The sequence below is a fragment of the Cibotium barometz genome, chromosome 3, assembly GCF_041138505.1.
Source record: "Cibotium barometz isolate CiBa-2024 chromosome 3, ASM4113850v1, whole genome shotgun sequence".
NCBI classification, from domain to species: Eukaryota; Viridiplantae; Streptophyta; class Polypodiopsida; order Cyatheales; family Cibotiaceae; genus Cibotium; species Cibotium barometz.
Window position 1 is genome coordinate 40,765,448 of NC_141048.1, and position 72,089 is coordinate 40,837,536.

The 72,089-nt window shown below is 43.6% G+C and overlaps 1 protein-coding gene across 2 annotated transcripts; it reads left to right on the forward strand.

The window, feature by feature from the left end:
• The first annotated feature begins 6,032 nt into the window (after positions 1 to 6,032).
• On the forward strand, positions 6,033 to 49,783 carry LOC147640066 (zinc finger CCCH domain-containing protein 56-like). Of its 2 annotated transcripts, none has more exons than XM_086776697.1 (2): positions 6,033 to 7,038; positions 49,035 to 49,783. In XM_086776697.1, exons 1-2 carry the CDS (start codon positions 6,042 to 6,044, stop codon positions 49,220 to 49,222), a joined length of 1,185 nt encoding a protein of 394 aa, XP_086632823.1. In that variant the 5' UTR covers positions 6,033 to 6,041; the 3' UTR covers positions 49,223 to 49,783. The 2 variants fall into 2 exon arrangements, with proteins under 2 accessions (XP_086632823.1, XP_086632832.1); XM_086776706.1 differs by lacking the exon at positions 49,035 to 49,783 and adding an exon at positions 7,156 to 7,339.
• Positions 49,784 to 72,089: the final 22,306 nt, after the last annotated feature.

The following is a 72,089-nucleotide window of genomic DNA, read 5'->3' on the forward strand; positions in this document are numbered from 1 at the left end:
AGGAAAAATAAAAGGAAAGTAAATTTCTATTTTTTATGATGATGGTAGTTCTAATGATTTCATTTCTAAAAAGGCATTAAAAGTACTTAACCTAGATGCATCGCACTCTAGTTATAAAAAGTGGAAGCTACATTTCAAGGAACTAAGTACAATTGCACTAAAGAGGTTAAGGACCTTAAATTAGAAATGAACTCAATTGAAAAGAGAACATTCTTAGTTGCTCCTTTATAACGTGTTAATGTTATATTAGGAATGCCATGGAGATATGAACATCCCTCGGATTGATTATGACACTCATACAATATGGTTAATGCAAGATGATAAGGAAACTTATCTTCAATGTCTAACTAAGGGTGATTTAGGTTCTTTTTTAACTATTACTCGAGTTAAAAGAGCTATAAGAAAGAAGAAAAAGTCATTTTTGCTTATTGTCAACAACCAGTTTAGTGCTCAGGCTGACTCTAAACCAAACGTATCTAATGATCCTTTTATTTCTAAGTTTCTTGATTGTTTTATGGATGACCTACCTCTTGGTTTACCTAAATCCTATCTAGAAGATCATAAAACTGAGATAATCATTGGAAGCTCTCTGCCATGTAAAGCTTCTTATCAAGTTAACATGCTTAAATAGGAAGAGATTCATAAACAAGTAGAAGAATTATTAGACCCAACAATTCTCCATTTGGTGCTTCAGTTCTTCTCGTCAAAAAGAAGAATGGGACATATCGAATGTGTATTGATTATCGTGTTTTAAACAAGATTATTATGAAGAACTGATATCCGATACCATAAGTGGATAACTTGCTAGACAAGCTCAAGGGAGCACAAGTCTTTAGCAAAATTGACCTCGAGTTTGGTTACCATCAGATTTGTATGGATGGAGGCATTTTCAAGACTACTTTTAGAACCCAAACCAACCCTTAGTTATGCCGTTTAGTTTGACAAATGCTCCGGCTACTTTCAACATAATGATGAATAGAATATTCTTGAAACATTAAAATTTTTCATGGTTTTTTTTAATGATATCTTAGTTTTAGTAAGAATCGTCAAGAGCACGAATAACATTTAGAAAAAGTGTTCAAAACTTTTGAGAGAGAATTAGCTCTATGTCAATCCTGACAAAAGCAATTTCTTTTAAGAGGAAATTGAATACTTAGGATATATTGTGTCTATTAATGATATTCAAATAGACCCCTAAAAAGATCGAAAGCATTATTAACTGGCCTAAACCACATAATATTCATGAACTTTAATCTTTTCTTGGTTTGTGTAGCTACTATAGGAAGTTTGTTAGAAATTTTGCATATATTGTACATCCTTTAATGGAACTTCTTTAGAAAGCTAGACACTTTGACTAGACTAGTAGACAAGACCATTCCTTTTATGAGCTTAAGTAAGCTTTGACTCATTCACCAGTTCTTATAATAAACAAGACTAGTAAACATGACCATTCCTTTTCTAAGCTTAAGAAAGCTTTAACTCATTCACCAGCTCTTATACTACCAGATTTTCAATTGTGGTAGCTACTACTAATGCAAGTGGGGAAGGTTTTGGTGCAGTTCTCATGCAAGATGGACATCCCATTACCTACAATCAAGCAAATCTTTGTGCATCATAGTTTACCAAAAGTCATTGTTTCTGACAGAGACTTTAGATTCTATAGTCACTCTTTTCTTCAACTTAGGCACTATTGAGGTTACCAATAGTTCTTGATCTACTTAGAGCCTATCTTGCCCAGCAACCAAATTTATGGAATAAGTACATTCATTTATGCAGTTTACATACAATAATAATCCTTATTCAGCTATTGGTTGAGCACCTTTCGAGATTGTATATGGAAAAGCTTTACCTATTCTAGCTACAAGAATTTTCCACAAAATCAAAGCTATTATGATCAATTTACTATTGATTTTAGTTACATTTTAAGTGAGTTGAGACATTCTATTGCACATGCTCAAGAGAAATATGTTAAGAAAGCAAACCACAAACGTAAAGCTATCTCTTTTGAAATTGGAGATTATGTACCTTTAAGAATTAAGAAATGTAAACTTAAGAGTGTTGAGAAATTCCCAGTTGTTAAGCTCGCCTCAAGGATTTATGGACCTTTCAGGGTGATTCACAAAATTAATAATATTGCTTATATATTAGAATTACCTTCTAATTGGTAGAATCATAATTCATTTCATGTTAGTTTGCTTAAACCTTTTAGGGAATCACTTTCCACTCACCATGTGCATGAGGATCCACCTCTTATTAAGGGTGAGGAAGAAGTTTTGATTCCATATACTATCATTGACTAGCATATTACATTGACCCATACTGGCAATCAATATATCAAATATTTATTAACTTTCAAAAATCATCCTTGTGAAGATGCGACATGGGTGCTAGAAATATTTCCATGCCTTCCCTAAGATTCTCTATTCTTTTCAACAAAGCCACAATTATAAACTCAAGCAAGAGGGAATGTTATGAGAATGTATTTTAAGCTCTCTTAAAAATATTATTTTGCCCTCTTAGATAATTTGGGGATACCTAGATTGTCTTTACATCATGCCAAATTATGTTAATATTGTGGGTCATGCCATTTTAAATATTAATACATTTGGTGCACATTGAAGTATGCTTACAACTTCCTATGTTTGTTGTTGCAGTTGGTTTGTATATGTGGTTTGTATATGATAGGGTGATTCCTGGAGTACTAACGCACGATGAATATGTGTATGGTAATGGTTTGTATGCATATGGAGTAATTGTTTACCAATTTATTGTTGTATATTTTATAGGTGAAAAGGACTTGGAAGATTGAGGTGCAAGTGCATAAATTATTGTTTTTGGAAGACATTCATTATTTTGGACAAGCTTTGTATTTATGTGCTAGCTTGTGCACATCCATTTATTTATTTTTACAAGCTTAGACTTGAAGCATAGACTTACACATGTAAAGCTTAAAAGCTTTCCCCTAGCCTCAAGTAACCTAATATTTAAGAGCTCTTTATTTTGAGTAAAGAGAGAGTGCCGTGCAAGAAAAAGCACAACTTTTGTATTTTTTAAGGCTATGCCTATTTTAGCAATTGAATGCTTAAAAATACTCATGTGTGGGGAATAGGCCACACATGTGAGGGGGGAAGATTGCACCCAGTGTTTGTATCGTACAAGAGCTAAGTATTTTCATGTGTTAATTTCTAAAGCTTGGTTTATGTTGAATTTGTAGCTTAAGTTAAATGGTTGAATAATTATTTTGCTTGAGATATTGTCTTCCACAAATTTCTAGGTGGGGATCCTTGTGTTCGTATCTTTGAGATAATTATTTTGCTTGAGATATTGTCTTCCACAAATTCCTAGGTGGGGATTCTTGTGTTAGTCTCTTTGAGATATCAATCTTTCATTGAGCCTTCCACTGTAGTGCCATATGTAGTTTACCAAAATCTTCATGTAGGCATGGTTTTTATCCAAATTGTTGTTATATGTGAGGGGTGAAAGGTTATTCACGAATCACTTTTGGTGCCAAATATTAGATGTGCATCTAATATTTTAAGAAGAATATCTCACATAGTGGTGGATGACTAGATTGAGAAAGTGAGCAAATTAATTAAAACTATGTTGAGAACATGAGTATCACATAACTAGACAGTAGTGTTTATTTTCAAAGAGATTCGCTTGTGGTTGTGATATGGCTCCATTCTATAGCGAGAGATGGTCTTTATGGTAGATTTGGATCATAGGGTTTGAATTATTAAGAGTATTGAACTACCAGAAGTAGTGTTATTTTTTAGTTCTAGCTTTACAATACTAAAGATTGCTATTTGAGACTATCTTGGTTATCCAAAGTGAAAAGTAGGCAGTAAGTGAATTGTTGATATATACCTTAAGAGGAAACAAGCCTTAATTTGGAGTAAGTGCTTGTGATCTCTATGGATTCTACTTTGGGTGGGTAGACTTCAAGGTTCTTGAGAAAGATACTTTACTCTCCTTGGTTTTTAATTTGAATCTAATTTTTTAAACTTGATTATTGAGGCTCAGTGCTTTTCTCTCAATAAGATAGCCATAAGCTATCTAGATGTTATAATAGCTTTTTTGTTTGTTGAATATGGTTTGTTTGTACGTGTTTTTTTTTGGGAGAAATTAAGATTCATTCTTGGATTAATGTAGATTAGAATCAGACTAGTCACCACATAGACACTTTTGGAGGTGTTGGTTAAGATTGTTCTTGTCAATGCAATTACCCTTCTCAATTGATGTTTGTTCCTTGAGATATGTATAGAATTAGCTCCTTTGTGCATTTTGTGGCGTAGGTCTTTGTGGAGGTGAGCTCTTAAGGGGGTGGGGAGTATGTGTGCACTATCCTATAGGGTATGATTATCACTTCATGGGTTGTTATGATAAGTTGCTATATGCGATATCAAATGAGAGTTATTTCTTACTGCCAAGGCCTATCACAACGTGTGGGTGTGGATCTAATCATAGGGATACTAACCATCAAACCCCTCGATTTTGTTTGGTGTGGTATAAGATGCATTTGATAGTCATCCATGGTGGTCTTGTAGGCCTCAGACTAAGGTGTTTCACCTAATTAAATTCTCACATGATCGAGGCTAGAATGGAGCTATTCAACTTATGGTTGGCTTGGTGACAATGTTCATGTGTAAGCTTGTATGTTTGAATCTATGTTGATTTGTGGGGTTGTAATATTTTGTGCTAATCTTCTTTATATCAACCCAATTTTATCAAAAAATACATGTTTAGCTACAAATTTAAAAATATACTTTGGTTTCTTGCACTATTCATGCTTTTAGTTTATGTGCATTTACCCAAGGACATCTAGAATCTTGTTGAAAGCATGAAATCTAGAATGCCAAATTGAATGGTGTTATTCACATACCATTCATAGACATCACTTTTGAACTAAAATTTTATTTATTTTTAACCAATTGAAAAGTTTAGGTCTACTTGTACTTTACGATAATGCAAAAGCGCTAAAAATTTATATTATTCAAGCTTATGATTTAAAGTGCAACTAGCCTAATGATTTCTTGGGGTCATGTGTTGTGTTGACCCATTGAGGTGTTGCCTATTGGTGTGGGAATTGAATTCTTTTTACACACACCTCACTAATCTTTGAAGTTGAGTCAATGCCGCTCAAAATTTTTAATGTATACCACATATTATGTGTGAATTCTCATTACCAAATACATATGTAAACATCATTTCCAACACACAATTTATGTTTAATCATTGATTGATAAATATTGATCAATCTAATGTTGCTTTCTTCACTACTTGAAAAAAAGGTGGCTCTTAGTCCTTGCTGCTTGCATCATAGCTGGTTCCAGGATTAAATTTTTGTGTGGTCCATGTGATATGGGCAACGTCGTAAGGAGTTAAGACATGATGATGCCCACATATTATATCTAGCTTGTATCACCATTAAGCCCTTAGCATGCTTGGCTACTTGGGCAAGGTCGTCGCACAAGGAGTTAAGACATGACAATGTCCACATATTATCTCTAGATTGTATCCCTTTGGTCCCTTATGCATACACACCATTGAGCCTGCTTGGCCCCCGACCCAAGGTTTTGGTCTTCCTTATACTAGCTACCACACTTACTAGTGGTCACAAAAGGAGTTAAGATTGCTTGGCTACTTGGGCAAGGTTGCAAGGAGTTAAGACATGACAATGTCCAGGTATTATCTCTAGCTTGTATCCCTTTGGTCCCCTATGCATACACACCATTGAGCCCTTAGCGTGCTTGGTTTGACCGAAGGTTTTGGTCTTCCTTAAACTAGCAACCACACTGATTAATGGTGAGTGCATCCTCACGATGCTATTGTCCTTTGGATTGCTTGTCGTCAAGCACTATTGTTTATTTGTTGGGTAAAGCATTACACATTGGCCTCGAACCACTTGTATTTTCCACCCCTAAACTACTAGGTAGCGCCCAGCTAGCGCGCATGGGCCGCGGTTACGTGTGAAACGATTCTAAAGCATGTACGTATATATGTTTGTTCCCGCGAGGGATCTATTTGACCTAGAAGAGGAGATGGACACCACCGCCGCCGCGGAGCTTGCAGTGGGCTCGTTGCCAGGGGACGGCGTTTGGGTGGGAGGGAACGGTGATGCAGGAACCTGGTCGGACGGTGATTACGATGCTGAAGACTCCGAGTGGGTGAAGGGCCGCAGGTATCATCAATTTCATCAGCAGAGCAGGAACGCCCGTCCACCTGAGAAGCGAGCGCGGAGCATGGTTGGAGATGGAGGAGGAGCTGGTTATTCTGGGAGGCTGGGGGGTAGTGGGGATCACGCGGTTGGATCTGGCTATGGAAATGATCACGGGGGGCCTTCGCCTGAGAGTTACGAGTTTCAGGGCCAGAGGGCAGTAAATGGGGGAGGAGGGGGGCTGCAGAAGCAAGGGAGTATGAGGGGTAGCAATTCTTTCGCAGAAGAGATGGACTCCACTATTGCAGAGTCCTCTCCAGCCGCAGGAACGGCCTCTTCTACGGCTAAAGGGAAGGGTACGGGTAGCATCTTCTTCAAGACCAAGTTGTGCTGTAAATTCAGGGCTGGTACTTGCCCCTACAACTCAAATTGCAATTTTGCTCATGGGATGGAGGAGCTTAGAAAGCCTCCTCCGGGATGGGAAGAAATGGTGGCAGCTCAAGAAGCTGAACGAGCTTTGCGTGGGGGCAGGGACGGCCAAGTCCAGGTTATTGTGGAGCCTACAGGAGCTGGAGTCTCGGGGGATGCACAGAGATTCCACAAAACACCCCGTCCTTGCAGAAAATATTATACGGAAGAGGGATGTCCCTATGGTGATAGGTGCATTTTCTTGCATGATGATCAAGGTTCCCAAGTGAGGGTTCTGAGGGAGAGCAATGCTATCAGTCTGGGACCTATGACGAGTCTGGTGAATGGTGCAGCAAGTGCAGGTGGTGCTAGCGAGCGGCCATCAAACTGGAAAACCCGTGTCTGCAATAAATGGGAGACAACAGGTCATTGCCCTTTTGGCCAAAAGTGCCACTTTGTGCATGGGACCTCAGGTAATGAAGACACCTAGTGCTCTTATTATTTTCATTCATTCTTTATTTTTTAATGTGTGCACTTCTTTGCTGCTAATTAGGTATTCCTTACCTCTGTTTGTCCTCACGCTTCTTTAGGCCAGGCTACCAATTCTATGAATTGTCATGGTGTCAAATATTAAGCATAGTTGCTTCCCAACCAACAGTAGCAATGGGATTGCCACAAAGTTTGTTGGTTTGAACTGTTAGGTTGCTGAGGCATACATGGTTACTGCAAGGAAAGCTTGGGGTTTCTTTGGGACAGGTTGTCATCTTTTGTTTGGTAAGAATGCTGAATGCTGCAATAATTGTGAGACATTTGTAGTATGGCCTATTATTTAGATATTGTGCATTTAATTCAAGGCTCTAATTTGGATCTGGCTACATGTACTCCGGCTCTAATTTGGATCTGGCTACATGTACTTCGGCTGTTCTATTTGTTCTCACTCATCATCTTGCCATAGGTGCAGTCGACCATGATACATCTATCACCAACACTCGGAAATAACTATTTTTGAAGCCGCTGCATCGTAGGATATCAAGTAGCTTGGCATCCATAGGTGAATAGTTCTTGAACTTCACAAGGTAGCGTCTCTGAAGTGTGCCACATGCAAGCTTATGCTCCTTGTGAAACACAATTCGCTCAGGTTGTAACACCTTTTCTAGCTCATCCACTTCCGGTGGATTTTCCATAATAGGCTCTGTCGGCTCGAGTCCCACATACTTGCGCAAGAGGCTTACATGGAATGCATTGTGGGTTTTTCAATGGTTCGGCAAAGCCAACTGAAAAGCCATTTCATCGAGATGCTTAATGGCTTTGAATGGTCCATAGTATCTGGTAGTGAGCTTAGGATACATGCCCTCTTTTCTAGGCCTCTTTTTGAGTCTGGATTTCTTGAATCTCAACAATGTGTAGCCTTTTTATGCTTCTCTTGATAACGATCAATGGCTGTCTGCAACTGTGCAAGGTAATATCTAGGTCCCTGATATGTTCATTGGCGGCAAAAATTTCATCCTTTGTACGAAGGATGGGTGGCAATACCACTTTGCCATACATGATCTCAAATGGGGCCTTTCTTGTAGAAGCACGCAGTGTTGTTGCTTGCAAATTCCACTAGTGGCAAATACTTCTCCCAAGAAGTTTTTGTCGGAATGCATAGCAGAAATGAGACAAACTATTGTGAGAGAGAAAATGCACAAGTGTAGAGAGAGAAGCTGTATAAACTTTGCTATATACACCGAAGATCCGATACACAATGTATTGGGCAAGGGTGGTATATATACACCACCTTGGGTTGCTGGTCGGCCAGCCACAAAACAGGTTGATAGCCCTATGAAAGCCCATGATTGGGATAACATCTAGTCGGCTAGCAAATGATTAGTCGGCCAGGACAAAATCAGGTCGGGCTGAATACAGATCAAGTCAGCTAGCTCTAAGGGTTCTCCACGACTAGCAAAACTGGGAAATAACATGGACAATGGAGAAACACCTACATGGGCGGACATACCCACAACAATGGCCCTAATGTGTAATATGTATAGATAGGAGATGACTGCTAATACTTCCTCTCAGGTCCTGGATGTGGAACCAACCCCAGTGAGCTGGAGTGCTGACGGAGCATCTGTTGAGGTAGAGGCTTCTGGAAGAGGTCTGTCGCATTGTCCTCTGTTGAACAAAAGATAAGCAAGATGTCACCAACCAAAATCTTCTCACGAATCAAGTGAGATTGTATCTCTACATGCTCTACATGCTTGGTCCGGGCATGGAAGATAGGGTTCCGAGCAATAGCTATACAGCTTTGGCTATCGCACTAGATGATTGTGGGTTCCTTTTGTGGAAACCCAATCTCGCTAAGTAACCCCCATAGCCACACAACCTTGCAAGTAGCACCACAAGCAACCCTGTACTCTGCCTTTGTAGAAGACAAGGTAATAGTTGGCTGCCTCTTGCTACTCCAAGAAATAGCTTCTGAGTCAAGGGTAAATCCGTAGCTTGATGTAGATCTCCTCGTGTTTGGATCTTCTCCCCAAACAGAGTCACTCCAACTTCGGAGTCTGACTTGGTCCTTCGTTCCCTCTCCAGTGTCATAGAAGAGTCCAAGATCTTTTGTACCCTGTAGATATGGCAAGACGCGCAATCCTGCGTCTCAACGAGTCTTCAAAGGTGTCTGAATGAATGAGCTCAACAGCCCCACTTGAAAACTCAAGTCCAATGTGGTGTTCAACAACCAAATCAATGAATCAACAAACTTCCGATTCAAGGAGGCATCAACCTGCTCACACAAGGATCATTTACTGTCAGTTTGGTATTCGGGTCCATCGGTGAAGAAATAGGCTTGCAGTTCTCCATCCCAAAGGCCTCCAACAACTCATGACCATACCGCTTCTGAGAAACAAAGAACCCCCTCTAGGTCTGCCAAATCTCCAATTCCAAAAAGAAATGGAGTAAGCCTAAATCTGTCATCTCAAACTCCTTTGACAAGGCAGCCTTCGTCACAGCTATGTCCTCCACATGACCGCCAGTGAGAATAAGATCATCCACATAAAGGATAATCAAGGTGACCAAACCGCGTTCCTGAAAAAGATACAAGTTCGGATCTGCAATTGATCTCTGGAAACCCTTTCTAAGAAAGAAAGAATCAATCTTCTGATTCCAAGTCCTCGGAGCCTGTTTAAGACCATACAAGGCCTTTTGTAACCTGTAAACCATCCCCTTTGATCCTGGAACCTCAAAGCCTGGAGGTTGCTCAACATACACCTCCTCCTACAAGTAACAGCTCCTCCGATTGACTTTTATCACGAACTCTGTGGTCCACTCGAAGGGATACTCCGTAACACCTGATTCTCGAATGGTGTCCAACAACCACTTTGGTACTTGAATAGAACGCGGAGCCTCCTACTGCTGCTGGGGCTCATCTCCAACCTCGGGCTCAACTTTGACAACTGACTGAGACTAGCTAGCTGGAACAATAGCCTGGGAATCATCCTCATACTCATCTAGTTCTCCAAGAAGTGGTGGCTCCTCAACAGTGGAAGCTGGAACACGCACATCAAAGACAACATCCATGCTGACAACCACCTTGTTCCGCTCTGGGTCATACAACCTATAGCCTTTGGAAAGAGAGTTATATCCCACAAATATAAGCTTCTGGGATTTCAAGTCAAGCTTCCCCCTCTGTTTCTTTGGAATGTGAACATAGGTATCACTCCCAAAAACACGAAAATGGGAGACATGTGGTTTCCTGCCAAAATAAACCTCATATGGAGTCATCTTAGGTCCTGAAGTCGTTGGAGATTGGTTGAGGGTATGCACAGCCATAGCCATAGCCTCTTCCCAAAGTGGACGAGGAAGATCACTATGCTCCAGCGTCATTCTCGCCATCTCCCCGACGGTCCGGTTCTTACGTTCAACTACTCCATTCTCTGAAGGCGATCCTATACACAAGATCTCGAGGAAAAAACTGAATGAATACAATGTGGGGGCAATGGGGCCTATTTATATGGCCCCATATAGCAGTCGGCGAGCGCTAGCATGCGCCGCCAGCCCTCACGACTGGGCACTTCCAGTCGGCCAGTAAAAAAAAACAGCCACGACCCCTTCTAATCAGGTCAGCCAGCTCCACGTGTACAAGAGTGCACTCGGCCAGCACGAGAAGCTCTTGCTAGCCTGGGGCAGCCACCCACACCATGGAAAAATGTGGAAAAAATACGGGGAGTGAGGAAAAATGAGAAAACACCTATATAGGGCGGGCACACCCACAACAGAGGCCCTGGTGTCTGATAAAGACAGGAGATGACTTCTAACACCCCCTCTCAGCTCTTGGCTGTGAAATCAACCCTGGAGTGCCGCCTGAGCATAGCCTGAGGTAGAGACTTCGTGAAGAGGTCCGCCGCATTGTCCTCCGTCGAACAATAAAGTAGCAAGATGTCACCATCCAAGATCTTCTCACGTACAAAGTGATACTGTATCTCTATGTGCTTGGTCCGGGCATGGAAGACCAGGTTCCGAGCAATAGCTATACAACTATGGTTATCACACTGGATGACTGTGGGCTCCTTCTGTGGAAACCCAATCTCGCCTAGCAGCCTTCGCAACCACACAACCTCGCAAGCAGCATCACAAGCGTCCGGTACTCTGCCTCTGTCGAAGATAGGGCAATAGTTGGCTGCCTCTTACTGCTCCAAGAAACTGCTCCTGAGCCGAGGGTAAAACTGTAACTTGAAGTAGATCTCCTCGTGTTTGGATCTCCTCCCCAATTTGAGTCACTCCAACCTTGGAGTCTGATTCCATCCCCTCCTGTGTAAAAGAGTCCTAGATGCTTCGTGCTCTGCATATACCGCAAGATCCGTAATCCTACGTCCCAATGAGACTTCAATGGCGTCTGCATAAAAGAGCTCAATAGCCCCACAGAGAAGCTCAAGTCCAATCTAGTGTTGAGCAACCGATCTCTAAAATCCAGTCTGAACAAGAAGGAATCAATCTTCTGATTCCAAGCCCTGGGAGCCTGCTTAAGACCATACAAGGCCTTACGTAACCTGTAAACCATCCCTTCTGATCTTGGAACAACAAAGCCTGGAGGCTGCCCAACATACACCTCCTCCTGCAGGTCACCATTAAGGAACACAGATTTTACATCCATTTGATACATGGGCCACCTTTGAGAAGAAGCAAGGGCAAGAACGGTCCGAATCGTGGTTATCCGTGTTGTCGGTGCAAAGGTATCCTCGTAGTCGATGCCTGGCCGCTGAGCATAACCTTTAGCCACAAGTCTGGCTTTGTGTTTGTCCACTGATCCATCTGACGCATATTTGGTCTTAAAGACCCATTTGACACCAATGACTGACCGTTTCGACGGCCTCGGTACCAACTCCCATGTGTTCTTCTTCTCGATGGCATCAAGTTCCACCTGCATGGCTTTCCTCCAAGTATCCTGTGAGAGGGCTTCCTTTATGGAAATGGGCTCCTTGTCCCGCATAATACGAGACATCAGAGCATAGTTTACCTGAAGAAGCTCCGTTGTATTGCTTTTGTCTCGGACTCTGTGTGATCTTCGAGGGCCGTCCTCTGTGGTCCACTCGGAGGGTAACTCCGTGACACCCGACTCCCGAAGGGTGTCCAACAACCACTTGGGTACTCGAACAGATCGAGGAGCCTCCGGTCGTTGCGGGGGCTCTACTCCAGCTGCGGGCTCAACCTCCTGTTCTGACTGAGGTTGATCAACTGGAGCAATGGTCTGGGAATCATCATGAGACTCTTCTGGATCTCCAAGAAGTGGCGGCTCCTCGACAGTGGATACTAGAACATGCTCATCAAAGACCACATCCCGGCTGACAACAAAATCGTTCGTGTGTGGATCATACAATGTGTATCCCTTGGAAAGAGAATTATACCCCACAAATATAAGCTTGCGGGACTTGGAGTCAAGCTTCCTCCTCTGCTTCTTCGGAATATGTACATACGCATCACTCCCGAAAACACGGAAATGCGAGATATCAGGTTTCCTGCCAAAGTATGCCTCAAACGGAGTCATATTAGGTACTGAAGTCGTTGGAGACCGATTGAGGGTATGGACAGTCGTTGCCACAGCCTCTCCCCAAAGTGGACGAGGAAGATCACGATGCTCAAGCATGGTCCTCGCCATCTCCATCACAGTCCTGTTTTTGCGTTCTACAACTCCATTCTTTGAAGGTGATCCTGTATTGGCCAGTTCCCTCTTGATGCCATGATTTGCACAAAATCTGAGAAATACAGTCCAGGAGAATTCACCCCCTTTGTCAGCCCTGAGAGTCTTTACCTGCAATCCATACTCTTTTTCCACCATCACGTGCCAATCCTTGAACCGTGCAAAAGCTTGGTCTTTCTGTGAAAGAAAGTAGACCCACGTGAATCTGGTACAGTCTTCAACAAGTAGCATAAAATAGAGAGATCCTCCCAATGATGGTGTTTGCTAAGGTCCACACAAGTCAATGTGAATCTACTCCAACGGTTTCGAAGGCCGCCTGGAAGCCTGCTTCGGAAAGGATTCCTTGTGCTGCTTACCACGTATGCAAGAACTGCAACGGCCTTGCCTATTGCCAACATCTGGCAAGCCAACCACCAACTGGTCTCGGAAAGCTTGCCGCAGTGCATTCACATTTAAGTGGCCAAAACGAAAGTGCCACAGATCTCCGACCTGAGAACCTGTCAACGAGGAGAGTGCAGAGAGCTTGTAGATACCATTCTCCACACCGCCGTCCCAAACAACCTGGCCAGTCTCACGGTCCTGTAGCGCAACTGAATGCTCCTCAAATTCCACTTGAAAGCCAGTCTTGCATACTTCATGCACTGACAGAAGATGAAAACCCAGAGCAGGGACGTAAAGAACATGGGAAGCATGCTCCCCCTTGTCGTCGGGAATAATCTCCATCCGGCCCTCACTGTGTATCGGAATAGTGGAGTTGTCGCCAATAAAAATGCGACCTGACTGTCGTTTCAGATCCAAAAAGAAGTCACGGGACGGAGGCATGTGCTTGGAAGCACCACTGTCAAGAAATCATTCCCGGGTATCCTTCGCGGTGAAATCAACTGCCTCCTCGCTCGAAGACGATGAAGCATTGGAGTCCTCCATCTCTAAGTGCACAAATGCAGGAGTCTTTGCAGCTGAGGCTGAAGAATTAGCACTCTTCCCAATCTGCTTAGGACACTTCCTCCAATAGTGGTCTTTCTCGCCACAATCATTACAGGACCGCTCGGCCTTTAGCTTCTCTCATTCTGTGTCGGGCTTCGTCTCAAAAGACTTCTCCGGTGAAGCCTTCCCTTTGCCCTTGTTGGTATTCCGGCCTTTCGATTGTTGGCTAGTTGAGGCCTCCGAACCTCCGCTGTGAGGAGGGTTCGTGAAACGTTCCTCCATGGTCCAAGACCATGGGCACAAGCTCCTCCCAGGTAATGGTGTTGAGCCTGCCACTCGTAATCAAAGAGGAGTAGAAAGCGAAATACTGAGCAGGCAAGTGGGACAGCAAAGTAATGGCCATGTCTTCAGTGATATCTCCTTCCCAGCCCCTTGGAGGACTTCCTGTTGAAGGGCCTGCAGCTTGTTAATGTGCTCCCGCATCGTCGATGACTTTGCAGGGTTCATAACCCGCATCTGCACTTCCAAGGAGATCCTCTTCATGGGTGATACCTTGTTATAAAGAGAAGCCAAGTGTTGCCATATGCCTCTGGCCAGCGTCATATGCTTTACGTGATTGATTACTTGTGGTGTGCAATTGAGGAAAATAAATGACTGGACCCTGGCGTTGACACGATCCCACATCTGTGCCTGTGTCTCGCGGTCCTTCTTCATTGACAGTAACTCCCCTTCCTCTGCTTCCGGCCGTGGAACCTGATAACGATGAAATCAACAAGGTCATATGACTCCAGCATAGACTCCATCATAACCTTCCAGATGCCGTAATTGTTCCCGTCTAACTGACGGTCCACTAGGAACATGGGGAGAGTCGGGATCTTCACATGCTTCTCAGCCATCTCTAACAAATCTGCCATTGCGGGGATGCAACTGAAAGGGTGGGTGGGTGGGTGGGAAAAAAAAACTCTAAACCTGCAAGTGGCTGTCCAGCAACTTAGCCCGCCTTCCTCTTGCTACTTCTCTTCCCGAACAGTCCAAATAGTCCACCAATCAGCAACGTAACAATCCTTCTCTTGCTCAGAAAACTCCCAAGATCTTTCAAGAGCCTAGGGCTCTGATACCATGTCAAAATACGCAACGGAAATGATAACCAAATCTGAGACCACAAGAGCAAGTAGAGTGCAGAAAATAGAGAAGTAGAGAGATAGGCGTGTAACTCTTCTCTATACACAAGATCCTGAGGAAAAAATTGAATGAATACAATGTGGGGGCAATGGGGCCTATTTATTTGGCCCCATATAGCAGTCGGCTTGCGCTAGCATGCGCCGCCAGCCCTCACGACTGGGCACTTCCTGTCGGCTAGTAAAAAAAACAGCCACGACCCCTTCTGATAAGGTCAGCCAGCTCCACGTGTACAAGAGTGCAGTCGGCCAGCACCAGAAGCTCTTGCTAGCCTGTGTAGCAGCCACCCACACCATGGAAAAATGGGGAAAAAATACGAGGAGTGAGGAAAAATGAGAAAACACCTATACAGGGCGGGCACACCCACAACAGAGGCCCTAGTGTCTGATAAAGACAAGAGATGACTTCTAACACTCAACAGCCTCATTAGGAAGCTCCCGTCCAATCTGGTATGCATCAACCAAATCAATGAACCATTCTGCTTCCGAGTCGAAGAGGCATCATACTAGTTTCTTGTGCATGGCACTTATTTAAGTGTCTTAGCACCTGGTTCGTGATTTTCATTGGCATATGATTATCTCATTGATATTGGTGATTGAGACACAATTGGCTCTTGTGCCTGTATCTAGTATATCTTCCATGGAATTCTCGCCCATTTATTTTGGGACATGATTTTGATATTGGTATTATGGAGACTTATTTAGTCTCACCGATTTCTTTGGGACATGGATTCTTCAGTTATATTGGATTTTTGAGATTGTCTTGTCTCGCCCACGTAATGGGCATGATTATATCTTGGATATATGGCTTCAAGCTTAAAGTTGCGGACAACTTTTAAGAAGCTGGGGAGGATGTCACCAGCCTGGACATTTCCTAGTATGAAAGGGGTCTGGTGGACTCCAAGATGTCTAAATATTTGGAAAGTACAAGCTTTGGGAATGGGGGATTATCCTAGAATACAAAGAACCACACTCCTAAAATTTAGGAGAGTTGCTATTTTTGGCCCGACTCCGATGGAAATTCTGTTCGCGTCATTACATGTGGAATTGAGCAGATACCAAGAGTTGGCAAAGTGCCTATGACAGAATGTCTACCAGTTGGGATATTTTTAGAGATAAAGCTTATGGAAGGACCCATCTCTTAGATTGGGACATGTGGCAAGAAAGTGGACCAAAGTGAGACAAGTGGCTTGACACTTGTTAGAAAGTGGATCAAAGTGAGACAAGTGGCCTCACACTTGTCACTTCAGCTATTGTGTGGCTCTCCACTTGTCATTGTAGCCTTCTCTTGCCATTTTAGCTCATGGGAGGCCCAAATCTATAAATTGGAGCCCTCTCTCTTCATTAATAGAGGCTCTCTTGCTGCACACTAGCCTCTACCACCGTTACAGGCTGCCCTAATGATGGCTACTCTCTTTCTCTCTCTTGAAGGCTGCCCATGAAGAATACCGGCTGTTGGGGACTGTTTTAGAGGCTTCCATCGCGAAGAAATACTGAAGGCAAGGGTATTTAATATTTATTATGATTTCCAGCATTTGTACTTGTTGTACTAGCCCTTGTACTTGTTGTACCAGCCATTGAACCGGTTGTACCACCCATTGTACCGGCTGTACCAGCCATTGTACTTGCTATACTAGTCATTGTACATGTTGTACCAGCATTTGTAGTGGTTGTACTTGCTGTACCAGCCACCGTACTGGCTGTACCAGCCACCATACATGCTGTACCAGCCATTGTACCTGCTGTACCAACATTTGTACTTGTTGTACCTGCTGGCGGATAACCAGCTGTTGTAGCTCTGGTTCATCCGAACCAATGTCCTCCCACCATAGAGCAACACCAACTTTGGAGCGGTCGATATGTGCATCATGACAGCCATAGGAGCCATGAAATGACCTGTACATGGAAAGTTGGTCCCTAATCTTGCGCCTAACTGATGCATCTGGCACAAGACGGTCCAAGATGATCCTCCATCCAGTGCTCACCTCTTGGTCGCTCTCTTGCTTGTTGCCTTGGAATTCTGGGTCCACCACATGAGCCATTGCATGCAATGGAGAGTAGTAGGAATTCCACCTTCCTAGACACAAGGCATGGATCTCCTCGTATTTGTCTTTGCCAGGACGAAGTCTTTCAACTTCTCTATCATGCGATCCATGGCCTCATAGACCTTGCCTACGCATGGTTGCATAGTGTCTACAATCCTCAATAGGTGGACTATGGGCCTCACCATAGCCATCCGTTTTCTTCACACGCTCCCACCAAGAGGCGTCATCCGCCCGGAACCTACACTCTTGGCTAGTGTTTGTACGAGACTCTTGCATGTCGACAAACTCGTCGCTAAGGAAAAGCCTCCTCAAAGCACTACTACAATCCTTCAACCGGCCCAACATGAGGAAGTTGTAGGCAAACCGGGTGTCGGAATATTTGAGGAGAGAGAGAGAGAGGACCTCTTGTTGAACTCATGCCGAAATCTTTGGTGGTTGAGGACAAAGGAGACCATGGTGTTGGCCTCCTCAATGAGCGGGCTGATCCATGGCAATGCCCCTATGTCCTTGAGGAGGTTGTTTAGGTAATGAGCCATACAAAAGGACACCGTGACATGTCCATACATACCTTGGCGGATAGCTCCCGCTGCCCTATTGGAAGGTTGCCCATCCGCAACAAAGCCCACTACATGCTCAGGGCCAATGATCTCCATGGTGGTAGCGCACTCCGTAGCAAGCACATTTGCGCTCTTCTCGGTGCCGGATGCATCATGAGATGAGATGAAGTACATCTCTCCGTGGGAATATGCAACCACGCCATGAATACTCCTCTTGCGGGTGTTGCTCCATCCATCCACAATGAGGGAGACTCCGTTCCTCTCCCATTGTTGCTTTGTGTTGTCGGCCACTTGCTCTACAATGCGCTTCTTCTTCTCAAGCAATGTAGTGTGCAAGCTCTCGGATGAGGGGGACATATAGGTTGAGTCATACTCCCCAATCTTCTTAACCATGACCTTGAAGTATTCCGACCTATTCAAGAAAGCAATTTACTAATGAGAAGGGAACTAGGATGATGAAAACATGAATGATGAATTGGCAATGATCGATTGCACTTACATAGCCGCTTGAAAGGCAATGTGGTCGTGGAAGAAGAAGCGGGCTACCGCCATATCCACCTCCTCCTTCAACTTGGGGTTTCAATTCTCCCCAAGTGTAGATTGTCGCCGTGGACCACGCAAGGGCTGAGAGGCCGTGGAGATGGAGGGTGCCGACGTAATGGATGGAGCAACATTTTGACTCGATTGTGAAGGTGATGGTGTGTATGATCCCGATCCACCACATGACTCCATCGTAGAGGCTTGAGTTGCTCTCTCCATCGTCGCGGGATCGACGGCCACTCGTGGTGTCCTTGTTGCTTCGACCGCCTCGTAGACGGCAAGCTTGTCAAGAAGTTCCTCTCTCTTTTCAAGCATGACATTCGTGCAAAACTGCAACTCATGTCCACTTTCATGCAAGAGGTGGGCTCGCACTTTGTCGGCGCAACCGTTTGCCGGTACGGGCAAAGCTTGCATGCCCATGGCCAAGAACTGCCTGCAGGAGTGGATGGGATGTAGTTAACCTCCTCCCATCATGTCCACCCCGTTGTCCTTCTACGGGAAGCCCCGGCATGTGAGGAGGATGCCATGGTTGAAGATGGCTTGTGCCTTGAGAGAGGGAGAGAGGGAGAGAGAGAGAGAGAGAAAGAGAGAAAGAGGCTTGAGGAAGAGACTAGAGACTAGAGTGCTTGTGTGAGAGCCTAGAGGCTTGGAAGTTGGAAGACTCAAGAGGCTTGAGAGAGAGAGAGAGAGTAGAGCCTTGTGTGAGAGGCTTGGAACTTGGAAGTTGGAAGAATCTTGAGGTAGAGAGACTAGAGAGAGTAGATACACTCATAGAGTGTGGCTTGTCGCTTGAAGCTTGAGCAATGAGGCTTGAGCAATGAGCAAAGTGCCAAAGACTCAAGACTCAAGACTCAAGAGACTTGAAACTTGAAAGTTGCTTGAAGGTGTGTGTGTGTGTGCTTGTAGCCTTGTAGGCTTGTAGCCTTGTTCTTATATAGATAGGCTGAATATTGGATTGGGCTTCAACAAGAAAGGTTGTTGTGTTTAACACGCGGGGTCCACTAAAGAATATGTAAGATAGCATGTGCGTTCAACAGAAGGGGTTTTTTCTCAGATGGACTTACATAAATATTTACAAACATAAAGGAGTTTTTAAATTGAAAAAGTGAAAATTTCCATACCTAAGAGTTAGTTTTATTACCAAAATCCATACATAAGCGGTATATTTAATATATAAAAATTTATTAATAAGGGTATTTTAAAATACCCCTTGAACGCACGTGCTATAGGTAGGCAAGGGCCTTGGGCCAAGGGCCAAGGCCAAGGCCCAAGTGGCAAGAGGGGAAGGCGTCCCCAAACGGCCAGAAAACGGGCAAAAAAAGAATCGTTGCAGGGCGCAACGGCTCTTTGCTGCCCCCCCACAGGTCCGTTTTCCACACTGTCCCTTGCCAGCAGCTGTCCCCGTCCCCTGTCCCTTGTGAGGGACGCCACCAAGGGGACGTCCGACCGTCCCCGTTTCTGACGCGTCTCGGGACGGTGTCTCGGCGTCCCAAGCTGCCGTCCCTTCCGTCCCTTGTGACTATGGTTAAAATCAAATATGTGTGTGTCTGTGTGTGAGAGATTGGTTAAGAAAGCTTGAAGTTTATATCTAATATTCTTTGATAGACAAGGAGTGATGTGTCAACACATGTCACATTCTAGCATTTCAGCGTATCTAAGAATTTCAAAATTAGCACTCACAACATAAACAATGTCTAGACATACCCAAATACACCATGATTGGAATTTGACAATTCAAGTACATAGTAGAAACAAATGATAAATCAAAATCAAATGACAATGTCACATCTGTCTGATGCCATGAGCGCAATTGGGCTATACAAAGCGATCGTTGAACATAATAAATAGAAAAAAGGACAAAGGGGAAGAAACCAAAACACAAACGTTTTTTAAAGTTTGAAACGTTTGGAAACATCTTGAAGTCCAAAAAGTACTAAATAATAAAAAACGGGTTTTAAATGCAACCTTGGGTCTGCATAGGTCGGCACAAATCAGTGTGTACCAACTCCAAAGGTTTTGAAGGCCACCTAGTAGCCTATTTGGAAAAGACTTCCTGTGCTACTTACCACGAATGCAAGAACTACAGTGTCCCTGCTTGCTGCCAACATCTGGCAAGCCATCCACCATTTGGTCCTAGAAGGCTCGCCGCAACACATCCACATTTAAGTGGCCTAAACGGAAATGCGACAAATCATCGAGCTGAGTACCTCTCAGAGAAGAGAGTGCTGAGAGTTTGTAGATCCCATTCTCCAACTTGGCCTGTTGCTTTGTCTCAGAGAGCAACAAAATGCTCATCAAACTCCACCCGCATGTCAGTCTTGCAAATTTCATGCACTGACAAAAGATGAAAACCAAGGAATGGGACATAAAGAACCCGGAAGGAATGCTTCCTGTCAAATCCCCACGGATCCCCTCGTGATCGATCTTGGTTCGAAACTCGAATCCTGCAAACAAACGAACAAACAAACAAGAAGGGGGTGCAAGCTTGACTCACCTCCCAACCATGACAGCCGTGGGCAAGCCCACAGTCTTGGCTGTCCTCACCGAGCCACGAGCTGAGCTAATTAGGATGACGTACGGACCAATCTCCTCCTCGCGACGTCCCATACCGCCACGAAGCTGCCCTCGCGGGCCTCGAGATTGCTGCCGGCCTCGACTGCGTAAAGCAGGTGCACGTCTGCACTAGATCCAGGCTCCAAGACCATAGAGCTCTCACAAACTCGCGAGACTCTATATCCCAATAACTAACCTTGGCCACCCTTTTATAGGCTCTTGGCCGGTCATCGGGCGTCCACACTTGGCGCCTGCCCGTCCATACTTGGGCGTCCGATGACCGGCGTCCACACTTGGGCGCCTGCCCGTCCATACTTGGGTGCCCGCCCGTTAGTATTTCCCTAACTCAGCTCGTCAATCAGCCTGCCTAGTTCCAACTTTCCCAAGCCTCGAAACTAGTCTTGCATGTGTGTAGCTTATGACCATTCACTTCTCCATAAAGTCGGAGAAGATCATGCAAGCCAAATACTTTAGAATTGAACAGACAAAAAGAAAAAGCACTAGGGCGAGAAAGTACAGTAATTGACGTACCTATCAAAGACAATTGATTAGCTGCCTTTGGCTTGGGTCCTGCGTTCGTCTTGGTACCCTTTTGCTTTGGGCACTCGTTACGCATGTGTCCTTTTTCTTCGCAGATAAAACAACGTCCTTTCTTCTTGAGCTTTAAAGCCCTAAGGAGTCGTTTCTTCTTCGCTGGTGTCGAATTGGAACTCTTCGAAGGTTGGTCCAAAGACTTTCCTTCCGTCGTGTTAGCTATAGGTGCGGAGAACTTTCTTTTATGCTTGTTCCCTTGCTCGGTAACGGGTTTCGACTTGGAAGAGACCATCGTATCATCATAGATACGAGCTGAATGAATGGCCTCGTCCAATGTTTTACATTTGTTATTTTTAACCTGTAATCGGTACAAGTCTGGTAAACCAGCTACGAAAAACCCCAAAAGAGTAGTGGGATCCATCCTTGTAGCTTTCATCTGTAAGTGTCATGGCCCTGTGAAAATGGAGCAGGACAAGTGTGGGCATGGTGGTTGCAGAGTCAGAATATTTTATGATTCACATGGGGGGTGCCCGGACAGAGTTTAAGATGTGTGGACATCCCTAGGTGTGAAGGGGGGAACTAGAAACATTAAGTTTTAATGTTTATTGGAGTTTGCCCCTAGGCCTTAGTGGCCCTAGGAACTTATTAAAGTTTGGGGCCCTAGGGATTAATTTGGGGAGGAGTTTTCTCTCTCTTCTCTCTCTCTCTTCCCTTTTTGGGGAGTCGTGTAGCAAAAGTGGAGAAGCCTTCGTGCGCATGGGGAGAAGGGTGGAAAAGCATAGAAGCAAGGCGGCTGCTGTTTTCTGAGTTTTTGCTGCTGATTTCTTCTGTATAACCAGCTGTACTTCCCACGTGTGCAGTCCGTACAGCACTGTACGACTGCAGTACAGGCTCCTGCTGAAATCTGTTGCAAGTGTTCTTCTTCTCTGCTGGAATTCTCTGCGCACAGGCCAGTATAGGCTGTACCAGCAAGTACACAGCCCGTACAGCCCTGTACAACAGCCGTACAGTGTACGGACAGGGCTGACGCACGCTTTTCTGAGTGCTAGCAGGCTGTTTATGCAAGTACAACTCCTGGCACGTATCCCGAGGCGGTACAGACGGGTACTGTGCTGATTTTCAGATCTGTATTTTTCAAGGACAGCATAAGAGTGGACATCAGGAGGAGGATATAGGCAAGTACAAGCACACGTGTGAAGCAGGATTGTGGATACAAGTGCCTGCAAGCACAGATTGGTGCTGTTGCTTCCTCCAGTGTTGTTTCACGAGCTGAACTTGGTAAGCTTTGTTTCTGTCCATCTCTCTCTCTTTCTACTGCTTGATGTCTGTTGTAGATATGTGTTATCTGGCCCCTTGTGAGAGGAGGGGTATGGCAGATTGACAAGGGATTAAGACAGAGATTGGACAGCACATGTATGTTTGAGCTGAGAAGATGTATCATGCACTTGAGTTATGCCAGATGTATGCCCATGGCTGGCCTGCTTAGTGATCTTGGCTGATCAGAGGGAGGCACAGTGTGTTGTTTGAAGACACAGATCTGTGTGCATAGATCCTCTGTGCTGAGAAGGATTTGTGGGCCGTCAGATTGGACTTACAGGTGTAAACTCTTGGCTGGTCTTTGTGTTGTACTCGGCCATTCATTTTATTATAATTGAATAAAGAAATACTGCAAGGGGCGCCAAGCTTTGGGGCCAACAGGTGTCGTTGTGTTTTCAGATTTGGGCACTCTAGCTCCAATCTGTGTTTTGTTTCTCATCTAGACTACAAGTGGACGGGTGATTGCTCCTACCGCACTCTGGTTTTCTATCAGAGGCCGGTTTCAAGGTTCCGTCCCCGGGACCAATCATCAACTTTCTGAAGGGGGTGAGCTCGTGGTTGCTTTGAAGAAAGCCATCGCTGAAAATTCAGCAATCATGTCTGATACAGAGGAAGAGTACTTCTATCATGAAGAAGAAGAGCAAGAGACTTCTCCTGAGAGAGATGTATCTGAGGATATTTTTGCAGGAGAACAGGCTGCAGATGTTGAGCCTTATGAGGATGTAACACAGCCAGAAGATGTGCATGGTAAAGAGGAGGATGATGCTCGGTTCAAAGATCGCTTGGCTAGTGTTATGGATACTTTTATGCAGCTCACACAGAGTGAGAGATTTGCTGAATTTTTGAGATCTCGCACAGAGCCCCGCACAGAGTCCCAGAAAAAGAAGAAGAAGGTTCGTTCGAAGAATCTTCCTCAGGGTCATGGTGGTGCCATCCCACAGGAACCATCTTTTGGCCAGTTTTCGAATATGCAGCATGCTTATGGTGCAAACTCTCAGAGTTCCTTCTATGGACAGCCACCTATTCCTCAGCAGAACATGCATCCAGGTTATTTTGGTGGTGGCTCGGTGTTCCAATCCATGACTGGGGGTTATCCTCAGGGAGGCATGGGTATGTATGGGCCTTTTGGAGCCAATTTTCAGCCTGGCATGCAAGGGAATATGTATGGTGGTATGCAGTCCGGTATGGCTGGAAATATGTTTGCAGGCATGCAACCTGGGATGCAAGGCAATATGTTTGGTGGCATGCAGCCAGGTATGCATAATGGAATGTATGGAAACATGGCTGGAATGTATGGTATGCCTGGCATGGGAATGGGAAATGTTGACCCAATGATGGGTATGAATGTTGGGGGCAGCAATCTCACGAAACCACTTCCATATGATAATCTAACGCCTATGGGAAAGGCGAAGGATTACAAGGAAGGGGGAGCTGCAGTGAAGTTTGACACTTTCAGTGGGGCCAAGGGTAAATTGAAGGCACTTACCTTTTTACAGCAGTTTGATGCTGCTTTTTTTGGTGGAAATTACACAGAGTCCTCGAAGGTGAGGAAAGCTGCCACTTTTCTCAAGGGCAATGCTTTGCAGTGGTGGTCTACTCTTCTTTTGCAGGGCATAGCACCCACTACATGGGTCCAATTCAAACAGGTTTTCTCTTCCGTATGGCTCACATCTACATTTGAGGTGGATGTTATGACTGCATGGCACAAGCTGGATGCTTCAAAGTGTGATAGTTTGGAGGATTATAACAAGAAGTTTTGGGAAGCTCTACTCCCAGTGACTTCTTATCGTGCCGTGCCATTATCTGAGCAGGTAGAGAAGTATTGTTGTGGGCTGCCCAAGGAGGTACGAGATTATTGTATAAAGACAAGAGTAACGAACATGTCACAGATGATTGAAAATGCTATGACAGCTAATGCGTTACTCACAGGTGGTTCATCTGGATTTAAAGGCAGTAAGAAGTTGGGCAAGAAAGCTGAAAAATTTGGGCATGCTTCTCGTGATGCTAAAGGGTCTACAGAGACAAAGTATAAGAAGTTGCCAATGCCCAAAAGGACTTCAGAGGAAAGACAGGCTTTGAGAGATGCTGAAAAGTGTTTTTACTGTATTGAAGAGGGGCATATGTCATTCAATTGTCCCAAGAGAACGTCCAAGAAGGACCCTGACAATAAAGGAGAGCCCAAGCCAAAGAAACCAAAGCCTTCTGCAGGCTTAGTTCCTGATCTTGTGGGGGAGCAGCTAAGTGGTGAAGCTACAGAGTTGTGCAGGGCATGGGGCAAAGTGAGAGATCAGAATGCTTTGATCTTTTTTGACACAGGTGCTAGAGCCAACTTCATTTCACCAGATTTGGGTGGCCGATTGGGGATTCGCGCAGAGGAGATGGGACCGTTACATGAGGCAAATATGGCTTGTCCAGGGTATGCAGAACCTGTCACTCCTATTATTGGGAAGCTTCGGCTTCATTTGCAGGGTTATGTGGACAGCGAGGAGTTCTTCATCATGCCTTTGGATGGCTGTGATGTTTTGTTGGGGATGCCATGGTGTCACAGGGTACATGCGGTGGTGGATACTTACAATAGGAAAATTACTCTGACTCATAGAGGGAAAGAGTATGTATTGGATGTAAAACTCAAAGGGGAAATCTGTTCCTATTGTATCCGCTTCGGCGATTTCATCAGTAATGAAAAAGCATCTTTCCGCGTATTTGATTTATGTAAAGGATGCACAGGATAATGAGTCTAAGTCTAATTTGTCAATGTTAGATAAGGACAGGGCTGATTTCTTAAGTGGGTTTCAAGACTGTTTTTCCGAGTCATTGCCAGGAGAATTACCTCCTAAAAGGCCAGAAGATCATGCCATAGATCTGATTCCTGGTAGTACTCCACCGAATAGACCGCCGTACCGTGTTAGTGCAGCCCAACAGGAAGAGATTATGAGTCAGGTGCAGGAGCTATTGAATAAAGGGTTGATTCAGCCTAGCTCATCACCCTTTTGCTCACCTGTGCTCTTAGTGCAGAAGAAGGATGGTTCTTGGCGCATGTGTATTGATTACAGGGCGCTGAACAAGAATACCATCAAGAATCGATTCCCCATACCGAGGATCGATGACATCTTGGACCGCTTACAGGGCTCCACAGTTTTTAGTCGTATTGACTTGAAAAGCGGGTATCATCAGATATGCATTAGACCCGAGGATGTGCATAAGACAGCATTCCGAACCACATTTGGGTTGTATGAGTTCTTGGTTATGCCCTTTGGTTTGACAAATGCGCCTGCCACATTTAACAGAATGATGGACAGGATTTTCAGGCCTCATAGAGAGTTTGTGGGCACATTCTTTGATGATATGATTGTGCATTCACAAACTGAGGAAGAGCATAGAAGGCATTTGGCCATTGTGTGTGCAGAACTCAGAAATCATAGATTGGTGGTTAATGGCAAGAAGAATGAGTTTTTCTTGCAGGAGATACATTTCTTGGGGCATATTGTGTCTGGTCATGGAGTCCGTATGGATCTAGCAAAGGTGGAAGCAATACTTAATTGGCCAGCTTTGAGGACCGTGCATGATGTACGCAGCTTTCTAGGATTGTGTTCCTATTACAGGCGTTACATACGGCACTTTGCTGAAATTGCTTTGCCTCTTCATGCTTTGACAAAGAAAGCAACTCCGTTTAGATGGGCTGATCGGGAAATTACAGCATTCAAAAAGCTCAAAGAAAAGCTTACTTCGGACCCAGTATTGGTGTTACCGGACCTCCGAAAGGCTTTTGTTGTCCAGTGTGATGCATGTGGAAGTAGCATTGGTGCAGTTCTCATGCAAGAGGGACATGTGATAGCCTATGAGAGTAGAGTTTTGCAAGATGCCGAGAAGCATTTACAGGTGTATGAGAAAGAGATGTTGGCTGTAATTCACGCTCTTTCTACATGGAAACACTACTTGCTTGGGGCTGATTTCACTGTGCAGACAGATCATCAGACCTTGCGATATTTCCTCACGCAGACTAAGCTTTCAGAGAAGCATATGCGTTGGGCAAACTTTTTGTCAATGTTTCACTTCCAGATTGTGCATGTGGAAGGCAAAAAGAATGTAGTGGCAGATGCTTTGTCACGCAAGCCACAGGTCTCTGCAGTTTCACTTGCTTATCATCATGAGCTTGATGAAATGAAAGAGCAGTATGCCCATGATGAGGATTTTGAAAGGTTGTATGATCAGATGTCTGAGGGTCAGCGGCATGAGCATTACACTCTCAGAGATGGGTTTTTATTGATGCATGGCAGACTGTGTGTTACCAGGCCATTGCGACTCAAGGTTATGATTGAAAGTCATGCTCCACCGTATGCAGGTCATAGAGGCATTGACGCCACGGTCAAAGCAGTGGAGACTTTCTTTTATTGGCCAACCTTGAGAAGAGATGTTGATGCCTTTGTGAGGCAATGCATCGTATGTCAGAAGGTAAAGTTTGACCGTCAGAAGACACCAGGGTTATTACAGCCTTTACCTATTCCGGATAGACCTTGGGAGAGCATTGCCATGGATTTTGTATTTGATCTTCCACGGACACAAACGGGAAATGATGGCATCTGGACTATCATATGCAGGTTCAGTAAGCAGGCACATTTCATTCCCGTGAGGAAGACAATTAAAGTGGATCATATGGTGAAGTTGTTCATGGCGAACATCTTCAAGTATCATGGCTTGCCTACGTCTATCATTAGTGACCGTGATCCACGGATGACGAGTTTGTTTTGGAGAGGGTTGTTTGACAACATGGATACAACTCTCAAGTTTTCATCGTCATTTCATCCACAGACAGATGGTCAGTCAGAAGAGGCTAACTCTACAGTGTTGGATCTTCTCAAGTGTTATGTGTCAGAGCACAAGCAACAATGGGAAAAGTATCTTCCTTTAGTGGAGTTTGCATATAACAACACTGTACATAGCTCGACAGGCAAGGCGCCTTTTGAGATTGTAGAAGGAGGGAAGAAGGTACCACCCATTTTGCATACAAAGGATAAGATCTTTGAGGCTGATCAGTATGTGGAGAGCTTGGATGAAGCTTATCGGAGAGTTAAGTTGGCCCTCCAGAAAACTCAGCAGAAGCAAAAGAAAGCCGCAGACCGTCACAGACGTGATTTACAGTTTGCATTGGGTGATTGGGTTCTTTTGCGTTTTGAAAAGGCTAGACTCAAGAAGATGAAGGGTAAAGAGCACTTATTTCCTAAGTTGAGCATGCGATATTATGGGCCTTTTCAGGTTTTGGAAAAGATTGGTGAGGTAACCTATCGATTGAAGTTACCAGATCACTGGAGGATTCACAATGCTTTTCACGTGAGTCTTCTTAGACCTTTCCGTGGGGATGTGCCTGAGGATGTATCAGATGAGGCTCAGCCGGAAGTTGAGGAACTTGATGAGGTTCTGATTCCAGAGCAGATACTGGCACATAAAGAAAGGAAGGTACGAGGTAAAGTTTCCCGTCGCTATCTTGTGAAGTTCAAGAACTATTCACCGATGGATGCGAAGTGGATGGAGGAAGGTGACTTAACAGATTCACCTCAGGTTTTGCAGCTTTATCTCGATGCCTTTGAGTTAGAGCCGACTCTTATTGTGGCTCATTCAGGTTCAGCAGAGCATGGGTCTGGAGCATTACCTGATGCTCAAGAGGGGGGTAGCACCTCCACTCCCTTGATACAGACAGGCTCAGATGACATCTAGAGGTCGCTTGGTGCAGATTTTATCTCACCCGAAGGTACTGAGGCTGACAGTACATCTGTTTATGGGACTTCTATGATATATGTGTACTAGTCACATGGAGATTTTTGTGGATATGTATGGTTCACAGTGGTATACAACTTGGGCTATTACTATGCCATTGGTTTGCAGTGAATGTTGATACATGTGTATGGCTCAGAGAGATTGGGACGCTGATCTTGCCATATTGTATATTTCACTTTGGATATTTTGATGCATCACCAGAATGCAATCGAGGACGCTTGCCATTTTTCAAGAGGGGGGTATGTCATGGCCCTGTGAAAATGGAGCAGGACAAGTGTGGGCATGGTGGTTGCAGAGTCAGAATATTTTATGATTCACATGGGGGGTGCCCGGACAGAGTTTAAGATGTATGGACATCCCTAGGTGTGAAGGGGGGAACTAGAAACATTAAGTTTTAATGTTTATTGGAGTTTGCCCCTAGGCCTTAGTGGCCCTAGGAACTTATTAAAGTTTGGGGCCCTAGGGATTAATTTGGGGAGGAGTTTTCTCTCTCTTCTCTCTCTCTCTTCCCTTTTTGGGGAGTCGTGTAGCAAAAGTGGAGAAGCCTTCATGCGCATGGGGAGAAGGGTGGAAAAGCATAGAAGCAAGGCGGCTGCTGTTTTCTGAGTTTTTGCTGCTGATTTCTTCTGTATAACCAGCTGTACTTCCCACGTGTGCAGTCCGTACAGCACTGTACGACTGCAGTACAGGCTGCTGCTGAAATCTGCTGCAAGTGTTCTTCTTCTCTGCTGGAATTCTCTGCGCACAGGCCAGTACAGGCTGTACCAGCAAGTACACAGCCCGTACAGCCCTGTACGACAGCCGTACAGTGTACGGACAGGGCTGACGCACGCTTTTCTGAGTGCTGTAGCTGCAGGCGGTGCTTGTCGGGTGGCTGGACAGACCTGAATACACAGGTTCAGGTTGGTACAGGAGTGGACAGCAGGCTGTTTATGCAAGTACAACTCTTGGCACGTATCCCGAGGCGGTACAGACGGGTACTGTGCTGATTTTCAGATCTGTATTTTTCAAGGACAGCATAAGAGTGGACATCAGGAGGAGGATATAGGCAAGTACAAGCACACGTGTGAAGCAGGATTGTGGATACAAGTGCCTGCAAGCACAAATTGGTGCTGTTGCTTCCTCCAGTGTTGTTTCACGAGCTGAACTTGGTAAGCTCTGTTTCTGTCCATCTATCTCTCTTTCTACTGCTTGATGTCTGTTGCAGATATGTGTTATCTGGCCCCTTGTGAGAGGAGGGGTATGGCAGATTGACAAGGGATTAAGACAGAGATTGGACAGCACATGTATGTTTGAGCTGAGAAGATGTATCATGCACTTGAGTTATGCCAGATGTATGCCCATGGCTGGCCTGCTTAGTGATCTTGGCTGATCAGAGGGAGGCACAGTGTGTTGTTTGAAGACACAGATCTGTGTGCATAGATCCTCTGTGATTTGTGGGCCGTCAGATTGGACTTACAGGTGTAAACTCTTGGCTGGTCTTTGTGTTGTACTCAGCCATTCATTTTATTATAATTGAATAAAGAAATACCGCAAGGGGCGCCAAGCTTTGGGGCCAACAGGTGTCGCTGTGTTTTCAGATTTGGGCACTCTAGCTCCAATCTGTGTTTTGTTTCTCATCTAGACTACAAGTGGACGGGTGATTGCTCCTACCGCACTCTGGTTTTCTATTAGAGGCCGGTTTCAGTAAGTCACGAAACTTCTGGAGGTAGATCTCATAAGTGAGGTGCTTCGAGGTCATGGTCAAAGCTGAAAACCGGGCAACAATATCGTAATCATCCTCTTTCTTGAGGAATTCTTTCTTGAAAACGTCTTCGAATTGTGCCCAAGTCGTTGGCTTAGGGTTGAGTTCCTTCCACCAAAGCAAAGCTTTGCCGGACAGGAAACCTGCTGCTAACTGGATCTTCTTTCCATCATCATATGGATGAAACTGAAAGTGAACTTGCCACTTATGTAGCCACGTGTCCATGATCTCCTTGGTGCGCTGCTTTTGCTCGCCCCCGAACGGTTCTGGAGTAATGTTGGGGCCTAAAGCTGAAGCCAAGGTATCCATACCCGAGAAAGTAGAGAGGGTAGTGGTCAATAGAGCGATGGAGTTCTGCAAAGCTTGCATCTGGGCTGCGATTTGTGCCTGACGTTCCGTCGAAGAAGCTTCGAGAGCTACTTTGAACTCTTGGAAATCTGATTTTGACACAAAATCGTCAAAAAGATCGGCATCGGTACCTTCCGTAGCCGGCAAGCCTTTGCGTTCCACAAGGGGCTCCAACTCCGATTCTTGGGTCGACATCGTGAAGAGGGTACGTGGAGAGAAAATTCGATCTTTGCACAACAAAAGTGCACGGGAACTTGAGAGCTTGAGAGCTTGAAAACTTGAGAACTTGAGAGATGTGTGGCAAGAAGCCCACTTGACGGGGTTTATAAAGGTTTCCCAAAAAAACTAAAAGCCCCCAAAAGCTATGCTTGGCTTTTCTTTGCTTTTGTGTGTTTTTTTTCTTGAATAAATAAATAAATAAATAAATAAATATATATATATTAATATATGGATATATATATTCTATTGTCTTAAAAAAAATAAAACACCTTGGAAACCTTAGGGACCCTCGACTTTTGTAAAAAAAAAAGTTAAATAAAAACAAAAAAGCAAAGCGTCGAATCGGGCTGGGCGCATACGCTTGCTGTTTTGCTTTTTGTTTCCAGGTCCCGTCGGAAATAGCGCCGTTGCCACCTCGCCGGACGGTTGTCGTCGCCACTTGTGTGTCTGCCTGGTCCTTCGCGCCAGCCTGCGCTAGCCCGCGTAGGCGTGGCCACAAAGCGGCATAGGCCTAGGCGCCTGTCTCGTTGGGCCTGGGCGCCCGCTTGGCCTGGCCTGGGCGCTACCTGGCTGGCTACGCAGCCTGGCTGGGCCGCCTAGTCATGTAGGCCTTAGGCCGCTTGGTTACGCAGCTGCCTACACGACCTTGGGCGCCCGCCGACAGGGCCTCTTTCGACCAGCATGCACACCTGCCAGCAACACGCCAATCGAGCAGTTCTCTCGCTCGTTCGTTCAACGAAAAGCAACATGCTTTTTTTTTTCTGTTTCTCTCCCTGCAATTTATGCGTATGCACAACAAACATGCCTCTTCTTTGCAAAGCAATCAACCCTACTTAGACTACCACCTCCCATCAACATGGGTGTCTTTGATGAAGAAAAAACACATACTGAATCTGAAATCTGCAGTATGCACAGAAAAAACAGCAAGTTTTTTAACACATACCTTTCTTCGACCTCTTCTTCTCTACCTACCGACTTGCTCGTTCACGAGGTATGCTCTGATACCACTGTCAAATCCCCACGGATCCCCTCGTGATCCCGATCTTGGTTCGAAACTCGAATCCTGCAAACAAACGAACAAACAAACAACAAGGGGGTGCAGGCCTGACTCACCTCCCAACCATGACAGCTGTGGGCAAGCTCACAGTCTTGGCTATCCCCACCGAGCTACAAGCTGAGCTAACTAGGATGACGTACCGACCAATCTCCTCCTCGCGACGTCCCATACCGCCACGAAGCTGCCCCTCGCGGGCCTCGAGACTGCTGCCGGCCTCGGTTGCGTAAAGCAGGTGCACGTCTGCACTAGATCCAGGCTCCAAGACCATAGAGCTCTCACAAACTCGTGAGACTCTCTATATCCCAATAACTAACCTTGGCCATCCTTTTATAGGCTCTTGGCCGGTCATCGAGCGTCCACACTTGGGCGCCCGCCCGTCCATACTTGGGTGCCCGCCCGTTAGTATTTCCCTAACTCAGCTCGTCAATCAGCCTGCCTAGTTACAAGCTTCCCCAAGCCTCGAAACTAGTCTTGCATGCGTGTGGCACACGGTAGATACACACTGTGCACATGACACTTTCCCCCTTTGCCATTGGGAGTAATCTCCAACCTGTCCTCATTGTGAATCGAGATGGTGGATTTGTCACCAATGAAGATGTGACTTGTTTGCCGTTGAAGATCCTGGAATAACTCTCGAGAAGGAGTCATGTGCCTGGAAGCACCATTGTCGAGAATCCACTCTCGAGTATCCCTCATAATCTCCAAGTACACAAAATTTGGAGGGAATCAACACTTTTCTCGGTACTTTGTTGAGGACACTTTCTCCAATAGTGACCCTTCTAGCCACAATGGTCTTCAAAGCATCACGCTCTGAGTCAGCCTTCTTTTCAGAAGACCTCGCCAGTGAAGGCTTCCCTTTGCCCTTGTTGTTGTTGTTGTTGTTGCGGCCTTTTGACCACTGGCCAGTCAGAGCCTCAGAACTTGCGCATTGTGGAGCTTCAAGCTTATAGGAGGCCTATATAAGTGACTTTTGTGGCCGGTTTGAGAGAGAGCTTCTCAGATCTAGACTTGAGGCCTGAGAGACTACTTTGTGCGTACACTATAGGGGTGTGTCTGTGGTATGGGACATAAGGGCTTTGCATGTGGAGCCATGTCTCGGGGATGCCACTAACCTCCATGCTTAGGGGTGAGCTTGATTGGCTCTATTGTTGGGCGATGAGCTAGATGCGAGTATCTATGTTTTCGTGTTTTGCTTAATCGTAGGTGTATGCTTGAGGGGGCAAGCTAGCTCACTACCCAACCATAGATACAGGATGTCGGATCTCCCCGAGCATAGGGGCTAATTGTCCGTCCATATAGACTCATAATAGTTAGCCTTGGAGTCATGTACCATGAGGACCTACCCTAAGGGGCCATCGGTGGGTTGTATGCGTCAAGGATGGATAATCGAGAGTGGATTGCATGCATGGTCTAGTTATAGACCATCATGTCACATGACAATACAGTAATCCACTCTATAGGCTCATCCCACTTATATAGTCACTTATAAGTTATAATTATGGAATTATTAACTTTATGAGCCTTAGCCACTATAATCAACTTGCTTACTAATCCCTCGCATGTTAGCCAATCTAACCCTTAGGTTAGTCTCTGTCCTCGTAAATGAGTTTCCTACTAGCAACTCGACTCTCACATTGGGTTAACCTTTGCCTTATCTTTCCATAATCCTACAATCACATACAAACTTAAATCTATGATTCTAATCTATGCAAATCTCATGTGAGCTCCATCTTCCTATAGATCTATGCTTCTCATGGATCTGACTAATTGGAGTCTTAAAAATATCCATGAAAAATGAAGCCACACTGACAACTTAGCGTTTTGTTGGGTTTTCACATTTGAGAATGCTCAAAGCGATACGTCCTAAAAGGTGGTGGAGTATGCACAGGCGGAAGCATAGACAATACAAGAGAGAGAGGGAGCAAAAGGAGTTAGAGAGCTTGTGAACTTTTATAACAACATGAAGGTTTACAATGGCAATAGCCAGCAAGGAAAGTGTTGCACTTGTGCTTGGATTGGGTTACATGAAGTGAATATGTGAGGCCCCTTTTATAGTGATGTAAGGAGGCTAGTTGTAATATGCGGAAGGTTCGGAGAAGAATCGGTAACTTCAATACTCAGAATTCAGCACTCTTTTGGTGACGGAAATTAACGCACAAACTGAAAGGAGAAGTGCAGAAAAGAGAGAGAGAGAGAGGGGGAGGTGGAGAGGACACAGTATTGGGTCCCATTTTCCCTCTGTAGGGCCCCCACCACGGATGGTGTATTTGCTTTATTAGAATGATGAGAAATCTGAAAGAAAATACAGCAATCTTGGACCTTTTCTTGGCTGGGAATACCCTGCCCTTGACGTGAATCCTTCACCCCTTTGCTTAGCACCCTCTTGGCTTTGTCTAGCCTCTTATGCTTGAGCTCTTGGTGGAGAATGAGATGAATGAATGGGTTTATGGGCCATCCTATTTATACTACCCAATCATGAGCAGTCGGCCAGCATTAAAGCATGAGCCATCCTATTTATACTACCCAATCATGAGCAGTCGGCCAGCATTAAAGCAGTCGGCCAACATCAAATACTCCCACGACCAGAAATTCAGCAATAAATGCTGAATTAAATCCCAAAAAATGCTGCATTTTTCCCTACAGGCTGAGAAGGTGATGCGCCTGATTCTAAAGGGCTGGGCACAGTCTTTGCCCACATTCCAAGGGCTGGGCAGCCTGTATGGGCTGCCACATACCTGCCCTACAGTCATGCAAAGGCTGTTGTCTCCTGAATTTTGCCTTTAGCTTGCCCTAGGGCTGTCCTACAGCCCCTCCATGGCTGGTGCGTTCAGCCTGGGCCTTCCTGGCCCTCATGGGGGTGGTTCTACACCATTCCCATGCCCACACTAAGATCCGGGGTAGCCCTATGGGCTGGCCCCTTGTGCTAAACACTAACTATTCAGTGATCTGGCATCCGGTACCATACCAGATACACAGAATCACTGACATCATTCTAGAGGGAGACTCACAGCGCGGACTGGCACTGTTTCATGTGCAGGACAGTGCACACCTGACCTTAGACTCCTGTGCTGGACAATGCACACCTAACCTCGGACAACTGAGATGGATCCCTGGTTGACTCGTCCCAGACTGGGCTCACATGGGACCAGTTCACCATCCGAGGTCCTGCACCTTCTGTACAGAAATGTCTACGTGGCATCCAAGTGCGGCATGCACGTGACACTAGCCGACTGGAGGAAGAGCTGGCCGACAACCTCTCACAACCTACTAAAAAGATAAAGGGATAAAAAGCATAAATACCCAACACATGGGCACACCCCAAATACACAGAGATGCACAATTCCTAACACCTCCTCTCTAGCTCATGGTGTGCAAGAGTTTGAAGAAGATAAGTTGATGAAGATGCAACCATGGACCCTCTAGTATTACAGATACCGGAATCACCTCAAAGAGAGCACCCACCAACTTGTTTCCTCGAAACAAAATGCCACTACGAACAGCAAGGAACTTTGCTTGGCTCCGAATTCCCACACAAGTGTACAATGAACTCCAAGAATAAGATGATGAGCTGCTAGACACACCGTGCCCAAAATCCCCAAGAGTGGACTGTGAACACATCACGTCCGAAATGCCTCGAACAATGAACTTGGAACTCAACAATTCCATACCATAAATTCTGCTACACGAAAGATGACCATGTTCTACGAGGATTTTAATGCTTGGAACTCCGACTCACGGTTCCCATGCACCAGAAAATGGAGTTGCTACGAGCTCCCTCTCTTGTCCACAAGCCTCATTTGGCTGGAAGCACATTGGGGAAATTGATGTATACTAGAGAAGTACACCATCTTGGTCCTCCCGAGTTGGAAGTGCCTTGGGAGCCCTAAATGTGTTACTAGAAGTATCTGAGTCATTGTCTTGTGTCATGTCTTTGCCCTTTGTCTTTCTTCTTGGACAAACAATCCTTAGATGACCTCTCTTCCCACACGAGAAGCAACGACTCCGACCTTTCTTTTGAACTAAAGTCAGTGCTTGATGTGAATTGTTAAGAGACACCTTGATCTTACCTTGAGAAACGAGGACGGACTCTTCTTTTAAGAGAAGGGAGCTAGCGTCATCAAAATCCATCGGAGTGGTGGTGACCTAGCACCCCAAAGCTCGAGAAACCACATCATACTCCGGGGGGAAGCTTGGTGAGGATAAGTGCAGCGAACTGAGCAGAGGACAAAGCAGCACCCATTGCCAATAATTGGGCATGGATAACCTTGGCTTTCATGAGAAACGACTGCATAGAACTGCCAGCAAAAAATAAGGGACCGTAGAGTTGCCCTTGCAAAGTAACTGCTTGCATCGATGAATCTCGAGCAAAGAGATCCTCCAATTTGGATCATACTTGATGAGCACTGGTAAGAGTTTGCATGGCCGGTGAGACCTCCTTTGTAAGGGTCCGCACAAGCACCTTCGAATCACAATTCTCCTAGTCTTGTATTCCACAAGGAATTCATCCTCTTGATCCTGCCACCTGGGTCCGCCTCCTCGAGTTCTGAGGACGCACGGGCTTTTTCTCATTGCCCTGAACAATCTCCCCACCATGTTGATGATCTTCCATCCTCCTTAGCCTTCCTTGGGATACCTTGATTACAAAATTTTCTATGAGGAGACAGTAGGTGGGCAGGCCCTCCGGCTCTTGCACTACAGGATTGATACACTTCCCACCCCTGATAGTTCGGTAGAGCCTTGGTCTCCAGGCACCGGCCGGTGACAGGAGATCATCAACCGCAAAGCTACATTGCCATTGGGCCCTGTACTGGGTACCTTTGGTTGCCTATTGAGCTGTCTCAACTGCCCAAATCAGGCCATATTCTGTTCCTCATCTTGTCAGAGAGGTGGCTGCAAGCAAGATATCCATGTCCGTGTGGCACTCATAGATGTGATGCATATGATAATTAAACTGAGGTTTACCTTGGATTTCAACTCATGTCAGGTAAAAGGAGAACTATAGATCCAAGTTCTGTTGCTAGGGATTCAGGATAGCACACTGCACAAATTCAACTTGCTCTTGTAGGCATTGCTTCTCCCCTGTAAGCTGGTCAAACTTAGCTTTCTAAACATACTCAACTCAACCTATAATGCGTTGTCCGGCTCCCCTTAATCCTCAAGGTCCTTTTGGATCCATGCAATCATCAAAGTCTGGAGGAGTCATGAGGTAAAGAAAAGAAAGGAATAGATCATGGCTTTCCGCCTCAGAAAGCGGAAAGGAAACTTGCATCATTTAACACCATAATGGGAGAATAGATGATCGGTTCATATACCGAATCTTCATAAGTCTCCTAATCTTCATAGTCAATACGAAAGAGGAGGACTTTGGTCTCAAGAGAAAGGATAGTGTCCCCGAAAAGCAAATTTGTTTTTTGCCTGCTTTTTTATTTTTAGCCCATAAATTCTTTTCTAAAATACCAATTGGCTTAAATACTTCCGTGCTTTTATGCTTGCTTTCCTCAAAATCTAGATCAAGAGTTATGATGATGTCATAGATGGCTAGGAGAAAGTGTTGGGGAAATTGGTGCCGGATGCAAGGGTGGAATATTAAAGATCAATTATCAACTTATTCTTTCTATCTTTAGCAGTGCATTTGCCCTATCAACTACTTATTTGCTGTACTAATTCTTTCTATTTGCTACTTCCCTTAGTGCTAGGCTTCATTATGGCTGAGTCTGCCTTGCATCTCCGGAGGTTTGATAGAAACCGAGTACGAAGGGCTTTGTGTGAATATAGGCTCTTATGTTTGTGTGTGTGTGGAGTGCGTGTGTGAGAGCATATCTTGATACAGAGTTCTACACCCACTATCGGGCATTGATGACGTTAGTGGGGATGTCGTAGTATCTAGTCCATACTATGCATAATGGAGTTGATAGTTGTAACATACCCATTGTAAATAACAATGTACTTGCTTCAGAGTTGAAAAATATAACTTAGTTTATCATTTTTACGATCAGAAAACTTCTATTTTTAGAAAATGAGCCATTTTTGCTTAGAAATTTGTAATTTTGAATCCAAATTTGGAATCTACGCGTAATTTTACGCTTAAAATAGTTTTTTCTGAACTAAAAACGGGCACCCGGAATGGGTTTAATTAAGCTTTTAAGCCTTTAATCTGCGAACTTCCGACCTAAAATAGTAACTATCCAGGTGTCTAATCAACGAATGGAACACGCCCCCATGGTCACGGGGCAAGGCCGGACATTTTCGTCAAAAATTTTTTTTGACCCCCCCCCCAGGGCGACGGCGGGTGGCCGGCGTGGGCCCCACCACGGGCGTCGCCCGTGAAACGATCGACAATCCACCCGGGACACCCAAGTGTGTACACGACCTAGACGCACTCTCCAGCACACCCCTACACGTACCCCCTTCTCCTAGAACCCTCTATCCACAGGTGTCGCGCTCTCTCTCTTGGGGACACCACCACCCCCATGTGTCACACTTTCTCTCTCTCCTCGAGACACCTCCACCCCCAGGTGTCTCACGCCCACACTCTCTCCCGGACACCTACACCACCCAGGTGTCACCTTCTCGCACCCGGACGTCCACCCTCCAGCACCTATAAAAGGACCCTCCCAACCCCCTTCTCCAGACAAGCCCCCAGCAAGGCCCTAGGCGCAAGCCCTCCCTCAAGCTCTAGGACATGTCCTACACTCTTCTCCCCCCCCCTCCCCCCCGGTGTGAATAGACTTAAAGTGTGCTTCTCCTCCAACCCTTGCCTTACTCTTCCCTAGGTCTCCCTAGACGTACACTCTTCTCAAGAGCTCTCCAAGTTAAGGACACCCTCTCAATTCCCCCCCCCCCCCCTATATGCGGCGACTTAAACTTAGGCTAAGAGGTCGTTCCTACCCATAAGCCCAACAAGCTTTTCCTACCCTAAACGGACTCCGTTTTCGAATCCGTTTGAACCAGTAGAATTCTCTCTTTTCTCTCCATGTTCCCAACCTCTTTATATTCACCCTGTTCTCTCTCTATCCTCTTAAAACTCTAGTGCTCCTATGGCGCCGAAACGCCGCCGAAATGAAGAACCACGCGCTGTCCAAGTAGGGAATGAAGCGAATCGCGTCCCTGCAATCGACTCCGCCCCTCTTGAAGCGAATAGGCACGAAAACGATAACCAGGTTGGTCATTTAACAAGTTTAAGTAAAATTCTCTCTTATGAAGCTTAATGCAAGGATTCGAAATAATAGGAAAGGAACCAAGGTTAAACCCCTAGTATAGATGGCCTAAAGTACCTTACGGTTACTCTTAAGTAAAGTTATAAGAAAATAATCTTGTTTTTGAGTCATTGTCTTTCCGAAACGATGGTTTTTGTTAATGAGTGAATTCATTGAATAAAGGCTATGTCTCTTTTTATTGGATACACTGCTGGTTTATTGCTAACATGTAGGTACAGCTTCTCCCTCCCCCTTAGCTAACTCCGTGCTTGCCTGTGTAGCCGGGCGGAGGATATAGCGAGGCCGGGAGTCGGCCCAGGGCAATCCTCTCCTATGCCACTGGGAATTGGATTTCACCATCAGGGTGATGTATATATGCTGCCTAGTTCTGTGGGTCCAGACTAGTGCGGTGACTTAACCCCCACCTCATGAGGAGACGTCCCCTCCGAAGGGCGAGAGGGTTTGGTACAAGCGCAGTACCTGAGGGGTTGAAAGGACGGCTTGGCTCTCATCGGCTGGCTGACGACGAGGGGAGACCGTCCGTGAGGTTTACCCAGCTGGTTGAGGCTGGAAGATCGAATTCTAGATCATCGGTGTGGTTGTGGTTGTGGTTGTGATTGGATTGTGGTTATGGTTTGGACATGGAAGTTTGGAGTGGAATATCGGCCCGGTTCCAGGGTCTTTGTAAATATTTTTCACTGTAAGTATGTTCATTGATTTCAATGTTGTGCTAAGGAAGATTTCTTTAAGGAATCAAGTGTAATTAATTAACAAAGGAATTTGTTTTTAAGTGTTTCACAATGTGGTAGGACTTAATTAGAAAACAATTGAACAGGTGAGTGTGTGGAAAGTGGGAGAATGGATGCCCTGACGGTACCATTCTAAGAATGGGTGGACCCGATCAGTCGGGTAGCTTTCTACTAGTCGTAACTTGCGATACTTAGGGAATAGTAGAGTCCCGAACAAGACTTGTTTTAGGGGACCGAGCCAGCGGTCGTGCCTCATGAAATACGGGGAAAAAAGGCGTCGGCTTCCTTGAACCAAGTGTGGGTCTTGTTCCATCTCCAAGCACATTCCGTGCTGGGGATTAGAATTTCCTTTAGGATGACTATGCTTCCCCTGCAAGATAGAGTTAGGTCCCTCCGTTTGCTCATAACCTCGTATTTCTACAGGATCGAGGTGTCGTCAATCGGAAAATAACACGAGACTTAACCGCCTATCAAAAGGATTCTCCCGCCCTACGGGTAGGGGTCCTTACATGGAAGGATGTAACATACCCATTGTAAATAACAATGTACTTGCTTCAGAGTTAAAAAATATAACTTAGTTTGTCATTTTTACGATCAGAAAACTTCTATTTTTAGAAAATGAGTCATTTTTGCTTAGAAATTTGTAATTTTGAATCCAAATTAGGAATCTATACGTAATTTTACGCTTAAAATAGTTTTTTCGTGTAAAGACCCCTACCCGTAGGGCGGGGGAATCCTTTTGATAGGCGGTTAAGTCTCATGTTATTTTCCGATTGACGACACCTCGATCTCGTAGAAATACAAGGTTACGAGCAAACGGAGGGACCTAACTCTATCTCGCAGGGAAAGCATAGTCATCCTAAAGGAAATTCTAATCCCCAGCACGGAATGTGCTTGGAGATGGAACAAGACCCACACTTGGTTCAAGAAAGCCAATGCCTTTTTCCCCCGTATTTCATGAGGCACGGCCGCTGGCTCGGTCCCCTAAAACAAGCTTTGTTCGGGACTCTACTATTCCCTAAGTATCGCAAGTTACGACTAGTAGAAAGCTACCCGACTGATCGGGTCCACCCATCCTTGGAACGGTACCGTCAGGGCATCCATTCTCGCACTTTCCACACACTCACTCGTTCAATTGTTTTCTAATTAAGTCCTACCACATTGTGAAACACTTAAAAACAAATTCCTTTGTTAATTAATTACACTTGATTCCTTAAAGAAATCTTCCTTAGCACAACATTGAAATCAACGAACATACTTACAGTGAAAAATATTTACAAAGACCCTTGAACCGGGCCGATATTCCAATCCAAACTTCCATGTCCAAACCATAACCACAATCCAATCACAACCACAACCACAACCACAACCATACCGATGATCTAGAATTCGATCTTCCAGCCTCAACCAGCTGGGTAAACCTCACGGACGATCTCCCCTCGTCGTCAGCCAGCCGATGAGGGCCAAGCCGTCCTGTCACCCCCTCAGGTACTGCGCTTATACCAAACCCTCTTGCCCTTCGGAGGGGACGTCTCCTCATGAGGTGGGGGTTAAGTCACCGCACTAGCCTGGACCCACAGAACTAGGCAGCATATATACATCACCCTGGTGGTGAAATCCAATTCCCAGTGGCATAGGAGGGGATTGTCTTGGGCCGACTCCCGGCCTCGCTATATCCTCCGCCCGGCTACACAGGCAAGCACGGAGTTAGCTAAGGGGAGGGAGAAGCTGTACCTGCATGTTAGCAATAAACCAGCAGTGTATCCAATAAAAAGAGACATAGCCTTTATTTAATGAATTCACTCATTAACAAAAACCATCGTTTCGGAAAGACAATGATTCAAAAACAAGATTATTTTCTTATAACTTTACTTAAGAGTAACCGTAAGGTACTTTAGGCCATCTATACTAGGGGTTTAACCTTGGTTCCTTTCTTATTATTTCGAATCCTTGCATTAAGCTTCATAAGAGAAAATTTTACTTAAACTTGTTAAATGACCAACCTGGTTATCGTTTTCGTGCCTATTTGCTTCAAGAGGAGCGAAGTCGATTGCAGGGATGCGATTCGCTTCATTCCCTCCTTGGGCAGCGCGTGGTTCTTTATTTTGGCGGCGTTTCGGCGCCATAGGAGCACTAGAGTTTTAAGAGGATAGAGAGAGAACGGGGTGAATATAAGAGGTTGGGAACATGGAGAGAAAAGAGAGAATTCTACTGGTTCAAACGGATTCGAAAACGGAGTCCGTTTGGGGTAGGAAAAGCTTGTTGGGCTTATGGGTAGGAACGACCTCTTAGCCTAAGTTTAAGTCGCCGCATATGGGAGGGGGGATTGAGAGGGTGTCCTTAACTTGGAGAGCTCTTGAGAAGAGTGTACGTCTAGGGAGGCCTAGGGAAGAGTAAGGCAAGGGTTGGAGGAGAAGCACACTTTAAGTCTATTCACACAGGGGGGGGGAGAAGAGTGTAGGACATGTCCTAGAGCTTGAGGGAGGGCTTGCGCCTAGGGCCTTGTTGGGGGCTTGTTTGGAGAAGGGGGTTGGGAGGGTCCTTTTATAGGTGCTGGAGGGTGGGCGTCCGGGTGCGGGAAGGTGACACCTGGGTGGTGTAGGTGTCCGGGAGAGAGTGTGGGCGTGAGACACCTGGAGGTGGAGGTGTCTCGAGGAGAGAGAAAGTGTGACACATGGGGGTGGAGGTGTCCCCAAGAGAGAGAGAGAGCGCGACACCTGTGGATAGAGGGTTCTGGGAGGAGGGGGTACGTGTAGGGGTGTGCTGGAGGGTGCGTCTAGGTCGTGTACACACTTGGGTGTCCCGGGTGGATTGTCGGTCGTTTCACGGGCAGCACCCGTGGTGGGACCCACGTCGGCCGCCCGCCATCGCCCCGGGGGAGGGGGGTCAAAATTTTTTTTTTTGACGAAAATGTCTGGCCTTGCCCCGTGACCATGGAGGCGTGTTCCATTGGTTGATTAGACGCTTGGATAGCTACTATTTTAGGTCGGAAGTTCGCAGATTAAAGGCTTAAAAGCTTAATTAAACCCATTCCGGGTGTCCGTTTTTAGTTCAAAAAAAACTATTTTAAGCGTAAAATTACGCGTAGATTCCAAATTTGGATTCAAAATTACAAATTTCTAAGCAAAAATGGCTCATTTTCTAAAAATAGAAGTTTTCTGATCGTAAAAATGACAAACTAAGTTATATTTTTCAACTCTGAAGCAAGTACATTGTTATTTACAATGGGTATGTTACATCCTTCCCTACTAAAAGAACTCGAGATGTCCTCATCTCGGTACGAACTGTGGGTAATTCTTTTGGAGGGTTGACTCTTCCTCCCAGGTGGCATCCTCCTCAGGGTAATCTTTCCATTCCACTAAATGTTCCCTAAGGATTCTATTGCGAAGCACTCTTTCTCTAGAGTCGATGATTCTATTAGGTCTCATTTCAAGGACTCCCTGAGTTGGCATTACAACTTGTTCATCATCAAGAACATGATCAGGATGAGGCACATATGGCTTTAGTAAGCTTACATGGAATACTTTTGAGATGGGTCGGGAGGCGAAGTTTGTAGGCACGTTTTTCCAAACATTTGATGACTTCATAAGGTCCACAATACCTTGGACTCAGCTTCCTAAATTTTCCAAGAGATAAAGAACTTCTCTTTGGCCGCACTCGAAGAAAAACTTTAAGGCCCACAATACCTTGGGGACTCAGCTTCCTAAATTTTCCAAGAGATAAAGAACTTCTCTTTGGCCGCACTCGAAGAAAAACTTTGTCACCTTGCTGGAAAATTCTTTTAGATCTTTTGGTATCAGCATAATGCTTCTGTCGATCTTGGGCGGCTTTAATATCCTTACGAATAGCTTTGGTTTGTTCTTCCATTTCTTCAAGCATTATCCTAGAGGCTTCAACCTTTAGTGTGGGGTCAGAGAAATTTAAGGGAGACAAACATTCCTGACCATAAAGAGCTTTGAATGGTGACATCCCTATGCTTTGGTGATAGGATGTATTGTAAGAGAATTCCACTAGAGGGAGATACTGAATCCACTTCTTTGGTTCACGCCCACAATAGGCTCTCAGGCTGTCTTCTATAACCTGATTAACTCTCTCAGTTTGACCATCTGTTTCTGGGTGGTAAGCTGTACTGAAACAAAGTAGCTTGCTTAATGTCACTCCAGGTTTGGGTATCTTCAGTGACGCCCTTATCTCGGCACCATTGCTTCCACCAAAGTTTGGCGTCCCCGGTAAGACGGAATCTGGCAAGCATGGATTGATTCCCAATTCCTGTACCAGCAGCCGAAAAGTAATCGTCCATGGCTTCTATCCAAACTTCTGCATCCCTTTCAATCTTTGAACCTGTCCCATTAGATGAGGGAGGTTGCATTTGTTTGAGGAGAAGCTTCTTCTCTTGTGTATCTGTATATAATGCATTGGGAGCAAGAAGTTGACGATCTTGGTTATCAATATGAAGCTAAATTTAGAATCATGTCACTTAAGCGGTTTAATACACATAAGACAATGAGTGTGAAAATCAAAACCTTTTATTCCAAGCTTTAATATTTACAAGTGAACCAAACCATTTACAAGGATTGGACTAAATCCAATCTTATTTATTTACATGGTAGTCCTCTAGGAAACCTAATAAAGATATGCGGTGGTAGCATTGAAAAAGTAGGGGGGTTCTCCCATGGTTTCAAGAACTCGATAAGTCTCTGGTAGGGGAGGTAAACCACGTCTAGAAAGACGGGTAACGGCTACTCTATCAGGGGATACAACTTGAGTCACACTATCATAAATCCATCGATTCTGCAACATGCGATTCCCATCGATAGTAACATAGGTGTTACGAGGAGTGCCAATAAACCAGAACAGGAGAACCATCCGCAACATCTCGGCATATCGGATCCGCCTCAAGTCGTTGGTGAGATTGCCGACGTGCTCAGCTCGAATGATGAAATAGGTAGATTGACGATGCCAATACTCAGCTCTGTTCCATCCCCTTTCGATGCGAGTGTAATGAGGAAGGGTTAGCTTGTCTACAATGTGCATCATAGTGTCACGGAACTCAAATTCGGAAGAGCGACAAGCAGTCATGAACATGCATTGGAATACCAGTCATGAACATGCATTGGAATACCAGGAAGCGAGAATAGGGATCCATCTCGTCCTCCTGCGTCCAGCCGTAACTAGATTAGTTTAACAAGAATTCCTAGAGCAACAAGAGAATACAATATAAAATCTCCCAAGTCTAAACCTGCTCTGATACCACGTGTAAGGACCCCTACCCGTAGGGCGGGGGAATCCTTTTGATAGGCGGTTAAGTCTCGTGTTATTTTCCGATTGACGAGACCTCGATCTCGTAGAAATACGAGGTTACGAGCAAACGGAGGGACCTAACTCTATCTCGCAGGGGAAGCATAGTCATCTTAAAGGAAATTCTAATCCCCAGCACGGAATATGCTTGGAGATGGAACAAGACCCACTTGGTTCAAGGAAGCCAACGCCTTTTTCCCCCGTATTTCATGAGGCACGGCCGTTGGCTCGGTCCCCTAAAACAAGTCTTGTTCGGGACTCTACTATTCCCTAAGTATCGCAAGTTACGACTAGTAGAAAGCTACCCGACTGATCGGGTCCACCCATCCTTAGAATGGTACCGTTAGGGCATCCATTCTCCCACTTTCCATACACTCACCCGTTCAATTGTCTTCTAATTAAGTCCTACCACATTGTAAAACACTTAAAAACAAATTCCTTTGTTAATTAATTACACTTGATTCCTTAAGGAAATCTTCCTTAGCACAACATTGAAATCAACGAACATACTTACAGTGAAAAATATTTACAAAGACCCTGGAACCGGGCCGATATTCCAATCCAAACTTCCATGTCCAAACCATAACCACAATCCAATCACAACCACAACCACAACCACACCGATGATCTAGAATTCGATCTTCCAGCCTCAACCAGCTGGGTAAACCTCACGGACCGTCTCCCCTCGTCGTCAGCCAGCTGATGAGGGCCAAGCCGTCCTGTCACCCCCTCAGGTACTGCGCTTGTACCAAACCCTCTCGCCCTTCGGAGGGGACGTCTCCTCATGAGGTGGGGGTTAAGTCACCGCACTAGCCTGGACCCACAGAACTAGGCAGCATATATACATCACCCTGGTGGTGAAATCCAATTCCCAGTGGCATAGGAGGGGAGTGCCCTGTGCCGACTCCCGGCCTCGCTATATCCTCCGCCTGGCTACACAGGCACACAGGCAAGCACGGAGTTAGCTAAGGGGGGGGGGGGAGAAGCTGTACCTGCATGTTAGCAATAAACTAGCAGTGTATCCAATAAAAAGAGACATAGCCTTTATTCAATGAATTCACTCATTAACAAAAACCATCGTTTCGGAAAGATAATGATTCAAAAACAAGATTATTTTCTTATAACTTTACTTAAGAGTAACTGTAAGGTACTTTAGGCCATCTATACTAGGGGTTTAACTTTGGTTCCTTTCCTATTATTTCGAATCCTTGCATTAAGCTTCATAAGAGAGAATTTTACTTAAACTTGTTAAATGACCAACCTGGTTATCGTTTTCGTGCCTATTCGCTTCAAGAGGGGCGAAGTCGATTGCAAGGACGCGATTCGCTTCATTCCCTCCTTGGGCAGCGCGTGGTTCTTCATTTCGGCGGCGTTTCGGTGCCATAGGAGCACTAGAGTTTTAAGAGGATAGAGAGAGAACGGGGTGAATATAAGAGGTTGGGAATTGCTCATCCATTCATACTTGAGCTTGGTCCACTTTGACATAATCACTTTCTCTCCATTTTTGTCATGGTTGCTATGCTCAGGTCTTTTTCTCTAGAATGATGTGAGCTACTACATGTTTGTTGTTAGAATTCAGAGGGCTTCAAACTTAAATGCCTTGTCTAGATTCCCTTTTGAGAACTCCTTCCATTCTCTATTAGTTTCTTAACCTACCCTAGCTTGGCTCTTTTCTGTTGCTTTAGCATGCTCTCCTAACTCCTCATCTAAGCTCTGGCTCTTCATTTTATGGGACCCTGGCCAAGCTTGTGTTATTGCGATTAGCTCTTTGTCTTCTCCTTTTCAAATTTATAGCATTGTCTTCTTGCTCTTAGCTGGCCTATAGTCTCCTCTTTGGGCTTCCTTTTCCTTGTTACCAACATGTCTCATTTTTTTACATGAACAAATCTCCTCCTTGAGGGGCCCACGCCGACCGCCCGCTGTCGCCCCGCGGGGGGGGGGGGGGGGGAGGGGGGGGGGGTCAAAAATTTTTTTTTTGACGAAAATGTCCGGCCTTGCCCCGTGACCATGGGGGCGTGTTTTATTCGTTGATTAGACGCCTGGATAGTTACTATTTTAGGTCGGAAGTTCGCAGATTAGAGGCTTAAAAGCTTAATTAAACCCATTCTGGGTGCCCGTTTTTAGTTCAGAAAAAACTATTTTAAGCGTAAAATTACGCGTAGATTCCAAATTTGGATTCAAAATTACAAATTTCTAAGCAAAAATGGCTCATTTTCTAAAAATAGAAGTTTTCTGATCGAAAAATGACAAACTAAGTTATATTTTTCAACTCTGAAGCAAGTACATTGTTATTTACAATGGGTATGTTACAATAGTTTTATATAGTCTTGTGGGTTGACTACCATGAGTATATAACACGCATGTTCCTAGAAGGTGAATTTGGGCATTTTCTTGGTTTCATCTAGGTATATATATCAATTATCAATTTATAGCAAGGAAGGTTCACCAGCAGATGCGTAGAGAGAGATGTAGAATGGGTGCTGATCTATAATGGGGTTTTATTGGGCAGGGACTCCTGAGCTTTACCAGCAGATGTGTAGAGAGATAGATGCAGTATGGGTGCTGCTCTATGGTGGGGGTTTTATGAGGTAGAGACTCCTGAGCTTCAGCATGTAGCAATTTGTATTCTGAGCCAAGGACATGGTTCCTCACCTATTGTGCAATTGTGGACTGTATTTAGCCACATGAACTCTAAGAAGAGGAACCAGATTGGCGTACACAAAACCATTGGTTTGGTTTATGTTTCTGTTAATGTGCGACTACTTAAGTCACCTCTTCAGTCTGGAAGTAGAGGGATTCATCTATGTCCTCCCTTCTTTGCATCCAGATGCTGATGCAGTACAGATGGACATGGGGCATGAGACTAGGAACTCATCAAGAGTAGTTGATGATGACGATTTAGTTGCAGACCTTGACAAAAAAATGTTGTACTGTCTTTTATTTTTCTGGCATTTGAAATCTGGATTTTGTTTAGTGGCTCCTTTGCGTTGCTCCTCTCTTTGTATATCAAGTGCACAAATCTGTCAAATACACACCTATTTTGATTCCATGTATCCTTCACGCTTGCATGAAATCCATGCAATGTCCGTGTCTAAAAACCAATTCACCTTCACATATCAAACACAAGCAAGCATTGTTAAATTGACCACACGGTAAGGAGGTCACTCCAAGTCCCAAGTCACATTCTGTAGAAGAGATCCATGTTCAAAGTCAATTGCCTAGCACAGTGTTAGGACCAGACAGGCCTGCTTCAAGGTTAGCCCATCATCATCACCAGGAGACTCAAGATCTTTCCATCATGGTGGACCCATTTTCTCCAAATAAGCTGATAGAAGAGATCCATGTTCGAAGTCAATTGCCTAGCACAGCGTCAGGACCAGACAAGGCCTGCTTCAAGGTTAGCCCATCATCATCACCAGGGGACTCAAGATCTTCCATCATGATGTAGGGTTGTTTTCGTACGGCGCACGATGGCTTATCGTACGGAATACCGTACGGCAAGATACCGTACGGATTTTTAAGGGAAATTGTTTTTTTCCCTTCGATTTTTTTTTTCAAAAAATTGTTTCCCCCCAAAAAAAGTAAAATTTTTGGGAGGTGATGGTCTTTTTTTTTTTGGCTTATTTATGGCTGTTTGAGCTTCCCCTGTACTATGATGCTACCCTCCTTTTTAAAATACTCCATATCTGGAATTGGAAATACCTAAGTTTACACGTATTTTTTTAAAACACCGTATTTTATCGTACGATAAGAAAAAAATTTATATCGTACCATATTTTCCCGTACGGTATCGTAATTTTCTCCAAATAAGCTGATAAAAAAGGTGTCAATGATCAAGGTCTTTTGCGGGGGGGGGGAGAGAGAGAGAGAGAGAGGAAGAGTAAGAGGAACTAGAGAGTGTTTTAATGAGAAGCATGAGTTAAAAAGGCATCTTGAGGAGGTAGGTAGGCCATGCGTGGAGTATAGTCCTAGCTTAGGAACGAGCCTCGCCTACGCCATTTTAGGTGTATGCCACCTCTCTTATTCCAACCTAGGAATTAAGCCTTCTTCTCCCTCGCAAGGTTTTCAATAAAATTATGGGTCCATGCCACAGGTTGGTGACAGTCTGTCTTTTTAAACTTTTGTTTGTCAATTTTTGCCTTAAAAGTTCCAGAAGTTTCGAAATTATTCTTTATATTGTGAGATCGGACTGGTGGTCTGGCTACCCTTTCATCTCTGACATTCGATGAGCTACTGAGCAAAACTGTGTCGTCTACATTGCAGATGGGCATAATTCAGCTTTGAATTCCAGGCACGGAGGTGGTGTTGCAGTATCATTTCAATCTCAACGACAAGGATCAAAAGCACAGCTGAAATGGAAGGGTCCAGCAGATGAAATTTCCACAATCTATGGTGATTGGATTGAAGAAGATGAGTGGGAAATTCCCTCTGTTAGCATGATGGCTGGATGAGCAAACGTCTCAAGTGGAGTTGGTTTCTGATGGTAATAAGAGTGCCTGTACTATTCTATCATGCTTCTGAAGTAGTATATGCTAGCGGAATTCGGTTTGGAGAACACAAAAAATGTACACCTTTTCACATGAAGAGGTTCCGACAATGATCTCGATAGCTATGCCAGTGCCAATGGGAAGGGGAGCTCTTTGTTCTTCATTTGGCTTTTCATGCTGCAAGTTGTTTTCTTATTGCGCAATCTAAAACCTTGGTAGTCTTGTGGTGGTGTTATATGCATTATTAGGATGTGGTGGTGTTATATGCATCATTAGGATACTTTATTGGTGTTTTATTGGTAGAATAGAAGGTGCAAAGGCTGAGCTACTTTATGGGTGTATTAAAATGACATGTGAGCTGGGTTTGATCGTTGCTGTCTGTCAGAAAGAGGTAGAACAAGACATCCACACTCGACCAGTATGTGAGTGAGGGATTGAAGGACTTTCCATTTGTCTCTTCATTCTTAGAGAGACTGACTGTTGCAAAGTGCTAGCTTGGTCAATTTATCAAGTAGTCGCTTACTTTCTGGGATCTTCTAAAAGATAACGTGTCTGATTAGCTACTTTGTTAATGCACTCATTCACATGGTTTGCTGATTCTGCAATTGAGTAATCTTGTGTTGTGTGGTGTTGTATGGTCCGAGCCCCCTTGTAGGCTGCTGGCTTCAGGAGAGTTGTGTTCCAATCTCTGCAATCTCGTTAAGTCACCGCTTGCAATCGTCAAAATGTTTGGCAGCATCCCGCAAAATCAGTCCCTCAATTTCTATCTTGATGCGGTAGGTTTGGCATCTTGTTGAATGACATCAAGTCTTCTAAGCTTCTGTGCTACTGATTTCACATTAGGCTTCAATTGTATGTGGTGTTGACAACTTCTACTCCCCATAACTGAGTATATTCAGTAACGAACAAGTTTGGAAATCGACACAATCTCTCTACATATTGGTCCCTTTCCTCTTGATCTGAATCTCTAGCAATCATTTTGTCCTACAAAGCTTTATACTCCTCATTGTGTCTCCTTGCAGAACATGCAAGGCAGCCTTTTTTCCTGAAAGCAATTAACTCCCATAACTTCCCTTGATGGTCATAATATAGTAATCCACTCTCCTCTTGATACCATATACATCCACCTCTACCCTCATCATACTGAAACATTTAGCCTTGATGTTATCTACCATCTTTGCCTTGATGTAGGGAATCTCATGAATTTTTAGCCCTGACTTATGCATAAGAAGTTTAGACATGATGCATATTCGTGCTCCTCCATCCACTAAAGTATTGGATACAACTTTACCTTTAATTGTACAATCCACAATTGGAGCCAGATCTTCATTCGTATTTATTGGAGCATCATTTATCTCAACCATAGGTTGAGGATTTATCTTACGAGGCCTCACACTTACACATCTGGCAAATTCTTTCTTTAATGCTGGTACCATAGCAAGTAGTTGAGGTAAGATGATATTAGGCTTGAATTGTTGAAGATCCTGTTTGATATTATATGAGTCTTTTCCTTCTCCCAATGGAAGAATCATTAATCTTGTTGTTGGTCTCCCTTCACTTTGTTTGCTCTCTTTTTAGGACCTTTTGATGGTCCAGCTTCATCCATGGACTCTATTCCTTTAATTCTAGTCCTTTTGGCAGCTAATACATCCAAGTCTGTTGCTTCAAATGTACTACTTTCTGAGAGGGTTCTCGAACTCGTGGATTGGGAACTTGAGTTGTAGGAGTGTCTTGGCCATTACCCCTTTCTTGATTTCCACACTGAGGTGCTTGTAGAACAATGTGTGAATAAGAAGAGAAGGCTTGACAAGGCTCCATTCTAAGCCAAGGACAAGTATACATTCCATGTCCTAGCTCCTCACAATTCAAACACTGTAGATTAGGGATCCATCCTCTTCCTCTTCCCATTCCTCTACGTCTACATGTTCTTCCTCCTGTTTCACCTGATTCTCTGTGTTCGCCTTCTCTTGCTCTTATGTCGTGTGCTAAATTAATGGAAAGATTATGCATATTCTCATTTAACCTATCAACTACCTCAGGAGTAATAGTTTGAATTACTTGAGGATGTCCTCCTTGCATAGTCTTCTCCTTGTACTCTATTTCTGTTTTCCCTCCTCTTGTTAATGGTCCTTTATCTTCCTTTATCCCTTACATGTGTTTCGTATGTTTGTACTTCTTTGTGTTATATAAGGCCGTGGCTTTTGCTTCTTCAAAGGCAGTAGGTTCAACCTCTTCCACTTTGGCCTTCAGCAGAGGATGCACACCTGCAATAAATTTGTCTTTTTAAAAAAACTTTACCACCTCTCCAGGATTGGTTAAGGCTTTAATCCACTTGTCCTATAACCAGAGAAATTCAGCTTTATATTATGCGTATTCATCCAATTTCTTTTGTTTCAGACCAAGAATCTTCTTCCATAAGGTTGCTGCATCTCTTTCTTTGCAAAATTGAGTCTTGAAGTCAACTTCCAACTGATCAGGGTCCTGTTGAACCTGTCCATTCAAACTATTAAACCATTCCTTAGCCTCTTTTCTTAGTTGCAAGACCAATGTAATCCTTCTATGGTGGAGTATCTTTGTTGCTCACAGAATACTTGAGGTAATCACATTTTCTAAAAATGTATGAGCATCTTCTCGTTCCTCTCCAAAAAACAAAGGAATGGCCAAATAGGGAGGCATATATTTGTGCTCTATAATACTTGCTTTTTCACACAAGCTAAACTTGATTTAGAGCCTTCCTCAGTGGGGGCACCAGTTTATAAGAGCTTTTTAAACTCCCACACTTGCTATAACTAGCTAGCACTAGAAGAAGGCTAGATGAGATCAGGTATACAAGCCACCACCCCCAACCACCAAACGAAACACGCAAAAATGAAGGTCTTGTCTTGCCTCTCTCCAGATCAATGGGATTTGCTTAAATGTAGCTTTGGACACCTCCTGTCCACTCTTGAATCGAACACTTTTCTGATTCAGTCAGCTCCTAAACTCTTCTAACCCTCTTCCTGCCTCCGATACCTTCTATTTTGAATACCTTTTTGATCCAGACTGCTCCTAAACCCTTTTTGATCCTTCTTCTAATTTAGACCGATTCCTCTTCTGATGTTTTCAGATCTTTAACAGTCTTTACTTCTAACAGTTTTGATTCAGTTCAGCAGACACAATTTGTATTGGTTTAGTCAACTTGGGTTCATATAGCAGAAAAATCTAAATGCCTTCGACTTCAACTCTCATCCTATTAGTTCCATTCCTTCACTCCCTCTTCCAGTCAACACTGATTCAGTCAGTTCTCACCCTGTCAGCATGGTTCCTTTGCTTCTCCTAGTTAAGTATGGTTCAGAAAGCACTGGTCTAGTTAGCTCTAGCTCTATATTCTATCACTTTCCTTTTCAGTCAGCTTTGTTTATGTCAACACTGATTCTGCCAACATCGATTTAGTCAGCATTGATTTGACAATTTAGTCTAACTGCATCTGACTCAAACAGACTCAGATCTAACAATTCTTGACCTGACCAGCTTCAAATTATTAGCTCCTATCCAAACTCTTCTTCCTTCAGTCTGTTCTGATTTAGATAGTATTGAGCTCGACTCTTTTTCCTTTAGTCTGTTTTGATATAGATAGTACTGAGCCTAACTCTTCTTCCTTCAGCCTTTTCTGATTGAGATAGTACTAAGTCTGACTCTTCCCCCTTGAGTTAGCTGTTTATCTGTCAACACTGCTTCACTATGACATTTCTTGACTTGACCAGCCTCTAATTTGTCAACTCCTACCCTGACACTTCATCTTTTCGTTTGTTCTAATTCAGATAGTACTAAGCTTGACTCCCCTTCAGTTAGCTGTGTATCTATCTCAGATAATACTGACTCCAACACTTCTTACTTCAGTCAGCTGTGTATCTATCTCAGTTAGCATTGATTAAGTTAGCACTGACTCCAACACTTCTTACTTCAAACAACTTAATTCCAAACGACTCCCTCATCTAGATACTCCTGATCGGAATGCTTCCTTGCTCCAACAAGATTTCCTCTCTAGACCCTCGACTCTCTGCTCAGAATGAATTGCTTTGATTTATCCTTCAACTGACAACTCTTATAAGGACAACTCACAAAGAAAAAACATAGGCAACTAGGTCCACCTTGACCAATAGTTCTTACCCTACAGAAACTCAACAACCAACACAAACCTAACACTCTTGATAACCCAAAAGCAATATTCAATATGAATCAGACCGACTCTTAAGGAAGGTAAATAAACATGAGGCACTCCACACTTGTCGATTGGTAAGCAGATCTAAACAAGGTTCAATAAATTGTAACAAAAAGAAAATCTTCTTATTGTATTGATTACATAGATCCTATATCTCAAATAAACCCACATAGTGAAAATAAAGAGACTCTCTCAACGTACATGCTTAAATGTCTTACAAATAAAGCTTACAACATTTCTCTCTTACTTTCTAGCTTCACTCTTTTCTGTGTTTCTCCTCTCAAGCCTGTATTCTTTCTTCTCCCTTCTTCGCTTCTCTTTATGTTACCTGAAAGACCTTTGAATAGGAAAAGCAGGATGCGCCTCCTACCTTCCTTTTTGAAAGAGATTGTCACACGACGCCTTCAACCTCCCCATTCTCTTTCTTTTCTTGTCGCCCTTATTCTTCTGGATCTTCCACGTGCATCTTCATGAATAGCTTCCCTTTAAAGAAGGCACATACATGCTTTATTCATTTATCTATGCTCACTTCCCCGGTCGACCGAAAGGTGTAAAGCTACACATTTGTGCCAGCCCCCCCTAGTAGGCCCCTAGTAGGCACTCTCTAAAAGAGAAAAAAGGGTTTCCAAAAAAATTGCATCAGCGGTAGTAGCCATTGCTATCTATTCCTATTGAAGCTTTGGGTGTGGCATTGTGGAGGTACATCTTTAGGTGTCCATTCCATCTATGGTTTGGCATTTGTCTTGGTTGTAGAGGCTTGGGGTGCCTTTGACTTTGGGACCCAAATATAGGGGTTCCCTAAGCCTTGAGCTTCTAGTAGCTTTCTTAGGATTCAAGCAAGGTGTGGCTACTGGAATGGAATTAAAGTTAGGGTCACCACTTAATGTTCTTTGGCTTAGGTGGTGGTGGTTTTATGGATTGATTTAAGGGACCCATACAAAAGGGTTTCCTACATAGTAGCCCTTGAGCTACTAACATCAGTCGATCCAACGCTCATCCAATGGGGCTCGGGTTCTAGGTGAAGCTTTGTTGCCTGGGGCTCGCAATTAGCATACTTGTCACACTTCTCGTTCAATAGTGTGTTGCCAATTTTTTTCTTGGGTATCATAGACTCCTTGTCTAGCCAAAGTGTTGTTGGATATCCACTCGTGCTTGGGGCGTTCCAAAATGGTTATCACAATTAATCCTTGGGAGGTGGGGTTGTCATAATTGATTCTTGGGAGAGGTGGGGTTGTCACAATTGGTTCTTGGGAGGAGGTGGCAATATCAAAGGCAATATTTGCACTCTCGGAGGTCGGCTAGACCTAAAATCCTATAGGGTATATGCACTAGCCTTCTGAGGTGATGCCTCTGAACAAAATGAAGTCATTGCCAATCACCCTAAAAAATATCAAGTTGACCCATTAGAGGTAAACTTCGGCCTTTCTAGAAGTTGTCCAACCACATCTAGCATTGTGGGTTCTAGTTGGATTGGTTGGATCTTAAACTGGCTCTTTCTATGGTCTTTTGAGAATGGTCATGCGTTCAATCAATACTTAACTAATTTTGTGGTTGATCCTAGTAGAAGAATAGGATATGGGTGGTTTTTTTGAATAGTTCATCCTGCAAGCTCTTGGTGGGATTATCACTCGCTTGCTTCCTCTCCAACACCATGTTAGGATACTCTTTCTGTTCCTTTGGGAGATTAGTATAGTCAATTGGTCTCTTCTCCTCATCTGAAGAGATGGCTTGAGTGGGAGATCATCGTATTGTTTCCCCAATTGGTCTCTTCTCCTCATCTGAAGAGATGGCTTGAGTGGGAGATCATCGTATTGTTTCCCCAAGGGAGGCAAAGCTTTAGAGCTCTCGTTCAAACCTCTTTTAATGTTCACAACATCGTTATCTTTGATAATTGATCATGTGTTTTTGTGCTCTTCAACGCCTTCTTCAAGAGAGGAAGCTTTGGAGCTCTCATTTTGAATCTCTTTCAATGGTCATGATGTTACCTTTGTGCTTCCGTGTTCTATTAGGTGTTAGTTGGCCTTCTCAGGGGCTACCATGGTCTTCTCTCTTAGGGATTACCATGGCCTTTTGAAGGGCTACCTTGGGGCTTGTGCCTTGGGACTTCTTATTTTAAGGTTAAAGCTAGGGCTTTTTGCTTATTTGTAACCTTGGATGTTTCCTTGTTGGGGATGCTGCTGCCGTTGTCTTTGTTATTAGAGTGTATTCAAATCCCTCTTAAAAATATTATTCTACCCTCTTAAATAATTCATAGATGCCTGTGGTATCTTTACATCATACCAAATTATGTTAATATCGTGGGTGATGCTATTTCAAATATTTATACATTTGGTGTACATTGATGTATGCTTGTGGCTTTCTATGATTGTTAGAGTTGGTTTTTGTATGGCAGGGTGATTCTTGGAGTACTTGCGGCTTTCTATGATTATTGAAGTTGGTTTGTATGGCAAGGTGGTTCTTGGAGTATTTACGTTTGATGATGAACATGTGTGTGGTGATGGTTTGTATGTCTAATTAAGAATTGTTTACAAATTTATTGTTGTATATTTTATAAGTGAAGAGGACTCAGAGGATTTAGCTGAAAGCACATGTTATTATTTTTGGAAGGCGTTCATTATTTTGGAATTGATTTTTGATTCCATGCATCCTTGAGGCTTGCATGAAATCCAGGCAATGTCCGTGTCTAAAAATCAAGTCACGTTCACATATCAAACACAAGCAAGCATTGTTAAATTGACCACGCGATAAGGAGGTCACTCCAAGTCCCAAGTCACATACTGTAGAAGAGATCCATGTTCAAAGTCAATTGCCTAGCACAGTGTTGGGAGCATACCGGGTCTGCTTCAAGGTTAGCCCATCATCATCACTAGAGGGGATTCAAGATCTTCCATCATGATGGATCCATTTTCTCCAAATAAGCTGATAGAAGAGATCCATGTTGTTCAAAGACAATTTCCTAGCACAGTGTTAGGACTAGACAGGGCTTGCTTCAAGGTTAGCCCATCATCATCACCAGGGGACTCAAGATCTTCCATCTTGACGAACCCATTTTTGCCAAATAAGCTGATAAAAAAGGTGTCAATGATCAAGGTCTTCTTGGAGAGAGAGAGAGAGAGAGAGAGAGAGAGAGAGAGAGAGAGAGAGAGAGAGAGAGAGAGAGAGGAAGAGTAAGAGGAACTAGAGAGTGTTTTAATGAGAATCATGAGTTAAAAAGGCCATGCGTGGAGTATAGTCCCAGCTTAGGAAGAACGAGCCTCGCCTACGCCAACTTAGGTGTATGCCACCTCTCTTATTCCAACCTAGGAATTAGGAAGGTTTTCAATAAAATTATGGTCCATGCCAATTTTTAAACTTTTGTTTGTCAATTTTTGCCTTAAAAGTTTCAGAAGTTCCTAAATTATTCTTTTTATTGTGAGCTCGGACTGGTGATATGGCTACTGAGCAAAACTCAGCTTTGATGCTACAGCTGAAATGGAAGGGTCTCATAGTGAAATTTCCACAAACGTCTCAAGTGGAGTTGGTTTTTGATGGTAATAAGAGTGCCTGTACTATTCTGAAGTAGTATATGCTAGCAAAAATCGGTTTGGACAACACAAAAAATGTACACCTTTTCACATGAAGAGGTTCTTACAATGATCTCCATAGCTATGACAACACTTCCATGTGCAGTGTGAAAGGCCGTATCTCAGTGTATCCTGTTAAAATTACTATATGTATGTCTTGTCATTTTTGATGTCTTGTAGATCAATCTAGTGCTAACATTTGAAGGCTACAAGGGGCATCATGGCCATTATAACCTTTCAAAATGGGGCAGATTTTCGTTTATTACTACTATGTCACCATATCGAACGTCAAATCAAAAGAACTCTATTGTTGGACAATTTCTTTTAGTATTTGTGTATTACCATATAGAAGCTTTTTTGGCTTTCAAATTTCAGCCTCAATTTGAGCTTGTGTGTGTGTGTGTGTGTGTGTGTGGTTTTTTTTTTGAGCCTTTGTCTTCTTAATGACATAAAATCTTAACTAAATGCCATTTTTCAAATTCCATTTGTAGTAAAGTACATGAATAAAACACTACATTTAGTGAAATTTTTAAAATTTTCCCTATGCAAAATCTTAGCTAACCACATGATTTATCTTTTCATTTTGGGTAGTTCGAGGTGCCTAGCATTGTAAGAATAGTTGTCCTCTTTGGCTCCACTTTTAACTTGGGCAACAACACAATGTTTTTCATATGTTGCAAACATGTTCATTCATGTGGCATCTCATATCCAACAAAAAGTGGATTGTGGATGTCGCTTAAGCAAATCTTTCCCTAGGGCCTTCATGAAGTTCTTTGCACGATTTTTTGTAGATTGCCAACTCGATCTCTCCATGTTCGAGCACAGAATGTAGGATTCTTTGCAACTGCCATACAACTGTCATAATACAACTCTAGTTGTTTCTCTATTGCAACTCTGTTGTTGGGCTTTGTTGTTGTTGCTCATGAACTGCTCTCATTTTCCTAGAAAACCTCCTCAGCTATATCGCCTCACATGAGGCACGTTCTTGTACTCAACTTCTATAAAAGAATGAGCACCTCTATCCAAGGCACAACTTTGAGCTACTTCTTGCATTGATCCAAGACCCAACCCTTCAAGTATGGTTAAAAAAGTAACCTCCTTGATTTCTTGCTATCACAATTCCCTAACTAATCTGAGTCACTACATGCGACGAAGGTCTTGCCCAAGGCATATTATATCCTTGTTGGTATGCTTCAATACCCACATCCTTGTTTTTGGTTCTCTTGAGTCTAATTTGAGAACTTGCTCAATGTATCAATTGCATAGCTCATATCTGACTAGGTGAGACACAGCAAAATGAGACTCCCCGCACGCCTCATGTACTCCTCCACATCCACTAGGGGAGAAACCTTATGGAAAGCTTTGCATCAACCTCCTTCCGGTGCTGTTTGACTTGCACTTAGACATCCCAAATGCCTTTGGTATCAATCCAACATACTTCTGTCGAGAAATGGAAATATACTTGCCAAACTTCAATCATCGCTAAGCAAAAAAGCATGAGCCCGTGGTCCGTCATCTCCAACTCTCTACTCACCATCTCCTTTGTCTCATAGATCCTCTTTTCATGGCTTCCCATTAAAAGAGGTCATCCACATAAAAGACAATGATCATGTACCTGCCTTGCTCATAGAAAACATAAAGATTTGCATCTGAGGGGATTTTTGAAAGACTTGTCATTCCATTCGTACAACACCCAAGGGACTTGTTTCAACCATATGGTGCCGTCTTACATTTGTAGACTTTATTTTTTGAATTGGAGATCACAAAGCTTGGTGGGGCTTCTCACAAGGATTGTGGTGCGGATTATTATCAATCTGGCTATGGAGGCAAAAGTTTTCAAATCCTTCTATTTATGCAAGTACCTTTGCCACAAATAGTGGTTCTTCAATGAGTCATCAAATGGCCTTATACACCCATTTGTTCTTGTGTTTCACTGGACAATCCACAAGGTCCCAAATGTGGTTCTTCATACTTTGTTTGCATGGCTTCCATTTCTCAACTTTATCCACAACTCTTCCTCTTTAGGTAGCATTACACATAAATCCTCAATAGAAAGTGACATATTCTTTTGCTGTGAGTGTTTAATGAAGGGTAGGAAGAATAAAACATGGGTGTCCTATTTTGAGTTGGGCGGCAAGAGGCAAAAATTCAGATCTGCAAGCCGTGTAAGCATCGGGCGGCGTAAAGAAAATGCAGCTTTGTTTGCGTGGGTTCTTCTTTGGTTGTCATTGATTGTTGTCAGCGAGATGGAGATGGTGATGGAGGAAGGATTTAGCTAGCATTGTTGTCAGCACATTCACCCACATGGGGACTCCCACATGGGGACTCCCTCGGTATCAAGAGAACACCATCCTTGAGTATAGTTTTCATAGTTTACTGTGGGAATCCTGCTGAATTCATTGCTTGCCTTGATTGAGGGTCGAGACTCGAAGATATTTTGCGCTTTCCCTTTCCGCCTTCTTCAACTGTGGCTTCTTCTCTTTGCGCTGCCTATTTCTTCGTCTTCTTCTTCTGTTGGGCACAGTGTGCACAGGCCAAGCTAGGTGCAGTGGCTAGGTGGGTGCATGATGATCAAGGCAAAAAGCTGGGTTTAGGGTAGGTTAATACAAGGCACTTTAGGGTAGGCAATGGGGGTCACTGAGATGGGTTGACTTTAGTGAGAGTAGCTGTTGACAAAAGAGGGGGAGATAGCATGCGTGATAAGAGAGAGAGAAAGAGAGAGACAAAAGAGGAGCATCCGCTTAAAACATAGATTTATGTTGCAATGTACATGAACCTATCCACCCCAGGCTTCCTTAAAATAGGCGAGTAGTGTAAAAGCTGGGGGTGTTGAATCATTCCCAATTATACCACGTATAAGTACAATTGATAGGGGTTGTACATATGCACAATTGATAGGGGTTGCTATGTTACATATGCACAAATGAGGCAAAGGCTTTCGAGATTACCTTGCGAGCTCATTGAGCAAAGATAGAAAATTTCTTGCTCGTCGTACCATTAGTGGCTCTACTTTGATGGAAGTAGAAATGAGCAAGGCTACTACACACGTGGACTCAATATACACGTGGACTCAATATTACCTCTTGAAGCTTGGTGCTCGGAGGATCTTTTGGCCTCTTTGGGAGTGGTGTTGGCTCTTGAGTATACTTCCACACTAGCTAGCTAGCACTAGAAGCAGGCACCACCCCCAAACACCAACACACAAAAGCTGAAAGGTCTTGGCTTACCTCTCTCCAGCTCAGCGGACTTTGCTTATATGCAGCTATGGACACCTCTTGATAGCTCCTGAATCGGACAATTTTATGATTCAGTCAGCTCGTAAACTCTTCTGACCCTCTTATTGACTCCGATAGTTTCTATTCTGAATATCTTTTTTGATTCAGACTATTGCTTCTAAACCCTTTTAGATCCTTCTCCTAATTCAGACTGATCCCTTTTCTGACATTTTCAGATCTTTAACACTCTTTGCTTCTAACAATTCAGCAGACACAGTTTATACTGGTTCAATCAACTTGGGTTCAAAAAGCACTGATCTAAATGCCTTCTACTTCAACTCTCATCCTATTACTTGCATTCCTTCACTTCCTCTTCTAGTCAGCATCACTGATTCAGTCAGTTCTCACCCTGTCAGCATTGTTACTTTGCTTCTCCGAGTTAACTATGGTTCAGATAGCACTGGTCCAACTGTATATATATCCTATTACTTTCCTTTTTGGTCAGCTTTGTTTCTGTCAACATTGATTTAGTTGGCACTGATCCTGACACTTCAGTCTTGACAAGCTCACAATCTAATTGTAACTGACTCAAACAAACTCAGATAGCTCCTATCCTGACTCTTCTTTCTTCAGTTTGTTCTAATTTTCAGATAGCATTGAGCCTGACTCTTCTTCCTTTAGTCCGTTTTGATTTAGATAGTACTAAGTCTAACTCTTCCCCCTTGAGTCAACTGTGTATCTCTCAGCATTGTATCTCTTAGCACTGCTTCAGTTTGACAATTCTTAACTTGACCAGCCTCTAATTTGTCAGCTCCTATCATGACTCTTCTTCCTTCAGTGTATTTTGATTCAGATAGTTCTAAGCCTGACTCTTCTCCCTTCAGTTCGCTGTGTATATGTCAACACTGCTTTAGTCCCAGCAGCATCGATTCTGACAACTCTTGTGCCTCTGACTCTTGCTCCTTTATTCAGCATTGAACTTGTCAGCACTCGACTTGTCTCTTCTTCCTTCAGTCTCTGCACTGAACTTGTCTGAGCACTGAACTTGTCTCAGCACTGAACTAGTCAGCATTGACTTAATTCAGCACCTATTTTAATCAGCCTAGCTTTGACTAGTCCTACTTCAGACAACTCTTAAAGGACTTGCTGTGCTAACAGTTCTGACCTAGATAACTCTTGATTTTGGCACTTCTCTTGATTCTAACCAATCAGCCTTGGTTCAGTCACATCAATCCTCCTCACTCGTCCTATTTCACTCAGCACTAATTCAGTTAGCATTGACTCCGACACTTCTTACTTCAAACAACTTAATTCCAGACAACTCCTTGATCTAGATATTCCTGATCGGAATACTTCCCTGCTCTGACAGCCTATAAGATTTCCATTCTCTAGACCGTCTTCTTAGGCTAAATTGCTCTGATTTACCCTTTAACTGACATCTCATAAAGAAAAACCACATGCAACTAAGTCCACCCTGTCGTCGTGCCTTACAAAAACTCAAAAACCAACACAAACTTGACATTCTTGATAACCCAGAAGCAATATTCAATATGAATCACAGCTACTCTTAGAGAAGGTAAATAAATATGAGGTAGTCCACCTCGTTGTGACTAGTTAGCAAATTTAAACTAAACAAGGTTTGAACAACAAATCGTAACAAAAAGAATTTCTTCTTATTGTACTGATTACACAGATCTTGTATCTCATATAAACCCACACAGTGAAAATAAAGAGACTCTCTCAACATATATGCTTAAATGTCTTCCAAACAAAGCTTACAACATTTCTCTCTCACTCTCTAGCTTCACTCTTTTTTGTGTTCTCCTCTCAAGACTGTATTCTCTCTTCTCCCTTCTTCCATACTCTCTATTTCAGCTACACGTTTGTGCCAGCCCCTTGGGACTATCTAAAAAAGAAAAAAGGGTTCCCAAAAAAACTACATCATGGACAGCCCTCCCCCTGGAAGATGGTACATTCATGTACCATCCCCATCATCTGTATCCACAAACATATCTAGCATCACATCAATTTAATCATCAGAATCATCAAAATCCCAATCGACTGGTCACAGTCTATGGGAGTAGGATTTAAGCCTCCAACACTATTAACTTTCCTTTTGTGTGCAAAATACCATCTAAAGTTTCTAAGTAGTAATAACTTGTAGGGAACACAAAGTGAACCCTGAATGGACCATCCCACTTATGTTGAAACTTCATATCATGTCTATTATCCAACTTTTTATTATAACTGAGCACTAATGTCCCCTCTTTAATGCCCTTCTCTCTTGTGAACTGTTCATCAAATTTCTCTTTCCTCTGTTTGCAAGGCCTCTACTACAACAACCTGACTCATGGCATCTGGCCTTTCAACTTCAGGTTAACCAAGTTAAGCATCCTGTCGCTTTCTCTTCTCCCCCAGGTACAACACTAATCTTCTTGAGGTACCATAGACTAGATACCTCCAATTCCATACGGTGTAAAGCCTCCTGTCCATATACTAACTGAAATGGAGTAAAACACTAATCTTCTTGAGGTACCATAGACTAGATACCTCCAATTCCATATGGTGTAAAGCCTCCTATCCATATACTAATCTTCTTGAGGTACCATAGACTAGATACCTCCAATTCCATACGGTGTAAAGCCTCCTGTCCATATACTAATCTTCTTGAGGTACCATAGACTAGATACCATAGACTAGATACCTCCAATTCCATACGGTGTAAAGCCTCCTGTCCATATACTAACTGAAATGGAGTAAATCTTGTAATTTGTACATGAGTACACCTATAGGCCCAAAGTTCTCCATCCAAAGCTTTATCCCCCAATGCTTGGGATTACCCTTAGTAACTAGCTTAGTGATAAGTTTACAAACAATAGCATTTACTTTCTATACTAGCCCATTGCTTTGAGGGTAATAAGGAGTCACATGCCTATGTATAATATTAAGATCTTTTACTGCTTCATCCAGCTCTTCGTCTCGCCAACAAACCCCAAACCATTATTAGATACAATTTCCAAAGGAGCACCAAACCTGTAGCAAATATGAGTGCAAATATACCTGTGGTGGACAGTCTTGCATGTGATCTTAGTAGTAAACATAGCTTCAACCCACGTAGTCATGTAACCCACACCAAGTAAAATATACACTTTCTTGTTCCCGAGTCTTAACTAATGGTCCTATAGAATATATGCCCCATTTTTTGAAAGGTCCCATAGCTGTAATAGGCTGTCTTGGTCCATATGTAAGTCTCCTATCCCTTGCAACTTGGCAAGCATGGCATGATCTACAACAATGCTACACATCAACATGCATACTAGGCTATCTTGGTCCATATGTAAGTCTCCTATCCCTTGCAACTTGGCAAGCATGGCATGATCTACAACAATGCTGCACATCAACATGCATACTAGGCCAAATATACCCAATCTGTGGAATTTTCTTCACTGTGAGATCATGAACAAAATGGCCACCACAAATATCATCATGCACACCCTTGAGAATTTTGGGAATTTCATCCTTGTTGGGCACCCTTCTCAGGATCAAATCTGAACCCTTTTTATATAACAACTTGTTAAAACCCTAAGATCTATCTAGATAATTGTTATGCATAAACATGCAGAAATCAGGCATAAACTCAACCACCCAACCAACCCTGAGTCCAAGGGATGCACACATGAAATATAATGAAATACATCATACCTCTACCTTTATGTCCCATACGATCAAGAGGTATAACTCCAATCCAATAGCATGTAGCTATAGTGTGAAATGGTAGGTGAGTAGATATGATCCTCTACACAAGAGAGCATAACATAGCCTAAGCCTCCAAGCCCCCCTTGAGTGTGCCCCATGCCCCTATTATATATGAGGGCCCTCAAGTGACTCTTGACTCTCCATTTCCCATGTGTGACCCTTGGATGCCTGACCCTAACCTTAACCCTTAAGGCTAGTCCTAACCCATGCTCCACTAGAGTTTCTTTCCATGCTCCCATGCTCACAAGCGTAATGTGGGTTAGCCTCCTAGTATATATGCACACATAATGTGCATATAACATACTTCCCCTCTCTCAAAACATTGCACTCTTGCAAAAAGGAGAACTGCATTGAACAATATCAACCGACTCCCAAGTCGAAACCTCTATTTCCCTATCTTTCCACTTAATTTTAACCTCAGGGATTAGTCAACTACAAAGTTTCCTTTCCCTGAATTTAAGTACCTTATCAGGTTCATGTGGAACATAGGATAAATCTTTGACTTCAACGAGTTCTTGAGGAGTAACTGTGTTATCCTCACCTCCCAGTTTTCCTTTCAATCTATTGATATAAAAGATTGGATGAACTCTACCATGTGGAGGTAGTTTAGTTCATACGCAATGATGCCAATCCAATGTATAAATTAAAATGGACCACGATACCTAGGAGATAAATTCAAGCATTTTTCTTTTGACAAAGTCCGAGAATCTTTAGGAACATTAAAATAAACCAATGCTCTTGGTTCAAAAGACCAAATTCAGCGTCCTCTATCAGCATAGAACCGTGCCCTATCCTGAGCACTCTTGATAGAATCCCGAGCTTTGGTTAGCATTTCTTGCATATATCACGCAAGAAATCCCTCGATACATCAAGCTCGATGTCCTTAAGACCGACATCAATAGGTGCCCTGGGTTGATACCCATACAGAAGCATGAATGGACTAAAACCAATAGCCATATGTTTAAAACTGTTATAGGCAAATTCCATCATTGGAAGATATTTTTTTCAATTTGATGCTTTTCCAGAGACATATACACCAATGATATCCTCTTAATCTGATTCATACGCTCTGTTTGCCCATCAGACTGCGGATGATCAGAGGAATTCATACTTAAAGTAATTTCCTCATTGTAAATCATTCGGAATAAAGTAGGAAAACATGGCATTATAACAGTAGGAACCAGGGATTCATCGGCGCCCCGACATACCCACATCTGCACATGGAATAATCGACGTCCCGAGTTACCCATATCAACATAGAGAGTCATCAGCGTCTCGCGTGATGAGTCACATATGTCCATCCGTAAACCATCAGGTTAACTGTATAAATCACCTAAAGTACGAAACTAGAGAAAGAAATGCCAACAAAGGAAAAATCCAAATTTTCTTAATCCGAACACAACAAGAGAAACTCATTGAACTCTAAAGAAAGAGATTTCAACAAGTGAATATGCCGATGAGATTACCCTCAATACATGCAGGCGATAGATAAAAGAAGTTTTTCTAGAGAATGCCCACACTATAACTTCTAGTGAATTTAGAAAATGAGATTATCTTTGAATGTTGAGGTCAACGTGCTAAGTGATGTAAGCAAAGCAACAATCTTGAGCCCAAATTATCCCATAAGATAATATATGTGAGGGATCACTAGCGTCCCATACCACCATGATACCACCCATACATACCTTAACAATTTGAAACTCCCTAGTATGCCATCTAGGAAAATATGAATAAAATCCTGTATAAAAGGAATAAGATGGCCTTATCCTAGACTTTCACCACATACTAAAATCTCTCTTTGTACCTGAGACTACATCAAGGAATAACTCTTTCTTTTGAGTGTATCACTAGAAAAGAAATTGAATTATTGGTGCCTTTCTAATGATAACTATCCAATAAACTCAATAAAGTTAGGGTAGAAAAATAACTCACCTAGATACATAAACAACTAGGTATCTGAGTTGGAATATGTACAAGAGTACAAGAAATATACTCTAAAATTACGTGCAAAAAACGAAGGCAAATGCTACCCTCAAAGTGTTGAGATTCAAGCTCGATGTCAGTGTGAGCCAGCTGTGCTATGTGCTGGCAGATTAGGTAGGAACATGTGTGAGACATTAATGACCGCGTGTCCAGCTGGTCATAGTGTGTGGACATTAGCTAGGGTTAGATGAGTGTGGACACAACTCATAGTGTGTTGTGTGGATTATGGATTATGGCATTATGCTTTGTGTGAGAGTGGAGATGGCTTCCCTCTATGGTTAGGGTTTGCAATATACATTAGGGTTTGCTCCTGTGTGTGTGTCTCCTCCCCCTCTACCATTCTTTCAACATGGTATCCGAGCCTTGTGCTGTTTATTAGGGTTTATGAGTGAGTGAGTGAAGAGGGAGAAGAAGCTGTGAAGCTTGCCATTGGAGCTGTGAAGCTTGGAGCACACCAACTACTATCAGATCTGAGAGCTTGGCCTATCGGGTAAGGTCTTCTAAACATCCTTGAGCGGATTGCAGGTGATACAGGCAAAAACAAAGCAAGTTAGAGCAAATCAAAGCAAAGCAAATTTTTGGTTTTTGGAAGCTTTCCATTAAAGCTTGAAAGCATTGATGTATGGTGGAAATACATGTAAATCTGGCAAAAGACACATGTATCTGACAATGAGAGATGTATTGGCAACTTCTATGCAATCCCTATACTGATTTTGGAGCAATTTACATGCATTTGATTGAGTGAAAAACTCTGGTTTTTGAGCTCTCACAAAGCAGAGAAAAGGAGGTGAAGATTTGATGCATTTGGAGCATATTTTTGGCAAAAATTCAACCATTGATGGATTTCACACATACCTAGGTGTGTTGAGGACTTGTATCTATCATCAATTAACCTTATAATCACTCCCAAACCCTTCTACAACAGGCGGCGCAGCCAGAACAGAGAAATAGGGTAGAGTTTTGATAATTTTGAAGCGAGGAGATCAAATTCTCATTGGTTGCTTGTTATATTTCTCAATTGCTTTAGCAATTGGTTGCTATACACATTGGAGAAGAGGGCTATGTGATTGGTTTGGTCAATTATGCCTAATTGAGTTGGGAATGAGCTGATTAAACAGGCTGTCCACCACTGGTTGCAGAGAAACAGAGCAATTTTAATTGACCAATTAATCTTTGGTCTTAAAAAATTGGACAAATTCCTCTTACATGGAGTTGATGGACACTATTACTAAGCTAATGAATGCCTTGTTGCTCAATTTGGTCAAATATTGAAGAAATTAGAGCCATTTTCCTACTGGTTTTTCTGGTTTTTCTGGTTTTTCCCAAAATAGAGAAAGGGGTTTTCAAAAATTGATCTGTACACATGTCAGATGGTGTTGATATTCAACATTGAGGTTGTTTAGGTGTTAATGCAAGTTTCCCATACTTGATTGCACCACTACATTGTGATTTGGAGCCTTGGAAGGCGCATCAAAGCAGGGTATCCCGGCCTGTGTGAGTCAGTTCACCTTGGATGCATACAGGTTGAATTTTTTACATCAAATTTGTAGTTTGTTGACCACTTTGGAGTATCTGGAACACTCATTGGAGTGTGGTTGAGCTGAGGAAGGCTCGGTTACAGATTTGGACGAGTGCGGAAGGTGCACATTAAGCAACATGTCGGATAATCCAGTACAGATTGTTGGTGAAAAGCTAGATAGGAAGAACTTCCAGGCATGGAAGTACAGGATAAAAAGTTTCTTGAAAGGAAAAAGATTTTGGAATCTCATTACAGGTGCTGAGCCAGAGCCTGAGCTACCTCGACAACCTACACAGCAGCAGCTTATTGCTCATAAGCAATGGTCAGAGAGAGCATTCAAAGTGCTGCATTATCTGTCTATATGTATTTCTGATGCTATGCTCATACACATACAGGATGCTGAGAATCCCAAAGATGCATGGGATACTTTGGTCAAGATGTTTGATACAGATACGAGTGCTCGCATGTCTCAATTGCGACAACAGATACATAATGTGAAAAGGAATAAAAGGAGCATACATGATTATGTGCAAGAAATCAAGAAGTTTGCAGATGCATTGGCCACAATAAATGCCCCCATGCCTGATGATGATTTGGTGGATATTACCTTGCGTGGTCTTGGCAAGGAATATAAATCTTTTGATACATCTATCTCAGTTCGGAGTACAAGTCTACCCGACTTTGATGAGTTGGTTTCACTCTTGCTGGTTGAGGAAATCAAACTCAGTGATTCATTTCTGGATGCATCTACTAGCCATGATGATAATGGCAGAAATCAGGCTTTCTACTCGCAGAGAGGTTTTAGAGGCAGGGGGAGATTTGCATCACGTGGACGTGGTGGTAATGGTCGTGGATGGCAGGACAGGCCTCCACAACAGAATTTTCAGCCTTCATATGGTGCTCGAGGTGGTCGTGGATATGCACCTCAGAGAGGCAGAGGTAACCCCCGTGGTAGAGGACGTTGGCAAGGCCAACAAAATTCTATGCAAGATGTGGAATGCCATTACTGTGGCAAATTTGGACATATGGCGAGAGATTGTTTCCGCAAACAGAATGATTTGAGAGGGGGTAGAGCACAACGTGGTGGTCATTATGGTGGAAATTATGCACAACCTGGTGGAAACTATGCATCAAGCAGCAACAATGATGGAACTGCAAATCATTTGTTCGCCATGAAACATGTTGGTTCTATGACGACAAATGCTGAGAATGATGACACATGGTATATGGACTCAGGAGCATCAAACCATATGACATGTCATGGTGAATGGTTTGAGCATATGAAGCCTATGGATGTAAAAGGCTATGTGGAAACAGGTGATGATACCCAGCATGTCATTACACATGTTGGAAGTGTACCATTGGTTATGCACAATGGTCAGACAAAGTCTATGTCAGATGTTTTGTACGTGCCTTCTATCACAAAGAGCTTGGCCTCATGTCATTACACATGTTGGAAGTGTACCATTGGTTATGCACAATGGTCAGACAAAGTCTATGTCAGATGTATTGTACGTGCCTTCTATCACAAAGAGCTTGGCCTCAGTTGGTCAAATGGTGGAACAGGGATTACATGGATGCTTCGTTGAGGACTTCACACATGGATGTAGAGTCATTGCTAAAGGCAAGAAAGAAGGCAGATTGTTTAAGCTGGATGCTAGAATTCATGAGCTAAAATCAGCCATGTTCTCCAAAAGTAAAAATGTGGTACAGGACATTGATATGTGGCATAAGAGGATTGGACATGTCAATATACAGAGATTAAAGAACATGCAAACAAGAGGCATTGTCAGTGGATTGCCTAGGTTCAAATATGATGGACATATGCATGTTTGTGAAGCCTGTCTCATAAGCAGGCAAGGTTGAGATTTCCTAGAGAAGGAAATATGAGTAACAGGCCACTTGAGATAGTACACGATGATGTATGGGGTCCTGCACAAAACCCATCTATCAAAGGCAGTTTATACTATGTTACATTCATAGATGATTTCAGCAGGATGACATGGATATACTTTCTCAGAGAGAAGAGTGAAGTGTTGGAAAAGTTCATAGATTTCAAAGCTTTTGCAGAAAAGCAATATGGCTGTTGGATTAAATGTTTGAGGACAAATGGAGGTGGTGAATACACCTCAAAGGCTTTTGAGCACTTCTTGAGGAAGCATGGAGGAATAAGAGGACAATTGACTTGCAGGTATACACCTCAGTACAATGGTGTGACTGAGAGAAAGAATAGAGTCATATGTGAAGTGGCTAGGGCGATGCTCAATGAAAAGAGCATGCCAGACTGGGCAGAAGCATGTGCTACTGCAGTGTATATACTAAACAAAACACCTACAGCAGCCATTCATGGAAGCACGCCAGAGATGCGGCTTACAGGTTATAGGCCAGACATTGGACTCCTCAAAGTTTTTGGATGCATAGCTTATGTACATGTGCCTGATGAAAGAAGAAGGAAGTTGGATCCTAAGGTAGAAAAATGTATATTTGTTGGATATGCACAGGATCGTAAGGCATATAAATGTTATAATCCACAAACTAGACAAGTGGTCATCTCACAAGATGTGGTGTTTGATGAGCTTGCTAGTTGGTACAAAGCAAAAGATGAGGGTGTCATTGAGTCACTTGAGGCTGATGTGCCTGTGAACTTGCCACCACAAGCAAGTTCTAGTTCTACTGCTATGTTTGGGCCAACAGAAGAAGCTGAGAGTAGTACTGTACGTCCATGGTCAGGACATTTGAGGCATGAGAGTGTGAGCACTGGGAGTAGTGCTATGGATAAAGGCAAAAAGAAAGTCGAAGGAATTGGAATCACAGGTTATGAGTCATCTAGTTCAGAGAGTTTGGATGAGGAGCTTGGCATACCTGTTTTACGCACACCTGGTGCTAGATAGGATAGATATGTGCCACCACATGCTAGAGTTACAAGTGTACAGAGTGACCCGCATGCATTGCGGAGATCCCAGAGAGTCAGATATCCTGTTGACAGGTTGACATATTGAGATTTTGCTATACACTATGCATATATGACATCTATGGTGAAGCATGTGGGACCTACATGGTATATAGAGGCTATTGGAGAGCATGTATGGGAGAAAGCAATGGATGTTGAGATGGATGCATTGGTCCATAATGATACATGGGATTTGGTTGCATTACCAAAGGACAAGAATGTTATTGGATGTAAATGGGTTTACAAAGTGAAGTGCAAATCTGATGGTTCTATTGAGAGACATAAAGCAAGATTGGTAGCAAAGGGTTATGCACAAACCCAAGGTTTGGACTATGATGAAACCTTTAGTCCAGTGGCTAAGATGGGCACAGTGAGAGCAATCATTGCTATGGTTGTAGCTAATGGCTGGGAAATGCATCAGATGGATGTCAAAAATGCATTTCTGAATGGTGACTTACAAGAAGCGGTTTATATGGCACAGCCAGAAGGGTATGTACACCCAAGATATCCCACTCACGTATGCAGATTGAAAAAGGCATTGTATGGTCTGAAGCAAGCACCTCGTGCTTGGAGTGATAAGATGAGCAGATATCTTATCTCACTTGGTTTTTAGATTTCTACAGCAGATTCTTCACTCTCTGTGAAGAAGACAGAGCATGGGATTGTTTTACTCGACATCTATGTGGATGACTTGATTATCACAGGTGATCATGGTGCAGATGTGATGCATGTCAAGCAAGCATTGAGTGGGCAATTTGACATGAAAGACCTTGGTGAGTTGAGATACTTTCTTGGAATAGAAGTGAACAAAGATCATGCAGGTACATGGTTAGTACAACGCCAATATGCATTGGATATGTTGGCAAAGTATGGCATGACAGGGTGTAAGCCTATGAGTACACCTTTGGAGCAAAATGTGAAGTTGCGGGCTGATGATGGTGAGGAGCTTGATGATCCATCTATGTACAGAAAGATGGTTGGTAGTCTCATATACATGACTATCACATGCCCGGATTTGAGTTATGCTGTGGGGCTAGTAAGCCAGTTTATGCAGAGCCCCAGAAAACCACATTTGGATGCAGTGAGACGCATTATGAGATATGTGAAGACCACTGCACATTATGGTCTACTTTATGAGAGTGCTAAAAGCTTGGACATACATGGCTACACAGATGCTGATTGGGCAGGTAGCTCATATGACAGGAGGTCTACTAGTGGATATGCTTTTACACTTGGAAGTGCCGTGGTGAGTTGGAGTAGCAAGAAGCAACCTACAGTTGCTTTATCTAGTACAGAGGCTGAATACAGAGGTGCAGCCATTGCTACTTGTGAGACAGTTTGGTTAAAGAGTCTCTTGGCAAATTTATGTGAGCCTATTGTTGATGGCAAAGTTGTCATCATTGTGACAACATGAGTAGTATACACTTGGCCAAGAATCCAGTATTTCATGCGAGGACCAAACACATAGAGGTCCATTATCACTTTGTCAGAGAAAAGGTGCTGGATGGTACAGTTGATCTTCAGTATGTGAAGACTGATGAGCAAGTGGTAGACATCTTTACAAAGCCACTTAGTAGGGAGAAGTTTGAGTACTTCCGTACTATGTTGGGAGTACATGGGATGAGCTTGAGGGGGAGTGTTGAG

What these genes read in the sequence shown, in the direction of transcription:
- LOC147640066 (XM_086776697.1), top strand. Translation starts at nt 6,042, where the DNA reads ATGGACACCACCGCCGCCGCGGAGCTTGCAGTGGGCTCGTTGCCAGGG. An exon ending in CTTTGTGCATGGGACCTCAG is followed by an intron (nt 7,039 to 49,034) that starts GTAATGAAGACA and finishes TCTACATTGCAG; the next exon opens with ATGGGCATAATTCAGCTTTG.